Here is a 72,089-nt window from a genome sequence, read left to right as displayed (position 1 = left end):
CGTCTTCAGTCTGGCATAGTTAGTAGCTATATTTGCTTAAAATTCACTCATAGTTTTAACTGTGCTTCTTCTCAATGGGAGCATGATAATAAAATCCAAGTTATGGGAGAAAAAAGATCAAAGAAACTACTTGGACTCATATCAGTATTACTGGAAAATGTTAATACTCATATATTACATGTACTGATATTCTCACTTCTATTTTTCTTTATATTCCATAATTGGTACATTTATATATATAATGGAAATATTGATAAATTAAATTTAAAATTTCTCCACCTGGGTGAGAATCTGCTCTAGCAGCTAAGTTAGGGTCAAGAAACAAGAAATCCCGTTGTTCATAAACATTCCTTCCAAAAAGTTACAGCTTGTGAATATGGGTTCTTTTGTATTAGCATTATTGATAGTTTAAACTTTAATGGAAAAGGCAGCAGTTCAGTAGCAATAATAATTTAAAGCCAACACCTGTCATTCCAGATCCCTCAGGTCTTTATGTGGACAATGTGACTGGCAGCACGTGCATTTCTTGGGGACTAGAGTACCTGAAGTCCATGCTGAAATCTCTTATATTTCCTCTGATCCAATGTGGTCCTTTTGCTTAGAGACTTAAATTTAATCTCAGTGAGTGTGGGTTTCTATTTTTCTGCGAATTCTACCAAAAGGCTCTAGAAGGAGAGGTTACCAAAGGAAACTTGCCTGATGTGATGTCATTATTTCCCCTCCTCCTGGGTCCCGGGAGGGATGGCATGCAAGGCGAAATTAAAAGGCAGTCCCTCCACTGAGCTGGATGGTATCCGAGCAGAGAGGGGCAAAGGGTAAAAGGTGCTTGAAGTGGGCACAGAAAAGTTCTTGAAAACTGGAAAAGGGTACATTGTATCTTTTGTTGGCTTGAAATTCTTGGCATGTTAATTAGTCTATAAAAAGGGACTTGCCAATGTCAAAAGGCAAGTTCTAAAAGCCTCAGGCTTTTAAACTTGAAGTAGTACAGTGAAGGACGGACCTCACACAGAATGTTCACAATGTATTGCAAAAAGTGACAAAAATTGATTAATTACTTATATTAAAACTAATTTGCAGTGACGGCATTAACATTCGGAAACCAGCTATTTCTTTCAGTGTGCGACTTGTGGCTGGGAACCTATCTACCTTCTTTGTTCATTTCTTAAAGCAACGATCTTTCATTTTCCCTAATTTTTGGTAACTGTTTCTTTCAAGGACTATAAATATCTGAAGTTCACTTATCTAATAAAAATTTCCTTCTGGATAAAGGTTCTTAGAGAATTCAGCGGCAAAAAATGGGTTGTATGTATGAAGTCTGAAATTACTTAAAAAAAAGAGAGAGAGATGAAAATTGATGATAGGATGTTCTTTTCCTGGAAAGGATGTTTGCAACAGTTCTATTAAGCAGAACCTGTTAAGGACATTACCTCATATCCATCCCTCACTGCCTCCCTGCAAATTTTAATCAACGAATTCTACTTAAGAGAAGTCTTCTTGGAGCTATATCAGTTACCAGCAAGGGTTCTATTTCCAAAAGTTATCTTTCATACATCTATAAATGATACAGATGTTCAAACTTTTAAATATTTAAAGTATGTGAACTGCTTCTCATAGTGTCTTATCTGTAATAAATGCTCAATTAAAAATAGTGAATAGTTTTCTGTATAGCACTCGTTTCCTTTTTTGTGGTCCACTGGCCAAAACTTGCTGTATTCCATTGAGCAGAATTTTTCACATGTGCTCTGTGAAACAGTGGTCCCAAAGGAGGCTCCATGAGGAAAATGATTATGTGTTCAACTCAGTTTCAGAAGCACTAGAGGAAGAATGTTAAGTACGTTTAGTATTTTCTCCTTCAGCTTGACACCTGATAATTATGTATGTCTAACTTGTGTTGATAAATCATAATGGTAATTCTGTGTTACCATCAGCTTTTAAATGGTTGCAATGCAGTGAATCCTTCTGTATAAGGTATTTGCCTCCTCGTCCCAACCAGACTCCTTCCCAATAGAGCAGTCTTTCCCTCCCCACTGACCATTTTAAGCCCCACAGGCTCCAAGGTTAACAAAGCCAAATGGACAAAATGGACACTGTTGTAACTCTGGTATGCCTCTGTTGACAGGGTAAAACACTCTGAATTTTAAGTTTAATCCATGGCACAACATTAGTGATGAGATTTTACTTTCTTCTCCAAGAAACTTTTCAAGTATAGATTTCTCAGTGAGAACAGCCTGGTAAGGAGGCAGGTGGTCTTTCATGATAATCTGGAGTCAGACCATGGAGTCTGACTAGCTGTTTGCTTGAGGATTTGCCATAGATTATATATTTGATCTTGGCAGTTACTTAAGCTTTCTGTGCATTAGTTTCTTCATCTATAAAATAGGAATAATAGTGAGGCTTATCATGGGGTTGTTGTGGAAGTTAAATGAGATGGTACTTACAGAAGAATAGTCACTGGGACAGATTGGTAACAAATAAGTAGTAATTACCATCATCATCATTACTTTTCAGAAGTTGTGGTTGGAGTTAACATTCACCTGATACTGTTTTTGAGTGAGTGTCTGCAACTGGATCTTTCTGGTCTCTTTTAGAGGGCATGTTACATTCAGTAGCCATATGAGACATATTCTACACTTAAGCAACTGAGTCCTGAGGAATTGATGTTAAAATGATAGCTTGTCAGAGTTGGAAAAGATGACAAAAGTGACCAAGTTCTGCTCTCATTTCATAGGTGAAGACGCTCAGGTTGATAGGTGAGGAGACTTTTTCAAACCCCACACTTTGCTCCAGGTAGAGTTGACAAGAGAACTTAGCCTCCTGATCCCAGGTCTCCTGCTCTTCTTTTTTCATACAGCCCTGGTATTGGAGACCTCAGCGTGTGGAGGATAATGACATTAGTTATTTTGTTTTGTGCTTGAATTTGTGAATTGTTTCACAGTTGAAGTTGACATTCTTGGAGCTTAAAGAAACAATATGAAAGCAGAAGAAATGAGACATGTTGGAAGAGACATGGGTTTTAGAGCCAGAGGGTTCTGCATTTCAGACCTGGTATGTGGCTGTGTCAGTTTGAGGGGAATTAGTGACCTTGTGTGGCTTTCACTTCCCTCATGTGTTGGGAATAATATTTGCTTTTCAGAATTATTTAGAGAATTAAATCAGCAAATGTATAAAACAGCTTTGAATGTGGTAGTTACTAAATAGAGGGCAGTTATCATTTAAATTTATTTCTAATGGGAGTTTTAATAGATGAGGTCATTGCCAGAAGCAACTACCTGAGAATAATAGAGTTGAAATTAATATGTGGGGCTTACTTAATTCCTCGCTTTTGAACTGGAGTAAATATAGTCCAGGGGTAAGTGGCTGTGTACAAAAGTGAATAAAATGGTATATCATTTAGAAGTGTAGATTTCATTTGGAAAAAAAAAAACTTGAGGAAATTTTATGTGGCTAGTAATTGAAAACATTTAAAAAATTACATGGATATTCTATGGAATAAAATTCACAGTTAATAGGCAGTTTTAAAAAAAAGCACAAGACTTGAAATACATTTGTTTTGCAGCAGACTTCTCCAAAATATATTGTTAGCCTCCTATTCCACTACTCACCCCAAATTCCAGAGTGCTCACTCTCCATGGCTTGTTGGGGCTATTTGGATGGGAAAGTTTAAGAAACATTGTCCTCTCACTGCTAGACTGTAAATCTATTACCTAGGTAAAGTTAAATTGAGATGAGTTGCCAAGTTCCTTTAACTAATGATGTGGTGGTGATACTTGGAGGGTGGTGACAGTGAAATCATGTTGGCTGTCAGAGACCTGTCTGGTCCCATACATCTGCCTTGCTAATCTCTCATTCTCACTTATGAGAATGCCCAGTCCTTATTTTGGAGTTCCATTTGACAAGGCATCTGTTATTTTTGCTTGCTGATCATCTGTCTTTCCTTCTGCTGGTAATAGCTCCTGATTTTCTTTACCCTCCCCTGATTCAGTCCATGAGTGATGGATGGAACAACTGGGACAGGGTGGCCATACAATGCTAGCCTGACCGTGAACCTATTCCTTCCTTCTCTGGCTTCTGTGGTGCTTTCTGTGCCCTGCCCCCCGCACCTCCTATGAACTTGAAGCTGCTAAGCCTAGAGCTGTCTAATGCTCTGTCAACGAGGGAAGGTATATAGAAACACACAAATTAAGTCCTTTGTTTTGTCTTTGCCTAGAATTGTAGGAGTTGAGTTTTCTGTTACTTGTATCATTCTGCATTGGTATGTCCAGTTGGCTTGGACAATTGGCTTGTCCACTCTATTCAATTATCAGAATTACCTGCCTATCTTTATCTCGAAGGTTAATCATTTAGTCTTTCATACATTTATTCTCTCATTTATACTTATAACAGTCATAGAATACCTACTGTGGCAGATACTGACGGTGTATGCCCAATATCCATTCCCTTCTCTTCTCTGTTAACAGAAATGTAATTTTATTCAGACCAATGATGTACTGTCTGAAGCCATGGGTCATAATTAATCTAACATTATAAATTAATCATACTAATCCTGTCGCACACCAATCCTATCTGCTTCCTCATCCTCCTTTGTAGCTCGTGGTGGTCATGTGACCTAGTTCTGGCAAATGAGTCCTCACTGGGAGTTTGCTGAGGGATTTCTGGAAAATGTTTCCTTTCTGATTAAAGAGTACATAGACAACAGGCACAATTCTCTTGCTCCTCCTTCCTGTGGCTGTGATGCGTTGAGCTGTTATCACCTCCTTGCAACCATGAGGCTGCAAGTATGAGGGAAAGGCTTGGAGAATCACAGAGAAGCCAAACTTTAGTTGTTGAGCTGATGAATCCCCACCAATCTTCACTTCCTTCAAGATTTATCATGTAAGAATTACAGATCTCCATTCTTTTTAAGTCTCTGCCATCTTTCTGTTACTTAAAGTGGGAAGTATTCCTGCTAGATACAGCAGGTATTAAAGAACTGGGTAATGCGCTGAATGCTGGAGATATATAGAGGTGAAAAGACAGGTCTTATTTCGAGAGGTTTGTCACAGAACTATTCAATTACTGCAGTATGTGAGGTAATTCCTACAGTGGAGGTATACGGAAAGGGTGGTACCTAAAATACATGAGCTTTGAGTTAACTCTTAAACAGGAATGAGGTTTTCCAAGTGGACCCAGACATGGGATTGGGAGACTAGAACAGTTCATGGGAGTTGGAACACAATGTGTAAAGATGCATAGTTAATTCAGGAGCTATAAGCAGTTATAAGTTGTAAAATATGGGGAAAAATCAGTAGCGGGAGATGAGTTTGTAGAAGTACGCTCCAGATTTTAAGGACCCTTACTTTCCACGCAAAAGAACTTAACCTAACATGTATGTCGGTGGATCAGCGCCTTGGTGAATCACCAACAGGTTTTAATAGTACAGTTTCCCCGGCCCTAAATTAGACCTGCATTGCAATCTGTGTGTATACATCCTGGGAATCTGTGTTTTTGAAACTTTCACAGATGATAGTGGTTAAGAATTACTGATGTAGGTGATAAAAAGTGAAAAATTTTGATCAGAGTCTTTACCAGATCAGATCTGCCTTTTAGAAAGATCCTTTGCATACCTGGCACATTTGAACACAGAGTCCATCATTTTTTTAAAAACACATTCCTTCTCTATATGACAAAGCTGTTTTCAGTAGTTTTGGTACTTTGTTTTTTAAAAATTAAGTATCTCAAAAGTAAATTCCAGTTTTGAAGATTCAAATCTAATTTTGAGTATGAACTAAAATTTACATGTACTAAACAATACCTTTTTTCTTGTACTCTTTTCATTGTTTGAAATTTTAGACACAAATCAAAACATCAGTTGATCAGAGACTGACAAAACTGAAGTAACACAAGTTCTGTTTATTCATCTTTATAATCACTGTACTATCACTGTGAATCTACGATAGACAGTCCTTGCTTTGTGGGATTCTGATGAACGTGAATTTCGGTTACCACAACTTAGTTAAATAATACCAGTTCCTCAACATCAAGGTTCAAATTTCAGTTACTAGTTTAGTTTATTAACTGTGAATAATTGCACAGGGTACAAACTTACCCTTGTAGATCTTTGGTCCACAACTCCCTATGTAAATAACAGTTGTGCAGTATGGTCAGTAACCAATTGTGACACTTCCTTAAAATTCTTTGGTGATTGGTCGCTGTGTATCTGTTGGTCAGTTTATGCACAGACAGTGAAGTGTATAGTTGTGTTACATCCTTGTTGTCCGGTGATAATCCACATGTCATTTTACAAAAATGGATAACCAAAGGAGGAAATTGACCATCAAAAATGAAAGTGCAACAAAGAAACAAGAGTGATAATACTAAAAGTGAAACTCAAATCTAAGTTGAACAGTTATGGAAGGAGTAGCTGACCATGCAAATGTTAACACTGTCTCATTTAGGACTCTAGATATGGAGCCAGAGAAACTCTGTGAAGGTGAATTTACTGACATTAATGAGGAAAGTGGCTGTAATGAAAAACATAAAGAGGTCCCTGAGGAAGTGATGCCAGCAAAAACTTCACATTATAAGAACTCTTGGAGATATTTCATGACATTAGAAAGGCAAAGGATAGAATAGTGGAAGCTTATCCAAACTTAGAAAGGAGTATGACAGTTTGTCAAGGCATAGAACAAATGCTCCTTCCATATGATAAGTTCTAGAACAAGATGAAGGCAAGCATCGTTCAAACTATCTTGATAAGTTTTTTTTTTACAAAGAAAGAAAACATTTAATTCACAATGTTTCCAATGTTTTAAATTACAATGTACTAAACAAATACAAACTTTACTACTTTCTCATTTCCCGATTGATTATAGTAATGAGTTTTTTAAATGTTTCAACAAAAAAGTTTAAAAGTCACAAGGGAAGCTGACATTTTCCATTGATTATGAAGATTGTTTTGCAGTGATTATGAAGATTTCTGCATGTGTAGTCATTTTTGGTCCCACAATGCCTTGCAAAGCAAGGACTGCCTGTATTGGAGAATGTGTGGTAGCATAGGGGTTGGAGATATGAGCTGTTCCTGAAGTGAACTTGAACAGTATTGGATCAAGACAGACTTACTCATTAGATAAACACAGGGTGCTAACTTGTAACTGGAAGTTCTTTGAATTGATTTCCATGTAAAAGATGTTTTATTAAAGGATATGCAACTAAAAATGTGCTAATTTGAAGCTCATGTATATAATACAAAAAAGTAGTCATCAATTCTTTAGAACTAAGAGTGAGAAAATAATTTTTTTGGTGGGAGGAATAGTTTGTCACTAACATTGTTTAGACTCACTGACTCATATTTGGAAACAGACTGAGTTCTTGACAGTTTTATTATTGTTTTAAACTCTAAAGAGACTTGTCCACCTTACTGCTTGCACTCAGGGGGACCATTCCTACCTCCCTGCCTTTGGTCTGGCACTAGAAGCACTACTGGAGAAGCAGTGCAGGGGGCAGGAGAGTAGAAGGTAGAGAGACAGAACTGAAAGCCATTTTGTGCGGAGAAGCTGTTGGAGAGGACTTGAGCTAGAGCAGGCACATTGGAAATTAACTTGGTTTGTATAATAATGATCAAGTTTAATTCCTGCCTGAGATGACCACTGCCTCTCAAAGTTGCTGTGACAGTTCATCTCTATCAGATCCATCCCTCCGTAGTTGGCATTGCTGATTACTTTTGGGCTTTCCTTGACATTACCTGTGAACTTGCCAGTTGTCTTTCAACTTGTCACTAGGCTTCCAGCCCTCCCTGTATCTATGTCTGACCTTCACTGTGACTTAGCCATGCCCTTAGTTGGGCTTGATGGTCTAAACAATCTAGCCTGTTATTAGAATTGCTGAATGAAATAAAATTGTTAATGAAATAGATACTATAATTTCTTTATTGGTAACATCTTTTAGAATTTATTAACATTTACAGTCAGGAATTTTCCCCCACCCCTGCCCTGTTTTCCTGAAATGACTATCCCTATTTCCCTTCAACGTCATCATCTTATAACACTCTTTTATAAGTTTGCTTCTTTCATTTGGCTGGAGACATATGTACTTAATGTATAACTGAAAGTCTTGGAAAAAGTTCAAGAATGACAAAACCTGGGGCACCTGGGTGGCTTATGGGTTGGGCCTCTGTGTTTAGCTTGGGTCATGGTCTCGCGGTCCTGGGATCGAGCCCCACGTCGGGCTCTCTGGTCAGTGGGGAGCCTGCTTCCCTCTCTCTCTGCCTGCCTCTCTGCCTACTTGTGACCTCTCTGTCAAAAAAATAAAAAAAATCTTAAAAAAAAAAAGAACGACAAAACCTGGAGTTATAATAATGTAGTTGCCAGAAGCAACAAATAGATGCATCCTTCATCTGCATTTAATTTGGCCCAATTAAACTTTTTAATTGGTTACTAGTATTTCAAATTTGAGATCCTATGCACAAAAATAAGGCTTTTGTGCTTTGTCTTAAAAGTTTTCATTAACACTGGGTCTGTATTTCTGTAAGGTAATAGTCAGTTGGTGCTAAGTAGGGGCCACCACTTTCAGGGTCTCTCTAAACTTGATTTCTGCTTTTGTGATACCCATTTGAAGATTTATTTATTTACTTATTTGACAGGGAGAGAAAGAGAGAGAGATCACAATTAGGCAGAGAGGCAGGCAGAGAGAGAGGGGGAAGTAGTCTCCCTGCTGAGCAGAGAGCCCAATATGGGGCTCGATCCCAGGACTCTGAGATCATGACCTGAGCCGAAGGCAGAGGCTTAACCCACTGAGCCACCCAGGCACTCTATGAGACCTGTTTGAACCTAGTAGACATTTGGATTTGTAACTCATGACACAGAATTTAGAGGCTACATTATTATCAAAAGCCATATTAGTCGAAACTGTTTCCTTCAGAATAAATAATCAGACTGTTGACTGTCTATCCCCCCAAAGTCCATCTAATAAATTTAGCTTTGATCAAATTTTGTTCTTTTCCCAGTTTTCAGCACCCATACATAAAGATGGGGTCAATTTTGTTTAGCTTTGGAGAATGAAAATGCAGGAGGGGTGCTTCCTCCCAATGATGCAGATAGGAATAAATTAAGTATTGTGAAAGTAGGTGCAGATTTCCTAAACAGTGACCACACTGTGCATTAGTCCAGTCTATCATGGCATAATATCTGGCATGTCCGTCCCGAGGTCTTTTCCAGCTCCACTTCTCCTCACCACTCAAGAACACCTAATGATTTAAGCCACTCAGGCGTGTTCTTTCTAAAGTGAAAAACAAAGTCTGCTTACTCATAAATCTGCCAAACTTACTATACACCCAGTTTACCTAACCAAACAGACTGCTCAGTTTTTCCCTCTAAAATACCTGCCCTTTGGGACAGTTCACTGCGGATGGGTCTTCTTTAAGAATAAAAGATGTGCACCTGCTTTGTTTTCAGGATTTGAGGGTCTATTGCATTGGTTGTCCTAGAACAAAACAACTTTAACTCAGAGCTCCTTATTTCAGGAAACCAACTGAAACTTGCTTTCACATTAAAAAAAAAATTGAGTAAGGTTTTCTTTTAGAATAATTTTTGATTTACAGGAAAGTTACAAAGATATAGTACCTACAGTACTCCTCACCAAGTTTCCCCTATTATTAACATTTTACATTACTATGGAACTTTTGTCATAACTAAGGGACCAATATTGGTGCATTACAATGAACTGAAGTCTACATTTTATTTGGATTTAACTAGTTTTCCCTTAATGTTCTTTTTTTTCTGTTCCAGGATCCTATTACCACAAAAGACACATTACATTTAGCTATCATGGTTCTTTAGACTGTTCTTGGCTGTGATACTTTCTCAGATTTTCTTTGTTTTTCAGGACTTGGACAATTTTGAGGAGTCCTGGTTGAATATTTTATAGAAGTCCCTCAATTTAGGGTTTTCTGATGTTTTCCCCCAAAAAACCTGGGGTTATGAGATTTTTGAAATTATACCACAGAGGTCAAGTGCCCTTCTCATTACATCAAGGGTACAGGTTATCAACATTACTTGTTAATGATGATGTTAAACTTGATCACCAGGTTTACCTAGTGTTTGCCAGCTTTCTCTACTGGAAATTTACTGCCCTCCCCCGCTCTGCTTCCTTATTTGAAAGCATGTCAGTAAGTACAGTCCACACTCAAGCTGTGAGGAGTTAAAACCTTATTTCCTTGAGGGGGTAGTATCTACATAAATTATTGGGAATTCTTCTGCATTGAAGATTTGTCACTTCTTTCCATTTATTTATTCAGTAATTTATTTGTATAAGTAAAGGCTCACAAATATGCATTTTATACTGTGGGTTATAATTCACTACTACCTTATTTATTTTGTTGCTCAAATTATTTCAGCTTTGGCCTTTGTGAACAATTTCAATTTGGCTCATGTGTCCCCGTCATTTTGATGTGCCCCCCACATTGATGTGCCCCAGTCATTTTGTTTATTGAGCACTTCCTTACTTTCTGACATTGACAGATTCTCTGGGTTCATCTTTTATATTCCCTGCCCAAGTCCTAGAATCAATCATTTCTCCTTGGAACCCTGGTTTCTTTTATTAGAAGCCCAGATCTGGGCATTGGATGTGTTCATTGTTCCTAGGATATCGTTGTTTCTAGACCCTCTCAGTGGGCAGAGCTAGGACATGTGTAAAATCTTTTCTGTATCTATCTGTGTCTGTTTTAATCTAAACATAAATTCATGCTGATGTTTCTGACTCTAACCCAAGGCCACATGTTTCATTCTGCTTCTACCTTGATTTGTAATGTCTCAGTAGTGAGAAATCTAGATCTTATCACCCATCATCCATTTATTCATTTGTGCAATCTCAGAATAAGATTGTCTTATCTCCATAGTCTCTACATATCATGAGTTCATGAGAGACCTCGCGGCCCAAACTCAGGTAGGAAAACAGTGTTACTTTTAGTTCTTTCTAAATAACTATGTAGGAAGTAAAGCTTATTTGGCCAAACTACAAAATAAATTTCTCAGCATGTTTACTTAATCCATTGAAGTAGATAAGTATGCATTAGCAGATAATATAACTGTGCATACATGGAATACTATGAATGCTAATTGGGGGTATCAGGTCTAGAGGATTTATGCAGGCAAGTGATTGAACAGGTAAATGCAGAGTTTAGTCATTCAAGATATCAGAGGTAGAAACTTTGTTTTTTGTATATAACAGAAACCCCTTGGGAAGCTTTAGCTATACTCATTACTTGGTTGCAGAAAAAAGATTTCTTATAAAATCATATTTTGTAAAGTTGTACAAATGAAATTTTATCCTTTGGGAGTAACAAAAACCAAAGTGAGTGATATTTAGGGAATTAAATTATAAAACGAGATAACATAAGTTTGGGGATATACTGAACTATTGCATTAGGAGTTGTTTGAATGCAGAAACAGCTTAATGTATTTCTGGAGAAAAATAAATTTCTGGTTTTCTTGAAAAAAATGCTAATGCAAACATATTATAAAAATTTCCCATATCATTAGATGTATGCAAGTAAAATAATGACTGTACTTCTGGGAAGGCCTGCAGTGCTTTTGAAAGAATTGATCATGTTCTCCAGTGAGAGTCTTGTTCTGGGTGCTATAATTGTACCAGAGATGGAATGTGAAGCTAATTTTATTGCAGAGAAATGAGGACTAATACTAACAAACACAAGGAAACCTTAGAAAAAGACCAAAGAAGATCTCTGAAGCGAAAAAGACCAAAGATCTCTGAAGCTCACAATCAATATAAAGTTTTGATGCAACATGGAGTATGTGGTGGGACTATGACAATAGGAGGTAATTCTACAAAACTTCCATTAAAAATGTAGCTCTTGGCCTATTACTATAATGACTGAACATTTCATCCAAATCAATATTCAGCTATTCCTAGCTTGGTGCTCCATACTGGAAAGTTTAAGTGACAATGTTAACTTTCAAAAGGGGTCTTATGGGTATTGCTAGTTCTCTCTTTATCCCATCCCCTTTAGGTCAGCAACACTCATATCTGGGGACACATCTACTGTCTAGTTCTTGTCATTTCACATTATGTAAGGGGGAAATAGTACTTAGAAACCCTAACAGCACTGCAGAGAGGCCTAGAGAAGGAAACTCTGCTTCAAGTTATTAATTAACTAGATACGAATATATGAAGTGGATTAAAGGGAGAAGTTAGGAGATGAGGCAGGGAGATTTAGAAAGGTTTTATTTGTGGTACATTCTTGAAACACTTGATACACTATTCGTACTAATGGAATAAACAGCCTTGACTGGTTATGTTAGTATGGATAACCAAGAACTGACTGACCGGATGAATCTGGTGCAATTATTTGAGTTAGTGCAATTCTCACGATGAATGATTGTATCTATTACTGATCATACACTCATCACCTTGGGAAGCACAAAAATTAAAGTACTCATGTGCCTTTTCCAGATATTAAAAGCTAAATCTTTTACAAGGTATGGTTCATTTTTGTAAAAAAAAAATTTATAAAATATAACTTATTGATGTGCCATGAATCTACCAAATTGGGTAAGTACAAAAGTAGATTTTTTCTTTTTATCCTCAGTAGTGAAATCTCTCTGTTTTATGGTTTCACATTTTAATGACATAGAAATTTACTAACAATATGATGAATCCTCATCATAGGAAATATTTTCATTGAAACTCTCTTTCATTTTAGTTTCATCCAGTTTGATGAACATGTGTCTGCCATGAACATGTGTCTGCCATGTGGAGGGTGCTATGCTGTGGGCTATAAGAGATATGATGAGTAAAACCACTTCCTGCTCCCAAGATCTAATAATCACACATAGAGTAGAAGCAGTTCATGAGGAGCTTAACTCCCTGCTATGGGGAGTGTGGGAGAGTCAAGACAAGGACAAAAGAAACTATGACGCTAAGCAGGACATGATGATGCTATAGAAAGAAAAGCAGTGCGCTATGGGAATTCAAAGGACGAACACAGAACCCTGACTTGGGAAGATTGGGGAAAGTTTCCCAGAGGTACTAAGACATAAGCTTTGAAGAATACATAGAATTTAAAGAAGTGAAGAAACTTAAACATAGTTGTAATCAGAAACAAAAAGGATATGAGTTCAGGATGTCTCAATGAGTTGAACTTTCTTTTCTGCCAAAAATATCTGTAAATCATCATTTTATCAGTGAATAACATAGATATTAAAAGCCTTATGATCTGGGTTATCTCTAATTTTCTCAGAAAATTCTAGTCCAGAGAAGTTAAGCGCCAGTTCAGAAACCATGGATCCTTGTAAATGGGATCAGATTAAAGCCATCTCTCTGTTTCTAGGCCAGTGCTAAACGCAGTTCACTGACAAAACAAAACAAAAGAAAACAATGACACAATTGTCAATGACTTGTGGAGGTTTCTTTTCCTTACTTGAGATGTTAATATAAAGAAAAAACTGAAGCGACTGTTTTTTGGTAATGGGAGAGGGCCTCTGAGACTTTTTTCTATATTCTGTATGTTGGTTTGCTAGCGCTGCCTTAAATAAAATACCACAGACTAAGTGGTTTAAACAAAAGAAATTTATTTTCTCACAATTCTAGAGCCTTGAAGTCTAAGGTGTTGCCAGGATTGGTTTCTCCTGAGGCCTCTCTCCTTGCCTTATAGATGGCTGCCTTTTCCCTGACCCCCCATGGCCTTGAATCTGTGCGTGTGCCTCCCTGGTGTTTCTCTTTTATCATATGAGAACACCAGACATGCATTCAGACCTACTCATAGGATCTCACTTGACCATAATTTCTTCTTTATTTTTAAATTTTGTTTAGAGAGGGAGAGAAAGAGAAAGGGGAGGAGAGGGACAGAGGAAGGGGAGAAAGAAAATCTTAAGCAGCCTCCATGCCTAGTGCAGAGTCTGACTCCGGGCTCAGTCTCACAACCCTGAGATCATGACCTGAGCCAGTATCAAGAGTTGGACACTTAAGTGAGCCACACGGGTACCCTGATAATTACTTCTGTAAAGGTCCTATCTCCAAATACAGTTCCATTCTGAGGTAGTATGGGAGGTTGGAAGTTCAACATGTGAATATGGAGAGACACTATTCAGCCCATAACACTATGTCACAGTCTTGACCAAATGGGAGGAAATAACAGATGACGTTTCAACCAAGCAGGCACTAAGCATTTGTTATCTCATTTAATCCTCATGATAAACAGGCCCAATTACCATGATCATTTTCATGACGAAGAAAATGATTCTAAGAGAGGGTGAATGATGTGGCTAGTAACCCAAATGTAGAAAATGCTGGAATCAAGACTCAGACATAGTGTGTTGAGCTGTGGATCTTCACTGCCACTTTGGAAGGAGGTATAACAGCCTCTGGTGGGGAATGAGGGCGTGAGATCCTTCTAATCCCTTTAAAAGTACTTTTCCTTTTTCTGTAAGGTAAACAAAATTTTAGGGACACACATTTAGGTTATATTTCCTCTGATACTTGGTCCATAGACTTTTTGGAAAGATAAGGGTGGGTAATTTCTTCCCTTAGAAAAAGATGAAACACTAAAACTAATATGAGACCGTATGTTAACTGGAATTTAAATAAAAACTTAAAAAAAAAAGATGAAACACCAAGTATGAGCTTATTAACATATGGGGAAGTGTCACGTTAATGACTCCTATTGGTTTATTATTCTGGAGAGGTCGTTTATACACTGTCACCGCCGGTCTTGCTCTCAGCCATCTGAAGGGTTCCAAGGCCTGGGATCATTGCCCTCTCCCACCAATGACAGCTGTCAGGCAAGTTGCTCTCTCTTGGCTGACCCCTGTTATGGCTCCTTTACTAATGACACTTGAGGTCACTTCTCCTGTATAGAGGTAGGTGGACACTCTCTTTTGGTCTTATAGGGGGTGAGTTTTCTTGAAGGGTGAATAGAGAAAGATTTTTGCTAAAACGATTCCATGGAAAATGAAATTTTCATTTGCACACAAAAATGGAGAACAGCAAAATGGAGACTTCCAGAATAAGGTTTTAAATGTACAGACAGGTGTCCTGATAAAGACAGGCAATTCTCTCAGCATACGGCTCTTGTTTTATTTTTAATTACAGTGAATTACAAGGTTAGTCCTGCTCTTTGGCTGCACTTTAATTATTCTCCCAATGTTGTCTTTCTGTGTTATGATCCCTTTAAGAGGTGGGAGGAAATAGACATTTAATTAACCAGATGTCACTCAATAAATCTTCAATGTTATTCTCTGGATCAGAAAAGCAAATGCAAACCACTAAAAAAGGGTCTGATTTTTAAACATTAATTTGGCATGGTTTAGGGGTTTTATGATAATGACACCCTTGAAAGTAAAATTGAGAAAGTCTTTTAAAATATGGGGTAGAAAAGGATTTCTTATGTGAGCAGTACCATTAATAACCTACCATGTTCTCTCTCTTTCTATAAGTTTATCTATTGATTTATTGGCTGCAGTTTGTTTCTGAAGTGCCCTTTTCTTCGAGTAAAGGAGGATGATTCCAGAGGAAGACTCAACAGGGCAGAAAGTTGAAGGTTACAGACACTTTTGATTTCATCAATAACCATTCCCCTTCGAAAACAGAATTCTGATGTTTGCTCACCTTCCTATGTGTACCTCCTTCAAGGATGGTGAGCTTTTTCCAGTCAAGGAGGTAACTTACGATTCATCTAAGCCAATTGGAGAGGTCTCATTTTCTTTCATAAGTAATTGGGTTTAAATGCACGCATACAACAGAGCCCATGAGACATGAGGGGAAATCTATGGAGCACTTCTAAGAAGATTTTTTCCCCTTACTCTTAAAAAGAGACCACAAAAGATACGTTCAACACCTCACAGAACGTTTGAAACTGAGCCAGACATCTTGAGCTGAGGAGAGGTGGAGGTCAGCCTGAGAAAACAGTCAATATGCTGAAGAGGTGGATGGCAGAGCAGAAAATGGAAGGAACCTACTTCATAAGTTTTTGGTACTTAACTTTTTTCTTTTTAGTAGACTGTTTTTTAGAGCAGCTTTAGGTTCGTGGCAAAATCGAGCTGAAGTTAACGGTGATTTCCCTTATCCCCGGGTCCCCACACATGCATAGCCTTCCCCATTATTAACATAGTCCCCACCAGAGCAGTGCATGCGTTATAACTGATGAACCTACACTGGCATCATTATCAGCCAAGGTCCGGAGTTTACATTAGGGTTCACTCTTAGAATTGGGCCTTCTATGGATTTGGAAAAATGTATGACATGTATTCACACCCCCTATAGTCTCATGCAATGTAGTTTCACTGCCCTAAATATTTCCTGTGCTCTGTTTCTCTAGTCCTTCCTCCCTACTAACCCCTAGCAACCCCTGATATTTTCACTCGTTCCATAGTTTTGCCTTTCCCAGAATGTCATATGGTTGGAATTGTGCAGTAGGTAGCATTTTCAGATTGACTTCTTTCATTTACTTATTTGTATTTAAGGTTCCTCTCTGTCTTTTCATGGCTTGATAGCTCATTTCTTTTTAGCGAGGACTAATACTCTATTTTCTGGACATAACACAGTTTATCCCTTCACATTCTGAAGCACATCTTGGTTGCTTCAAGATTTGGCAATTATAAATAAAACTGCTATAAACATCTGTGAGCAGGGCTTTAGATAGATGCATGTTTTTACCTCCTTTAAATAAATACAAAGTAGCACAGTTGCTGGATTGTATGGTAAGAGGGTATTTGGTATTATAAGAAACAGTCTTCCAAAGTGACGGTACCATTTTGCACTCCCAACAGCAATGGGAAAAGTTTCTGTTGCTCTGTATCCTCGTTAGCATTTGGTTTTGTCTGTGTTTTGGATTTTGGACATCCTTACAGGTATGGAGCTGAATACACTAAAGTATTTGCAGGCAGAGAGGCATTGCAATGTAATCTTACATAGCTCAGAAAAAATTGTGAGCACATATTAGACACTCCTAAAGCAGTAGCTATTACTAGTGATCCCTCTACTTTTTCCTACCTTCACACCTCACCTCTTTTTCCTAATCTTCAACTTCTCTCTTTCTGTTTTATATCCAAAATAGCAGGAGGGTTTTTATGGCCAGGGTTGATGGGAGGAAGTAAAAGAAACACATTTTAATTTCTTACAATTCTGACCATAAATTCTGGAGCAATAGTTTTCAAACTTGGTGGCAAGGTGGAATCATTCAGAGTTTTAAATAGATACTGATGCCTAGAGATTGTAATTTAATTGGATTGGGGTCCTGTCGGGATATTTAAAATTTTTTCAACTCATTCCATAGTGCAGCAAATTTTGAAAGCCACTACCCTAGAGTGATCTCATGATTTACAAATGCAAAGAAAACAAGTTGGCAAGGAAAAAAGTTTGTCAAAAATAAATCTGGATTTATTAATTATCTAAGTCTGAGATCAAATAAACCTGTAGAGACAGGAGGTATATCTTGTGTTTTTTAGCAAAGCAAGCTTTGTGCAGAGGAGCACAAAGTGATTCTTAAGAAAGTCCTCATGATGGTAATCACTAGAGGGAAACCTTAAAAAAAACTTTTAAATATTCAGATCTCGCTCCATACCTTCCTAATCATAACCTCTAGAAGAAAAGCCCGAGTAAATGCTTGCTTTAAAACCAAACCAAACCAAACCACAATCCTCAAGTAATTGTGCTGATCAGTGAGGGTTTGGGAAATATGGGGATTGTTCACACTTTAAACTTCAATGAGCTTCTAGCCATTTCATTGATTTCCGAAGTATGTGTATATTCAGATTAATGTATATTGATTGGGTATCAGCCATATAATAGCTTTTATGAGGTAGGATTTCTTAATCCAGGCTAATGAATTCCCTTGGAGATCCAACTTGAAAGGGTATAGGAAACACTTGGGGAACTATTAAAATGAAGTTCTTGGCTTGACCACCAAAGATACAGATTTTGTAGTTCTGGGAGGGGGCCAGGAATCATTATTTTATTTTATTATTACTCTTCTTTTTTAAAGAGTTATTTATTTATGAGAGAGAAAGCACGCATGTTCATGTGAGTGGCGGGAGGGGCAGAGGGAGAGAGTCTTCAAGCAGACTGCCTGATAAGTGGGGAACCCGACCTGCAGGGCTGGATCCCATGACCCATAAGATCATGATCTGAGCCAAAACCAAGAGTTGGATGCCCAACTGACTGAGCCACCCAGGCACCCCAGGAATCATTATTTTAATGTTTGGGTTGATTTTGAAGCAGATGTTTCAAGGATCAACTTTTTAAAAAAATTCTTCTTTGGGGGAATCACAGATCCATCTCAAGGGGTCTTCCAGTTTGCAGTTGTATACAAAATCGTGTGTGTGTGTGTGTGTGTGTGTGTGTAGGTGGAAGGCCTTACTGGTACATCAGATTCTCAAAGAGGCCAATGACTCCCTACCTAGGATAGAAAATTTGAGTAAGGTACAGAAAGGAGTTCTTATCTAATAGGGAAATAAAACAAAAGAGCATTTTTATAAGCCATATTCTAAGTGTAGTCATAGATATAAAGTAAGTATGGGGAGCTGACAAGAGAATAAGATTAGTTCAGTACTGAATATGTGACAGGTAGCATACGGTGCTTTCCATATGTTATGTCATTCTCATAATAACCCAATATGTCAGGATTTATTATCCCTGTTTTACAGATATGGTTAAGTGATTGGTTCAAGGTCAGCATTGAAGTCTGTATCACAGTGGTTCTCAAAGTGGGACCACAAACCCCTGGGGCTCCCCAAGATCTTTTCAGGGGGTCCATGTGGTTAAAATTACTCCAAAATAATCCTAAAATGATATTGCTCCTTTCACTGTATCACTTGTAAAGATGGAACAAAAGCAACAGTGGGTAAAAATGCTGTTGCAGAAATCAAGACAGAGCCTCCAACTGCATGGCAAGTCATTGTATTCCTTAATTGCCACACACTCATGATAAAACAAAATGCTAGTTTCACCTAGGAATGTCCTTGGTGAGGCAGTCAAAATCACTGATTTTATCAAATCTTGATCCTTGCATATGTGTGTTTTTAATATCCCGTGTGATGAAATGGGAATTTCTATGGAATATTGAAGTACAATAGTCATCTTAGGACAAACATTTGCACAATTATTTTTGTTGTGAGCTAAGTTAGCAGTTTGTTTTTTTTTTCATGGCACTATGATTGACAAATTGATTATTCAGACCTGGGTATTTGGTAGACATTCTCTCAGAATGAATTAAGCAAGCTTATCACTTCAAAGAAAACAACTTGGCAGTATTTGTTGTCAGTGATAAGACTTAAACTTTCTAGTGAAAATTGGAATCTTGGGAAACTTTTCATGAGTTTTACAGTTTTTCAATAGTTGAAGGCTTTTGTGATGAGATTGGTAGTGATAGTAATGTGGATTTTAGAAGTCTATAGAGTTGAATATTTGGAAATTCTGCATAGCTCAATGAATGAGTATTTTTCAAATGATGAATACATAATGTTAAAAAATCATGCATGGGTAAACAGATTTATTTTAAGTGCAAAATAGAACAAGAATTTAACAGTATGAAAAATTCATTAATATTGTTTCAGATTCCACATTGAAACTAACATTTAAGAAACGTTTACCCTTTGAAAGATTTGGTAGAGCATCAAAAAAGAAATACCCACAATTATCTGAAAAGGCTACCAAAGTACTCCTTCATTTTCCAACTACGTATCATGTAAAACTAGTTTTTCTTTACATGTTTCAATCACACAGTATGTTGCAATGTATTAACTGTGAAAGCAGATATGAGAACCCATCTGTCTTCTATTAAACCAAACATGAAAGAGATTTTTAAGATGTAAAACAAGGTCAATCTATTAATATTTTGGGGGATATAGTTATTCTTCACAAAAAAATGTGTTACTTATGCCAAAATGTAATGAGTTTATTATTGTTAGCTTTAATGAATTAATATTTAAACTTTTTGTTTCAATTTCTAATATGATAAACATTAATAAGTATAATTAATTTAAGCAAAATGTCTTTGAAGTCTTTATGAAGTTTTAAGAGTATAATGGGATTCTGGGACTGCACTGATCTATCAACATTCACTTGGGAAAATCAAGAAAAATTTCCTAACATTCAATGGGTTCTTCATCAGTAGGCTGGGAATTTAGCAATTGAAGACTGGGGCCAGTGTATGAAGACATTCTAGGCAGAGGGATCAATGTGAGTAGAAGCCCAGAGGTATGGAAGTTGGAAGAGAATTTAAGAAACAATAGAAAGTCCATTTCATTTTGCCAAGTATTTGCAGAGTGTCTTTTGTATGGCAGGTTCATGCCATGTATACAGTGCTGGGGAATAAGACAGAGTCTCTACCTTCAGCTCACAGCTCATACAGGAGCACCGGGTTTTGAGTGGGAAAGAAGTCCAGGGTACACAGGACTTGATCTCAACATTATTTTCCTAGGGGCTTTATTTTTAAAACAGCAACAACAATTGGCTTCATTTCATAATAATTCCTCCTTTATTACTCAATGCAATAACTTATATTTAATTATCTGTGATACTCTTGGATGCAATTATCCAAGTAATCTTTACGAGCATTCTCACTTTTTCTTCATGGGCACCTTTTTCTTTATGCAGCTAGTTTTACACAGAAGCAGGTAAAATCTTTCAGTTGACATATGAGCAAGTTATGTCCATTAAAATTAATGGGAGCTGAATATGTGCACCGAGGGAAGGATATACTTCAAAAAGTCAATTTACACAATGTTCCTTGTTACGTTCTCATTGTAGGATTTCTATTTCAATTATACTTAATGAATTGTATTAGATGCTCCTGTCTCAGAGGTTAGTGACATCAAATATGCTTCTAGTTCTATTCATGTCTTCAGCTGTCCAAAGCGATCTTTAGAAGTGGAATTAACCTCACTGCTTGTGATGTTTAGACAAACTTAATGGTTTCCAATATAGTTCAATGCCAAAGTCTCCGCAGCAAGAGAATATGATTAAGAGACTAATAAAGGGGGGATAACAAATCACTTGTAAAACACATGCCTTGGAGAGATAATAAATGCACGTTATTCATTAGAAGAACATTCCTAGTAGGAAAAAGTAAACAAAACCATCACATAAATGCACGGACTTTCAGGAGAGGAAATGGACCTTTTCTCCCAGGGCTCCTTTTGTTTGTCAATAAACCTGGGTTTCATTAGAGATTGTTCATCCTTGTACTAATAAACCACATTCGCCAAGAAACTCCAGAACAATGTATTTATTATCTACTTATTGGCTTCTGGATATAGATTGACCCTCGGTTGACCTGGCTGTTCCAGCCTTTCTAATTGGCTCAGGAACTGCCTGGGGCCTTTACTCACAGGCACCAATGAATCTGCTCATCCTTTGTTGTTATTTTTAATCATCTTTCCTAACATCTTCCAAAGCAACACCTAATAAATGCCTCAGCTCTCCAGGGACATCATGGACGTTGCTATTGAAGGAACTTTTTTTTTCCTTTCTTTCCTTGCTCTTCTGCTTCTGGTGGTTTTACGAGATTCTTGGAGAGCACTAATGTAAGATTTCACATCAGGAAGCATTCCTTGGATTGCGCTTTTGTAATTTTCACATTTACTTTTGAGGAACGAGGTAGGGGAAAATCATCAGAGTGGTCGAAACAGGACTTCTTGCTGTTACTAGGTGATTTTATTCGTAACATTTCCTGCTGCCAAAACTCTTCTTTTCTTTTGAGTGCCTACCAGCTGGGGCTATGCACGGAACTTTATTTGTAGGATTCTTTTACTGACAACTCTTTGAGGAAAGTACTAGAACTAATGTCTTTTCCTCTTTAAAGACAAAGAAATTGAGACTAGGAGAAACGAACAAACTGACATGAAACTGCACAGAATCTAAATGCAAACAGATTGGTGCCCAGCTTCAGCTTTTAATCACTTCACACTTCGTAGTATTGTGGGGCAGAGGAGGATTAAATCAACAGGAAGCAGGTTTGTGTGTTTGTCACGACTTGCTGTCCATGACCACCCTCTATTAGAGCCTCTGTTCTCAACAGCCTTGCTTCCCAGCCATTCATCGTAGAAGCTGGTACGATCACACATTTATCGACATGCATATGTGTATACCTAGCCTATCCTCTACTCAGGAATTTGCCTCAAATCCCTTTTGAAAGTAGATTCAATATAAATAACAAATAATTAATTGATGAGGACGGACATGAAAACATCCAGTTTTCCAAGCATCCTTTGTATGATTACTTTTCTAAGAAGGCTTATTTTTACCTTTTCAAAATTTGTAGGACATATGGCTCAGGATCTGACATCAGAAAGGCCTTGGTTGTAATTGTGGTACTGCCCTAATGGATTCTATGATATGGGGAGGTAACCTAACCTTTTTGGGCCTTAATGATCTTACCTGAAAAACAAGGTTAATCTTGGTGCTCACAGCGTGGTTGCAGGGACACTGTGTTGAACCTTTGTATAGCGTTATTACAGAGTATGCACTCTGTGAATGGTGCTATTTTATTATTATCAGTAATTGCCATCATGTACCAATCATTCTAGTTTTTGGAAAAGGTCACCCATGCCTGCCTTCATTCATCTGGCACACACAGTAGCAATCATTAACACTTAGTCACTCTTCTTAAAGAGCTTTGGGTTTAGTGACCAACTGAATACATATACTTGATTGCCAATGAAAATTAGATTGAAAAGATTGACTTTGCTCTCAGTGAGTGGCGTTTTGGGTTCTGCATGTTTATATTGATATATAAAGAGCATGCTGAGCCAAAAGGTAAAAGCCAAGATTATGTCTTATAAATAATGCTATTTCTTTCGCTTGTTTGTTTAAACAATCTCTCTTGTTAAGAAGGCATTTCACGTTAGTGGGTCTGCTGGCTGATGGGTAGCTGTCCTGGTCTAGACCCAGAATGTGGGTGCCTTTGTTCCCTATAAAGAAAGAGTAGTAACAAGCTACACATGCAGATTCTAAGTACCGAGCAGTGTTTGTGTATACTTCTGTTCCCTTTCCTTTGATTTCAACTTGTTTGCCCACACTCTCTGTCAAAGATTCCTCATAGAGACTACAGGTTTCCCAGGAAATTTTATTTTAAATATATATATATTTTTAAGTAGTCTCTCTGCCCAATGTGGGGCTCAAGCTCATGACCCCAAGATCAGGAGTCACATGACCTACCAACGGAGCCAGCCAGGTGCCCCCCAGAAAAAATTTATTTTAGTACTTAATTTTATTTTTGTGCTGTAACTTCACTTTCTTGACCTCTTAAGAGGTACTTGTGATCTCCTTTATTTGTTGGTACGAGTGTTTCTGAGGATGTGCTCTTTTCAGTCACTATGGAAATTGGTTAACAGGGAATGGCTCCAAACCATCTCAAATGCGTGTCTTAACATTGCAAGGAAGAGAACCAGCACCTAATCTGGGTGCTGAGGTATTATGTGGGGTGAAGGGGGAGCTTAGTTTTAAGTTGAAGCTTTATGATTGGAAATAAAGTATTTTGGGGAGAACATATAAATCAATAGGCTTTGGCATAGTGGCAGTCCAGTAATGGCAAATGTAGAGGTGAGGAAGGAAAGCTACATTTAACCATGTTGTATGTCTCAAAGTACTAGGATGAAGAAAAGAGACAACAAAGGAAATGGAATCTATTCACAAAGCGTAAATGTCAACTGAAAGATATACTAAACTGTAAAAAGAATCTTTAATGGAAAGCTACAGGGACTTACTAGTATGAACACTGCCTATTTTATTTTATTTTTTTAAACAAATCCATTCAAAATCTTGTTGAATAAATAAATCTCAGGTTGAACGCTCACAGAAGAGTCTGGCATCAAAAGGAAATTCTGTGATAAGGACAGCTAATGATGTGATTTCTTTCCTGCTCAACCAGCAATGTTTCCTTCAGGACTGCATTCTCTAGATTGTGTTCCTCACAGATAAGTGCAGTTGGAATTATTTGGTTCACCAGTCAGTAAAAATGTCACATCAAGATGTGGAATGGTTTTCTCTTACTCTAGGAAACCACAAGTATTTTGATAAAACAATACCATTTTAAACATTTATTTCATGTGGATTTGGGGGCCATTGTAATAGCAGAAATAAACAATGGACAGATCAGTTCTGAGTACATAAAAATACTGTTTATACAGCGATAACATCTATGCTAAAGCCAGTCTGACGGTTTTATTTTTATGTTGCAATTATAACGTGAGGTAAAATAGAAAGCTACCAGTACGTCTCCTCACCCAGGTATTGGAGGCACACAAATGCACTCCTACATGTGTCCTAAATCTGGGAAGTGCTTGCTATCCTTTACCAATGCATGCTTTCAGAATGTGGGGGTCCTCTGAGTCATAGATTTTTGGTGACTGTTGAGCTCCACTACTGCTGTGATTCTTGTATGGATTTGGGGCTCTCACTCTTTCATCTGCTGCTTTCTGCCACATTCTGAATCCCACTAGCTCACGTTGGTGGTTTTGTTCTTCATTAGTCCTGCAACCAGTTATTAATATTCATCTTCATCATCATCATAATTATCATTATTTTAACCACCTCTCTGCAACCACTGCTGAGAAGCTGGATCTGAGATCCATGTAAGAGAAGAGCATGTTTTCATGTCACTTTTTAGAGGTTTAATTAAAAACTAAAGACTTTTAAGCTCGGTTTAGTCTGTTCTCATAATCTTTGGTCTTTGGCATACAGTCCTGAAATTAAAGCGTTCTAGCTATTTCTAATTCATAGGTTTTTATATATGAATTGTAGTTTTATGATCTTATCAAATGCTTGTTACATTTCTTTAAACTTCAAGCTTCTCTGCACTATGAAGTAGAATCTTCCTTGCTACCTACACACACGCACACACTCACACACACACACACACATTATGAGGCTTGCTTTTTTTTTTTCCTCTCAGATTGACACTGTTGAAAAGCTCTAACTTAAAAAAAAATAGGATGTAAAATATGGTGATTTACTTCACAGGCAACCTTTATGTGACTGTATTTTGTAAAGTGGGAAAAATTAGTTTTATGGTCAGGCTCACGACTCACATTTGCAGGAGCAAACAGATGAAACCCAGCTTGTGATCCAGCCCCAAACTCAGCTAAGGGAAAAGGGCCCTTTTTCTATTTGGTCCATCCAGTGAGGTGATTTTTTTTTAACTCTTATAAATGACATGGTATAAGCTAGTGCTGCACTGAGTAAGATGCATTTTTTTTTTTGGGTTTCTTTTTTTTTTTTTTTAAGATTTTATTTATTTATTTGACTGACAGATTACAAGTAGGCAAGAGAGGCAGGCAGGGAGAGAGAGGAGGAAGCAGGCTCTTCACGGAGCAGAGAGCCCGATGTGGGGCTCGATCCCAGGACCCTGGGATCATGACCTGAGCCGAAGGCAGAGGCTTTAACCCACTGAGCCACCCAGGCGCCCCAGTAAGATGCATTTAAAAACAATTTTAAAATGTTTTTGGAAAAGGTAAAATTTAACTCTTATTTATCTTTTTAAACAAATCCAACAGTGAAATGATGGCCAAGTAAGGCACCCGTGCTGCAAAGTCTTTTTTATGTTTCTGGGAGCATCAAAGTATGTTTCCATTGCCACAAATATGTGTATGCGTGTGCATGTGTATACATGTGCATGTGTATACATGTGCATGTGTATGTGTGTGTGTATGAATACATATATAAAAAACTAATTTTCAATATAGGTGTGGCCTGATATTTAATGAACTATTATACTGATATTCCAGAAGCTTGAAAGTGGTAGCATTTCTGCTGTACATTCATACTGGGAAAAATTGATGATAGAAATCATTATGTAGCTATATATACTCACTGAGTTTAGAAAATACTTTTTGTAGAAAAAAATTTGCTAATGCCAGAATAATGATAAATAAATACGTGTATTTGTAATCCAGAGTCCTGGTATTTGCTGTATGAATTTGCATAGTCTGTTCTCTGTTTTGATCAGAAAGAAAAACCTTTGATCAGTGAACAACTGGACAGGGAATTCTAGAAATCACCTTTCAGACTGTCTTATGACCAGAGACACCATAAAATTTATCTCTGAAACCCGGGTACTTTTGAGAGTGAAGGGGGGGACTCTATTGGAACAGGGGTTAATCAGATCTACCCCAGCAAGTTGGCATCCATGAAGACCTTGGTTATAGAGCACCGAATAATCTGAATTAATACTTCATTGTGGGCTCTAGGATACTGCAGTATCTCATACAGCTCTTAATTTTTTAAACCCACACTGGGCACTTTATGGTGTGCAAGTTCTTACATTGGAATATGTATAGTTATGAGTCAATGACAGATTCTGGCCTCCAGGAGCTTAAAATCAAACAGGACGTAAAAGATGGGCAGGTACAACCTGGTTCACCTCCTTTAAGACGCTGCTTCTGGGCTGGTAAAATGTGAGCAGGCACACAGTCAGAGAAATGCAGAATTCCCAGCCCAAAGTGCTAACCCCTCGGGTGTAGGAGCCTGGGCCTCTCTCCTCACTGTGTTCTCTTGACCACCTGTGTTCTCCCCTCCTCTTTCCTCTCTGGCAGGCCTTCAGGTTTCTCTTAGTTGCTCACCTTAATACCACACCCTGGCTTTGCTTCCACCTCCCTCTCCCTGGCTTACTGATCTCTTCCTCTCTCCTGTTCCCTCCCCAGGCTCTCTCCTCCAACTCTTCCGGAAAAATGGCAGCTTACTACATGGTTTATGGATTTCTTTTTAGCATTTATAGCATGGATTAATTTTATTTGCATATGTACACTGATTTGTTCATGTGTGGGAGATTGTTTATTAGTCAATTTTCTCTTCAATAATATATTTAAGATTTTTCAAACCACAGCTGCAACTCATTTTGAGTTTTATTACGTATTCTAATTTTACTTTAAAATTGCACCACGCGTGTAGAGTTGTCTCCTGTTTTAACTTATTTTTATGTTGTCTCTCCCTGGCAAAAGTAGTGATTCTTTTTATTGTATTCTGTCCAACAGAGCAGGAAAAGAATAATAAAACAAACCAATTAAAACAGAGATAGGTTTTCAACTTCTCACAGAGATAGTAATGCTCTGCCTATTGAATAATATTCCTCAAATCCATCTCCATGAGATCCTTTTAATATTAGATAATCATAATTTATTTATTAACATAGAGCATGTGGAGGACAATGATTGTAATTAAGGGAAAGGACGCTAATTGCAGAAAGTCCAATATGAAATCTAGTGATGTCTGACTATACCGCCCCCAGGGAAGCAGATATTTAGCCATTATCTCTTTGGTATGATCAATACAGTCAAACTGGGTAATTTAAGCCCTGAATAAAGAGACTTCAGAATATCTCCAGAGGGCCCATTTGTGAATTTGATTCAATCCTAAGAGTTTAGAATTTCAAAAGGGAGAGCAGAATTCATGTTTAGGAAAATATGAAGCCTTCAATATTGAACAACAATCAGTTCTTCCCTGTTTTTTATATGACTAGCAATGTAGAGCACCGGGGTTGTAGCAACAAATGAAATAGATGGCTTCCCTGTCCTTAAGGTTTTTAGTGTAGCAGAGAATAAGACATTGAATATGAAATTATGAATATGGAGACTATTTCCAAGGGCAGGTACACAGATGCATGGAAACTACATCGATGAATCCCAGACTGATAGGCACTCAGATTTGGGAGGGGCATTTTGACTACTCAGCGCAAATGCCAAGTGAAATCATTTCTAAGGGGCGAGGATATTTCAGCAGGTGGAGGAAACATGGACAGGAGGGCAGACAGCATGCGCAAAGCAAGGAGGGAAGAACACAACAGAGCAGGGTCTGATAGGAGCATGGATTGAAGTTCTATTTTGACTGCCCCTGAAAATCCGGTCAAAGAGTTAGTGCTTCTACTGACAGGTAATTTTAATTAATTAATTTATTTGATTGAGAGAGAGAGAGAGAGAGAGTATGTTGGGGAGGAGGATCATAGGGAGGGGGGCAAGGAGGGGGAAAGAATCTCAAGCAAACTCTGCACTGAGCAGGAGCCTGACACACGCCTGCATCTCACAGCCCTGAGATCATGACCTGAGCCAAAGTCAAGAGTCAAAGGCTTAACCAACGGAGCCATCCAGGTGCCCCTTAGAGAGATATTTGTATATCCCTGTTCATAGCAGCGCTATTCATAATACACCAAACATGGAAACAATTGAAGTGTCCAGTGATGGATGATGGATGGATAAACAAAATGTGATATATACATACAATATTTTTGGAATATTTTTCAGCCTTAAAAAGACATTTTGACACATGCTTTAGTATGGAAAAAACTTGAGATTATACTAAGTAGGCCAGTCACAAAAAAAGACAAATACTGTTTGATTCCACTTATGAGAGACACCTTAAGAACAGTCAAAATCATAGAGACAGAAAGTAGAATGGTAATTGCCAGGGGCTAGCAGGAGGGTGAATGGAGAGTTGATTAAAGGATTTAAGGCTTCAATTTTGCAAGATAAAAAGAGTTTTGGAGATAGGTTGCAAAAAGTATATATGTACCTAATACTATTGAACTGTATGGTTTAAAAATGGTTAAGGTGATTAACTTCATATTATGTTTATTTTATACCAGTTTAAAGAAGAAAGACATAGACATGTAAACTACTATTTTAATTGAGAAATACTACTGAGATCTTGACTGACTCTAGACACTATTTCAAAATTTCATGTTAATGATAAGGCTTTATTCCATTATTTCTCCATTTTGTTCTGGGAAGTGATTTACTAACATGCTACCTGGCCAAAATTAAATTTAATCTCATCCTGTATTTGAAGACTTAGCTGTTTTATATAAAGTCAGCTTTGTTCTATAAAGCACTGAACTGTTTCCTCTTAAAAAAAAAAAACATACAGTGCTATGTAGAAAACACAGTAAAATCAAGTCACAAGTAACATTTATAATAGCAGGATATGAAGTATGACTTCATCCAGTTAGTATTATAAACACCTTATTATGGAATTTATGGAAGTTTTGGATGTGTAACTAAATTTCTGAGAAATGAAATGAGTCGTTACTTTATATAAGATATAAATCTCATTGACCTTAGAAATTATAATGAAAAATGTGTTTTAGATTTTAAACCATTGAACTTCCTAATTGAGCAAGTCTCAGACAGCAGCTCTTGGCTTCTAGCTGTGGGCTCTTATTCTCTCATCCTGCCTCTGTTGAGTCCCTTTATCTTGGTGATGGTGGTGAAGATAGCTAGCGTTTGTGTGTTCACTGGAGTAGCACTTTTAATTTCCTTAAGAGCTTTTCTTTTGAATTCACAACTGGGGTAACTCTTGGGTTCAACAGGCTTAGCTTTTGGCCTATTCTGTCTTCCTCACTAAGCTTAATCATTTTTAGGTTTTGATTTAAAGTGAGAGAATGCAACTCTTCTTTTGAACACTTAGGCCATTGCAGAGTTCTTAATTGGCCTGATTTCAATATTGTTTTTAATATGCTTCCAACTTTTTATCTGGTAGTGCTTTTGGACCTTTAACTTCACAGAGTCTAAAATCAAACTCATTCTCTGTTCCAAACCAGTTCTTCTTCCTGTCTTTTATTTCTGTAAAAGTTATGACAAAACACCTGATATCTACCAAGCATTGTAGTAAGGACTTTACACACATTATACCATTTAATTCCCTATTTTAGAGATGAAGAAACTGAGGCTTAAGTCAAGGACCTGATCTCAGGTCTGTCAGCTAGAAAATGATAGAACAAGGATATATAGATTGGCCACACAAAATTTTGCTTTTCTCAATTTTTGCAGCATTTACTGGAATTCATTTGCTTATATACCACTGATATAGACCCTCCACAGGTTCCTCAGACATATGAAATAATCCCTATCTGGCCAAGCCTGAGGCACTCCCAGCCTGAGTCATTATGTCCAAGGCAATTCTACTATGTGACCTGGCTTTTTGGTGAGATCCAGCAGACTTGTGAAAAACACAAACAACAGTATGTGTTTGTATGACAAACACGCAGAAGGAGCCTAGTTGTATCTTAAAGATACTCAGTATATGTCTCCTTTCTGCTTTTATCCTTCTTTCCTATTTTCTGTTTTACAGAAGACACAGGTTTTTATTTTTGTTTTGTTTTTGTTTTTGTTTTTTCCACCAAGAAAAACTGTAATTTAATTCAGGGCGGTCCTTGCATTGATCCTCTCAAAAGGCACAGAGACCAGTGGCAATATAGAACATGGAAAGGGTTATCTGAGAATCAGGTAATAGGCAATGGCTTCCATGTGATTTATCTTCATGTTAATTAGACTTTGACTCCAGCAGTCTGCAAAAGAAAGTTAGACTCCCCTGAGCAGAGGACACACACTTGATCTTAGAATGAGAAGGGTAGATGAGTCATTCCTGTTATAAATCGATCTTGACAGGCAATGTCAGAAGCTCAGGGCCAATAAGTCAGTGTCACTTACTGAGTCCTAACCTGGCCACTGTATAATTACTCCTGGGCTTTTCCCCTTGAGTGCACCCCTGTCTTCCTCTTTGACAAGGTATTAATTACTGGACCTGGGAAGTTCAATGTGTCTGATTTCACTCAATCACTCAAACTCATGTCAGTCTCTGTGCATGTTACAATTAGGCATGGGGAACAAGGCTAGAGAAAGTAGGGACTAACTTGATCTCCACAGTCCCTCCAGGCAAACCTAAAATAAATATGGATGTCAGAAAATTTTTATTAGTTCATGCCATTCTGTGTTTTCATTATAATTGTCACTGCTGTTATTGTCATCACTAGGAAATCTACCACATGCTAAAAAAACTATGATTTATGCTACCTTCTTGGACCACCTGGAGTTTAATTTGTGAATTGGGAAAAAAAAAAGATTTATGGAGGGTATCCCCAATTTACCAAATGTATATTCTTGAATGTTAAATGTAAATTTTATATATGTGGAGATTCATCTTAAAATCATTTCTCTGTTTAACCATCTCTGGGCCTCATCTTTGCCTTGGGCAGAGTCACACCCCTGGCTTTTGTGTCTGCGTTATAGCCATAGTCTACTTCTTAAGAATAAGTCTTCTTCCTACATTTTTCCCTTTCCCCATTTCAAAGCAAGTAGAGTTTTTTGGCCTTCTTGACTCAGGGATGGTTTATGTTTCTGAGCCAAAAGCCAGTTTCCTACAAGATGCACACCTTCTGGATTTTTGAAAAGTCTAAACCCATTGAGTAAGTATGCAAGGTATGTTGGAGGTCAACAACACCATAGAGAGGATAGGACTGTTGAGAAGCTACAAAAAAGAGGATGGGAGAATTAGTGGAATCTGAGCATAGGTTCCAGAAAGAGCAGGGACTTGCATTCTGCTCTGCCACAGACCCTGAGAAGGTGGCATGGTTCAGAAGGCAAGGCTGGGCCTGCTAGCAAGTTCCCAGCCTTGTCAGAGATGCCTGTTTCGGTGCAGAAGCAGTAGAGCGCTGGGTCTGAAGGGACCACGGAACTACAATGTAGTGCTACTATGATAGCACCAAGGTAGTCTGCAGACTAATAACTGCAGGGGTCTCCTGGTGGTTTGGCCCCATGGAAGATCCCAGGTCTTTGCTGGCCCTCCTGGGTTACTCCCAGCAGCAGTTTTGGATACTGTCCTCTGTTTACCAGTTTAAAGTAACCAACACTTTCACAGCAGAACTGACCGCTTTAATAAAAATGTAATTCTGCTTTCTTACTGAGCAGTGACAAGAACTTTACCTTCTCCTTTTAAGCTCTTTGTCAGGCCCCTGGTCTAACGCATTCATTTTCCTAACCTAGTTTGCAAAGTTACCCAAACCCACACTGTCAAAATACAAATATTGTTCTCTGGGGACCTTGGGACTCCTGATATCCAGCAGTAACCCTGGTGACTCTGGCCCTTTCATTGACTATAGTTACTGTGCCCAGCTAGTGCCTCTCTGAAATGGTTAAGTTACTGGGAATGAAGTGGAGAAACCTGACTTTGTGGCAGGCAGATAATTCTAGGAAGGAAGTCTAGAGAGGCCAGAAAAGACCCTAAGTCAGACTCATCAAAACAGACTACAACGGGGGCTCCTGGATGGCTCAGTGGGTTAAGCCTCTGCCTTCGGCTCAGGTCATGATCTCAGGGTCCTGAGCCCCACATCGGGTTCTCTGCTCAGCGGGGAGCCTGCTTTCTCCCCGCCCCCGCCTCTCTGCCTACTTATGATCTCTGTCTGTCAAATAAATAATAAAATCTTTAAAAAAAAAAACAAACAAAAAACCAGACTACAACGAAGCAAGCAGAGACATATAGAACTGAAGTTTATATACGTTAAGGAGGGTGCAGGGTCTGTGTTAGAAGGTGTCTGTCTTCTTCTGGGGAGCTCTGTCTACAGAATGGAAGGACAAGAATGTATTGTCAGTTACCTGATTTCATTAGGCTTAGCAAGCTCCTGAGTATACAGGATGGAACAGATAAATAATAGTCACAAGGAACTTCAGTAAACTTATTTTAGAACCTTTAGGAGTCCCCAGGCAGGCTGGCTGGTCCTGTTGATGCCAGTAGAGACCAGTGCCACATTTACTGTGTAGTTCATTTACGCAGTTGTGTGGTACTCGTTTAATTTCCTTTATGTCCTGAATTAGTTTTTCTGGCTCCACTTGCTTTGTCTTCCTTAAATCATAAATGCCTAGAGGTTAGGCACCATGTCTGTTTAATTAGCTTTGTAAAATGCCTAGCACAACTCTCCACACAGGAAATTATTAAATGTGCTTGGATAATGAGCCAATGTTTGAAAAGTGAAAAAGGGCTCTGAGTCACTTAAAATAAAGATTGTATTTCACATGATGCTTCTTACCGTCTTTTGGGGACTCTTTAGAGGAAGTTGGTGGATATCATTGGGGACACGTGGTAAAATGGTATTTATCTCTGTGGATGAGAACTGAGGTCCCCATGTGGTTGCCTTGTTAGATGCCAGGAGAGCTTGATTCCAGTCCTTCTGAGCATCTCCATCCCATGCCATCTAGGGCATGAGCATCTTCTCTCAGGAGACGCAGGGTAGCTGGCATTGAGACATATTTGTAATAGATGTGAGCCTGGCTGCAGGGAAATGAAACATGTGGATGAAACGGCTTGCTCTGTTCATTTGGTCAGGATGGGGGCCAACCAAACCAAACCAAATAAAAACTCCAAAGCCTTGTTAGCTCAAAGAATGACTTTAAATTATCAAAGTTTTAAAGAACAAGAATCTGTAATAAAAGAAAATCCAAACTTCTCTGGATTTGTCTGGCCAAATTTTGGACATCCATTGTCCTTGAAATGTAAAGAATTGTGAATGTATTCATGACAGAAAACCTGAGAGGCAATTGAACCAGAGAGGACAGGCTATTATTGACTCTGACAATGGGGTGCAGCATTGAGCTCACACAGTAGTGAGAGCTTCAGAGCTAATGAGGTCAGTGGTCCAGGAATTAAAAAGAAAAAAAAATTTTTTTTGAAAAGCATTGAAATGTTGGCCAATAATAGTTCTGGAGTCGTTATCACAAGCTGTCATGTCCGCAGGCCCTATTTCAATAACTGCTTTAAGTGTCCAGCTTATTAGATACCACACACTTGAAGACTTTTCTTGGCAGATATTTACTGAAGGAGACAGCTAGTAAAAACTCCAACAGGCTTAGGAAACTATTCAATGAAGACTTTGGAGAAGGGCCTAGAGACAAGAGATGGTTAGTATAAAAAATAACAAATCTCTGAAAATGTTGTCTCATTTGATTAATTACCTCAGGTTTAAATTGGAGGAGGAAGATTTAAAGGGCAGCACTTGGAATAATGGATGTCTGGTGACTTGGTTTTATTTATTTATTTATTTATTTAACATTTTAGAAATATTTTCTTTCTTTATTTGACACAGAGAGAGAGAGAGAGAGAGAGTGAGCACAAGTAGGGAGAGCAGCAGGTAGAGGGAGAATGAGAAGCAGGCTCCCCACTGAGCAGGGATCCTGATGCAGGGCTTGATCCCAAGACCCTGGGATCATGACCTGAGCTGAAGGCAGATGCTTTACGAATGAGCCACCCAGGCACCCCATGGTGACTTGGTTTTAACAGCCCACCAGCCATCTAGGAAACTGAGCACTTCAGGCAGAGTCCACCATCGGGATGTTGGTTCCTAGCTCTCTGCTTGTCTCTCTGTTCAGTGCCTCCAGGCCTCACTGGTGCCCTGTCTTCACCCATCAGCCTTTGAAGCAGATGGCTTTTACCTCTCTATCTCTGTCCTCATTCTCTCTCTCAGTCTCTGTCACATGTATTAAATTTTTCACTGGATGTTTCCACTTGGAGACTAAAATTTGGCCCTTATAAACCTAATTCACCACTTTCCATGAAAAACTGCTTGCCTCTCCTAACCTGTCCTGTTTCTGTAGGACATCCTCCCTCCCTCCCATCCTTTTATTTTCCCTGTATCACTAAAAAGAAATCCTAACATCACTACTGGCTTTTTCCTCTCCTCAACTTCTCCGTAAGTAATCACTCATTAGAACTAGCTAACTCTTTTTCACAATATCCTTTCCCACAAGGGCATTTTTGGCCCTTTTCTTGGCAGACGTGGATTATTTCACCCATCTCGGTGCTGTACCTGTTTGTGGTTTCGATCATCCACAAAAATGTGATTTGTATTTCTGAGGCTTTTACACCTGCCAGTTCATGTGATTCTCGTAATCATGGTTACGAGAACAAGGAAACTGAAGGTCACATCAAGGTCACAGCTATGCAGTGGTAGACTAAGTCACCTGACTCCAAGTCTCTAGCTCTTTTTGATCCGAGGGTCTCTTTTCATATCATGTAAGTTTGGAGTCTGGTCAGTGCCCTTAATGTCTCTCCAGCCCTGCCTCTCTCTAGGCACTAATAATGGAACATACATTTAAGTTGTGACCATCTCTTGAGTCTCGGAGGATCCTCCAGGACCCACTACTTTACTCATCTCTTTCTCTTTTTTAAAATAGACCTTCTTAGAGCACCTTTAGATTTATAGCAAAATGGAGTGGAGGTTACACAGTTTCCATCTACCTCTTTCTCTCTCATATATATAGCCTCCCCATCCATCGACATCCAGCATCAAATTTTTGTTATAATCCATGAACCTATGTTGACACATTATAAAATCACCCAAAGCCCATAGTTTACCTTAGGATTCGCTTTTGGTGTTGTACTTCTATGGGTATTGACAAATGTATAATGACATGTATGGGCCATTATAGTATCATATAGAATAACTTACTGACCTAAAGATCCTCTGTGCTCTACCTATTGATCCCTGTCTCCTCACTAATCCCTGGCAACAACTGATCTTTTTACTGTCTCCATAGTTCTGTCTTTTTCAAATTGTCATATGGTTGAAATCATACAGTGTGTAGACTTCTCAGATTGACTTCTTTCACTTAGTAACATGCATTTAAGTTTCCTCCATGACAAGACATGGCTTAATAGCTCATTTCTTTTTACTATTGAATTCTATTCCATTGTATGGGTGTACCAGTTTATCCATTCAACTACTAAAAGACGTCTTGGTGGCTTCCAAGTTTTAGCAGTTATGAATAAAGCTGCTAAAAATACTCATGTGCAGTTTTTTGTGTGGATGTAAGTTTTCAACTCATTAGGGTATCTATCAAGGAGTGCAACTGCTAGATCATATGGTAAGAGTGTGTTTAGTTTTGTAAGAAACTGCCACATTATTCTTCAAAGTGGCTCTACCAGTTTGCATCCCCACCAGCAGTGCATGAGAGTACGTGTTGCTTCACATCCTTGTCAACATTTGATATTGTCAGTATTTTGAATTTTAGCCATTCTAATAGGTGTATAGTGCTATCTCACTATTGCTTTAATTTGCAATTCTCTAATGATGTATGATGCTGAGGATCTTTGAAAGTGCTCACTTGTCATCTGTATATTTTCTTTGGTGCAGTGTCTATTGATATCTTTAGCGCATTTAAAAAATGAAGTTGTTCATTTTCTTATTGTTGAATTTTAAGAATTGTTTGTATACTTTGGATAACAGACTTTTATGTATTTTGCTCTGATTTTTCTCCCTGTTTGTGGCTTATCTTTTCATTCTCTTGACAGTGTCTCTTGCACAACAGAACTTTTACAGAAGTCCAGCTTATTAATTCTTTCATGAATCATGCCTTTGGTATTGTATCTAAAAAGTCATTGCTGTAATCAACATTTTCTCCTATGTTATCCAGGAGTTTTATAGTTTTGCATTTCACATTTAGGTTTTGAATTAATTTTTGTGAAGGGTGTAAGGTCTGTGTCTAGATTAATTTTTGGTTTGTTTTTGTTTTTGCATGTGGAAACCCAGTTGTTCCAGCACCATTTCTTAGAAAGACTATCCTTTCTCCATTGAATTGCTTTTGCTTGTCTCTCAAAAATTGGTTACCTATATTTTGTGAGCCCATTTCTGAACTCTGTACTCTGGTTTATTGATCTATTTTGTCCTTTCTTTCACCAATATCACATTGTCTTGATTACTGTAGCTTTACGGTTAAGTCTTGAAATCAGGTAATGGCAGTCCTCTGATTTTTTTCTTCTTCAGTGTTGTGTTGGCTATTCTGAATCTTTTGCTTCTCCATATAAACTTGAGAATAGTTTGTTGATACCCATGAAATAATCTGCTAGGATTTTGTTGGAGAGTGTATTGAATTTGTAGATCAAAAAGAACTGACATCTGAACAATATTGAATCTTCCTGTCCATCAACATGGAATAGCTCACCATTTGTTTAGTTCTCTGGTTCCTTTCATCAGATTTTTGTGGTTTTCTCATATTGAACTTATACACATTTTGCTGGATTTATACTGAAGTATTTCATTTTTTGAGGTAAATGGTATTTTATTTTTAATTTCAAATTCCAATTGTTCATTTGTTAGTATTAGGAAAGCAGTTGGCTTTTGATTGTTCATCTTGCATCATGCAACCTTGCTATAATCACTTATGAGTTACAGGAGGGTTTATTGTTGTTGCTGATTCTTTCAGATTTTCTACAAAGACAAACTTAATCTATGAATAGACAGTTTTATTTGTTCCTTCGTAATCTGTATACCCTTTGTTTTCCTGTCTTGTCACATTAGCTAAGACTTCCAGTTTGATGTTTAAAAGCAGTGGTGAGAGGAGACATCTTTTCTTTCTTTTTTTTTTTTTTTAAATTAAATTTTTTATTTATTTTCAGCGTAACAGTATTCATTGTTTTTTCACCACACCCAGTGCTCCATGCAATCTGTGCCCTCCCTAATACCCACCACCTGGTTCCCCCACCCTCCCACCCCGCCCCTTCAAAACCCTCAGGTTGTTTTTCAGAGTCCATAGTCTCTCATGGTTCACCTCCCCTTCCAATTTCCCTCAACTCCCTTCTCCTCTCCATCTACCCTTGTCCTCTATATTATTTGTTATGCTCCACCAATAAGTGAAACCATATGATACTTGACTTTCTCTGTTTGACTTATTTCACTCAGCATAATCTCTTCCAGTCCTGTCCATGTTGCTACAAAAGTTGGGTATTCGTCCTTTCTGATGGAGGCATAATACTCCATAGTGTATATGGACCACATCTTCCTTATCCATTCATCCGTTGAAGGGCATCTTGGTTGGAGACATCTTTTCTTAACTGATATTAGCTGGAAAGCTTCTACTACTAAATCTGATGTTTGTTTTTGGGGTTTTTGTAGGTTTTTCTTTTTATGAAGTTGCAAAAATTCTCTTCTATCCTAGTTTGATGAGAATTTTTATTTTATCCTGAACAGGTGTTGGATTTTGTCAAATACTTTTCTGTACCTATTGATATAGTTGTGTGTTTTTTCTTCATTAGCTCATTAATATAATCAATTACATTAATTTATTTTCAAATTTTAAATCAGACTTGTACACTTGGAATAAATCTTATTTAGTTATGGTGTATATATTTTTAAATATATTTTTGAATTTCATTTGCTAATGTTTTGTTGAGGAATTTTCATCTATGTTTATGAGGGATATTGGCTTAAAGTTTTCTCACAATGTCTTTGTCTTGTTTTGGATTTAGAGTAATGCTGGCCTTACAGAAAAAATTATGAAGAATTACCTCTACTTCTATCTTTTGGAAGAGATTTTTGAGAACACTAGATTCTGTTAGTATAGTTTAGTATAGTTTTTGTTTTGTTTTGTTTTGTTTTTTTGCTTTAATATTTAGTAGAATTCACTAATGAACATATCTGAGCCTGGTGTTTCCTGTTTTAGAAGGTTATCGATAATTGATTTGATTTCTTTAATAGATATAGGCTGATTCAGATTGTCTATGTCTTCCTGTGTGAGTTTTGACAGATGTGTCTTTCAAAGAATTGCTCCATTTCATCTAGGTTGTCAAATTTGTGAGCATAGTGTTGTTCATTGTATCCCTTTCTCATCCTTTTAATGTTCATTGACTCTGTCGTCATGTTCTCTCTTATATTTCTGATATTTGTAATTAGTGTCTTCTCTCTTTTTTCCCTTTCGTTAGCCTGACCAGAAGCCTATCACTTTTATTAGTCTTTTCAAAGATCCAGCTTTGGTTTTATTGGTTTTCTCTGTTGGTTTTCTGTTTTCAGTTTATTGATTTCTTCTCTATTTTTTTTTTTTTATTATTTCTCTTCTTCTGCTTACTTTGGATTTAATCTGTCATCTTTTACTTATATCCTAATTTGGCAGCTTGGAGTATTGATTTTTAGAACTCTCTTCTCTTTTTAAATATGTATTCAATGCTATAAATCACCCTCTAAGTACTGCTTTCATTGTATTCCACAAGATTCTATAAGTTATATTTTCATTTTCATTTATTTCATAATATTTTTAAAGTTTCTCTTGTGATTTCTTCCTTGACTATGTGTTATGTGGAAATGTGTTGTTTAATCTTGAGGCATTTGGGGATTTTCTAGCTTTTTTTTTAAGCACTTTCTAATTTAATTCCACTCTGGTGTGAGAAAATACACTGTATGGTTTTTCTTTTTAAAAATTTGTTAAGGTGTATTTTATAACTTTGAATGTGGTCTGTTTTTAAGAATGTTCCATGTGAACTTGAAAAGAATGTGTATTCTCCTTTCGTTAGATGATGATTCTGTGGATGTCAATTAAATCTAGTTGATTGATGAGGCTGTTGAGTTCAGCTATGTCTTTACTGATTTTCTCCCTGCTGGATCTGTCCATTACTGATAGAGTGGTGTAGATGTCTCCAGTTATAATAGTGGATTCACCTGTGGGTTGTTTTTGTTTTGCAGTTCTTTCAGTTTTTGCCTCATATCTCCTTATCTTTTTTGCTCAACATGTCTAGTTTGCTTCTCTATGCCCCTTTAGTTTGACAGCATGACCCGACCAAATGTTCTGCTCATCTTTGTTTCACCATTCCACCTTAGATTCTGCTAGCCATGTTTTCATGTACTGTGGCCAAGGCAAGTTCAAACCTGACACCCTGACTCAATCCACTTTCCTCAGATCTTACCTGTTGGGACAAGTACCTATGCTACTTGAATTAATTCATTACTGCATGCCAAACTTTTGTAAGAATATTGTGTGGTGCTATGTATCAGTCTCAACATGTTTTTCTAACATTGAAAAAAAAATGAACGTGGGGGGGTGTTCTGTTCATTGGTCTCTGCACAGTGTCAAGAATATGGTTGACACTTACTGTATGTTTGAGAGTTGAGTGAGGACATTTGTTATAGCTTGAGGAAGAGATTGTGGTCTGATGTTTTTAGTTTGAAAAAACAGATACCAAGGTTGAAAATTTTTTAAAAAGAAAAGGGAAGAAAACAGTTCTCTGGAATCACAACTACTCATTAAAGAAGAAAGAATATATCAATGTGTAGTCTGACAATAGTACTATATTTAGAGTTATGAAATCTAGACATGACTTCTGGCTCCATCATCTTGGACAATGTACTTCTCTAAGCTTTAAATAATACCTCATGGAATCATTGTGATGTTGCAATGAGACACGATGCTTTACAAATGCTATTAAATATTTCCATGAAATCTTTATTAAGGGTGAGAGTACAATGACATCAAATATTTGTGCACAGATAACTGTTTGAAAAATACTGTTTGAGCATGTCATACAAAACAGAATAGCATATGAACTGTGTGTCATAAATATGTTCACTTTTTTCATTTCTGTTTTGTTCACTTTTTCATTTCTGTTTAGAGAAGAGGTGAATCCTGATATCACTGTTTTATTTGGCTTATATAAAAAAGTTCCACATTGTGTTACTAGTTTGTAGAATTTGAGATTAATGCTTAATGGATGTTTACAAAGACACATTTTTATTTTTGTAGCATGAGTTCATGCTATTGTGCTTACACCATCTGTCTAGTATAAGCTCACTTCAATTCTCAGCCACAAATATGTTTCTAATTAGTTAATGTATAACGGAAGCCTTGAAAAATCTTTTCTTTTATCATGAAGAAGTGAGGCCTGAAATTATTTGTTGGTTTCATGTGTGCCTTTTTTGTTCATTTATTTAAGATTTATTGCCAAATGGAGATTTTATTCCCTATAATGCTTCAGCTGAACTAATATTTTCCGTAATAGAATTTCTGAAATATAACTTACATAGGCTTTCTTAAAGTATAACTGATTTCAAGGAGGTCCTCATCCAGAACCTGAAACTCTGCTTAATTTCTATTAAAAATAGATAAAAAAAAATTCAACTGAGGCCTCAGTGAAGAGGATGCTTCTTACTTGTTAATTCATGTCTTTTCCCCACAGGGGAATTCAGTAATTCATGTCTTCCAACCCAAGCTTTGTATTCCTCAGATATTTCCAGCCATGAACCAATCTTAACCATACAGTCATGTCCACACCTAGTGGGGTTGTGAGTTTGTCCTGTGGCTATAGTTCTATACCTGTAGTGTGCCCTAGAGAGCTATTCTGACTAATTTACTGTGTGACAGAACTTTGGCTTCTATCCTTGAATAGCACCTAATTCTTTACCATCCTCAGCCCAAGGACACTTGGTAGGCTCTTGATACCCTGCCAGGCTCTAGCCCTTCCCCTTTTCTGCAATAGAGTCTTGCTCCCTGCACCATCTCAATCCACTAATCAAAGAATAGTTGTGATTGAGAAATCACTTACATCCGTAGCTACTACCAAGATTCCTTTTAAGTGTACCAACCATGTTGCATCTTCTTAGGTATTTCATCTCTCATTGCTGCCTCTGGAACTCAGTACTCCAACTATACTAAGCTTCCTTTAGTTCTTCTAAGGCTTTAAGCTCTCTTTGGTGTCTGAGTATTTTCATGTGCATATCCTTTCGTAGGGAATGATTTCCTACTCCCACTCTCCAAACATTTATAACCCTAAATGATTCTAAAGGTCTTCAAAGACATTCCAGTTTGGGTTACCTGTTTACTTATCTGTTACCTCAGTCCCCAGATTTTACAGGATCCCCCCCCCATTTGAATTCCCATGCTTAGCATATATTAAGACTGGCATATATTAAGTACTTGATGAAAACCTGTTGAGTCAAAGATGCTTGTTCCAACCAAGTGTGAGTTTATCATGATCCTACAACTGAATATCCAGCTGCCCTTGAAAAAAACAGCTCTGTAAAGCTCCTTTTACTTCTCCTTGACCTTGTCTTGTCTAGGTCCAAATCATCCTTTTACCTGTCTGAAATATTGGAATTTTGACTTAGTCCTAAGACCTTGCTGATCAGGGCTGGAGGAGGTGTGTGGAAATGTCAACCTTGATTCATAGTGTCTCTCCTCTATCCTACGATTCCTCTGAAACTCTTTCCCTTCAACTCTTCTCTAAGGAGTTGTGTAGTCATATCTTTATGCTGATTCAGACCTTTCTGGAAGCCATTTCCCTTGCTCCTCAGCTATGGCAGAAGTAGTAATTTGCACTATTAGTAGAACCAAGGGAAGAAGACTCTTCCCCTGCCTCCCCTGCCCTTAGTATAAACTTTTTTTTTTTTTTTTCTCAAGGCAGGAGGGGATCACAGACTGAGAAGTGCTTCTGGGTCTCCTGAATGAATATCTGTGCTTGGATGTGTTCCTGGGTCTGTTCCACACCCTTTGTACATGTTTGGTTAAAACAGATAGGTGGACAAGACTAAAATGATAAGGGTGTAGTGAACCTCAATCAGATTTTATGATGCAGAGAGTATCCAGTTTTCCAAATTTTAATCTGGCTCCTTCCATGATAATCCAGCTAGTGTAGGGTCCTGGATTTGTGGCCTATGGACTGGGCCTAACTCTGACAGTTTGGTTTTGTTTGCATAGTGTTGGCCTTAATAATATTCCTAAAAACTGTCCATTAGTTGTTAGTTCCTCAGAATTAGATAATACGTTATAAATTTTGGATTTCTGGCTTCTCTTGAAAAAAATGAGAGGAGTGGGGTTTGAGTTCAGACACAGTAACAATTGTCTTGAGCTGGGTAGGGCTACTCTCTTTAAAGGAGTCTGTACTTTCTGGTTTACCACGTCCCTATCACTTCCTGCCCATGCCCATAAATACCTGGCCAGTATTTATGTCACCTCTTGGTTTCTTATGGCCACTTGAGTTTATGATTCCTGGTACAGAGATCCAAAATCATCTAGTTTCTAACTTACTACAAATAGACTGTGCATGATGTTGTTCTAAAGACAATATCTAGTCTACTTCCCTTCTTATTGTACATGCAACAGACTATGGACTAAGAATATTTAACTTCCCATAAGAAGCCTGGATTATGCATGAATAGAAGTAATACCTACTTTAAGTATGCTTAAATATGGTGGACCTATCTGGTGGCATATAGGGAACCATTAAAGATGATTTTTGGAAGATCTTTAAGGCAAAGGAAAATAATCATTATATGTTAAGTAGGAAAATGCAGACTACATCACTACATATGGTATAACTCTAATCTTACAGGAAAATATATATATATTTATATACCTCAAAAAAAGAAAAGTCTGAAGGGAGGGAAATGCATTGAAGTATAAAGGTGGTAATCTCTGGCCAATGGGATTGTAAATAATTTTTTAGTTTTTTTAGGGCTTTTTAAAATGCATTCTTGAATTTTTAAATTTTCTTTTGAGTATCTATTAGCTTTATAATAAGAGGTGATTAAAAAACAAAATAGCATTATTTTAGCAATCTAAGTGTACCATTCCAATAACATTTTTTATGGAGCTAGGGAAGATTTTTTTGTCTGTTGGGTCTCTCAAATTATTCATCGTGTGTGTGTGTGTGTGTATCTTTTTTAAAAACAACATTGAAGGGAATATGGACCCCATTAATGGGAGCCTGAGGGACAGCTGGAGGATGGCTGCAAGAAAATAAGTACTAATCACTTCCACTACTGGGTGCCTTACTTCATAATTCTCCCTGTTCCCATGTTCCTGGACCTTTAAGAAATGAGACAGAAGGAAGTCAAAGAAGTGACATCAAGATACAGAGGACATTAGGAATAGATGAACTCACAGAAGTGAAAGGTTGAGAACAGAAGTTGAGACGAAAGTGTAAAGAAGAGAGAGAAAAAAAGGACAAATAAAGGATATTTAAAACATTGAGATATAGATGTTAAACAAAATATAATCAAAGTAAGAGCAAGTAAGGAAAAAAACCTTAGAAGCTTAGCAATGTAAAGTTTCAATAAAGAGAGAGGCAAACATAAAAGGAAAAAAAATGGATAAGAGCTCAGGAAAAAAACACATAAAAGAATTAAAGTTAATTTCAATGATGCAATTTAAAAAGTGAACAAAAGAAACTTAAAAAGAAACTGTAAAACTTTGAAAGGGTAGAATAAAAGATTACAAAGGCATAAAAATAGTAAATAAAAATTTAAATGATTTAAAAGAAGATAAAATGGTAAAATCAAGAAGCTTAAAAACTAAAAGAAAGTATAAGACAATTCTGAAGAAACATGTCATCATTAGAACTGTAATAGCCAGTTTACAGTGGAAGCTTACTCGGTACCAGGGACTTGACTTTAATTCATGTAATCCTTTCACTCACTCTGTGAGGTCAGTGTTATTGTCTTCCTTCTCCCCTGAAGCAAGAAGAGAGCAAGGCACACAGGTGAGAGGCTCCCCTGCAGGCGCTGAATGGGAAGGGGGTGGGTCCTGGGCTTGAATTCTTAACCTGCCGAGATCTAAGAGTCTTCTTGACCACTTGAACATATATACTATGATTTAGTTTAGACGAAATGGTGATTTTAGAGATAAATGCTGCTAAAACAATATGTCCTCTGAAGTTGAAAAATATTTAAAGTAAATAAAATTCCAATAAAGGAGGAGGAACACAAAGACCAAGGTGATAGAAGTAGCAAAGTCTACTGTGCTGGACTGACACCTCTTGGGGATGGGGACAGATGCATGAGGGCAGAGGGCAGGATCTGGGTAACGTTCTGTACTCTCCCCAAGGAGAGTACACAGACTTGCACAATCTACACAGAATACATGCTCCCTTAGCCCCCGGGAGGTTCGTGCATCCAACACTGGTCCAACAGCGATGTTAGCTGCTCAGATATTGTGAGGAAGGCTAACATAGAGCTATCTTTACTTATTTAAGGGGATAGAAGGTTTGGGAATAAGTAGAAAGTTATAAGAAAATCCCATATCTTTTTAGTTAAATCTTTCTTAGAGAAGGTTGAGATATTTGAGCCTCATGACTGTGTACTTTTCTTTAAAAGAAGATTTTGATTACTGTTTTTATTTTCCAAAGCATCTTTAGCAGATAAATGCTATTAAATGTAAATCGCTAATTCGCTGCACTGAGTTTATAGCACATTATTTTTTGAGACTTTTTAAAAAAAATATATACTGAGTACATGGGAAAGCAAAGAAGTGGTATAATCAAAAAGAACTTTTGGGGGAGATTTGATGACAGTATCAAATCTTTTTATTTGTTTGTTTGCTACTACATCCCCCTTGGTGCCTGTTGATAATATCAAATCTTAAGTGCTATTTTCAACAAAATTCCAAAAGTCAAATTCAAATTGAGTTCCTGACTCAATCCCTCACACATAGTAGGTACAAATAACTTATGGAAAAGTACTGTTTGAGTAATGCAAACACTTAAATATGGGAACTTTTATTGCAGAGTCTAGACAGAATCTGCAAGAAATTTCATGTCAATCTGTTAGAATTCCTTGTTGCTAGCCAAAAGTTTGACAAAATTTTACAGGAAATATAGTCTGATTTTATCTTTTCTTTTGGAAGTTGCTATCATGCTAAAATCCATATGGGACATTACTGTTCTGACTGCCTTAAAGTTCGAAAGGTACCACAAAATACCATTGCAATCTACTTGGTCTTAAAATGTAAAGCTAATACAGGTTAGTGGAAGTGAGGGGAAAGAGTGCTGAGCGTTGCAGGTAGTTTTTCTTTTTAATGTTTACTTTCCTTTGAAATAAGGTAATATTGGACTTTCTGGTTAAAGACATTGGAATAAAGATCTTTCTGTCCCTATCTCTATGTAAAAGCCAACTTCAAAGAAAGAGGAGGATGAGAAATAGCAAACTTTTCTTTGATGAGATTAGAAAATACTTCAAACTCTGGACTGAAAAATAAACACAAAACTGCTAAGTGCAGCAAATACTGGACAAGAAGAAGGGTATGTCTGTGTGTGGTGGGCACAGGGGATGCCAAGAGATGAACTTTGTCTCTTCAGATTTCAAGCAAAGAGTGCAGATGCAAGATACTCATAGTTGGCAGCCTACGTAGCCTGAGGCACATGGTGCAGCATTTTGTGAGCCATGGAAGATTCCCTGAATTCTATTTAACTCCCAAGATTAGAGATGTAGGTGGGGCTAAATGCCTAACTCAAGGTAGGATCCTATCCAGGATACCACATTACATTTAGTCATCATGTCTCCTTAGACTGCTATTGGCTATGCCAATTTCTTGGATTTTTCTTGTTTTTGATGACCTTGACATGTATGATGAGTTCTAGTTAGATATTTTGTACAATGTTCCTCAGTTGAGAGTTGTCTAAAATTTTTTCTTATGATTAGACTAGAGTCACAGGTTTTAAGGAAGAAGTGTCATTTGATCATAATGTATCAAGCGTACTTCAACATGGCTTATTACTGTTGATATTAACCTTGATCACCTGGCTGAGGTAATATTTGTCAGAGTTTTCCACCATAAAATCACTCTTTTTCTTCCCTTTCCATATCATATTCTTCAGAAGGATGTGGTTGCCTCTCCTAGAGGGAAGAATATCTACACATATTATTTGGAATTTTTCTGCATGGAGACTTGTCTGTTTTCTGTCCATCTATTCATTTATTCAGTCCATCACTTTATATCAGTATGGACTCATGACTATTTCTTTTATACTTTAGGTTATGATTTAATACCAAATTTTGTTGTAAAAATTGTTTTATCATTGGAGCTCTTTCAAATGGCTCATGTGTCTTTTTGACATACCTCATCATTATGGAGAGATATATATATAATCTTATTTATTTATGTGAGAGAGAGTAAACAAGCATGAGCAGGGGGAGGGGCAGATAATCTCAAGGAGACTGCACTGAGTGCAAAGCTGGACATGGGGCTGAATCCCACAACCCTCAGATCATGACCTGAGTGAAAACCAAGAGTCCGAAGCCCAAATGACTGAGCAACTCAGGCACCCCTTTAATTGTATATATTAAGGTTCACTCTTTGTACTGTAAAATTTTATGGGTTTTGACAAATGCATAATACCATGTGTTTACCATAAGAATATCGTACAAAACAGTTCTATTACCATTAAAAAATCCCCTGTGCTTTACCTATTTAACCATCTCTGTTAAGTCCCTGATCTCTTAAAAACAACTGATTTGTTTACTCTTTCTGTAGTTTAATGTCATATAATGGGATCATACAGTGTGTAGCTTTTTCAGAATGTTTTCTTTCACTTAGCAATATGCACTTAAGATATACACCCATGTCGTCACAGGGCTCAATATCTCATTTATTTTATCATTAAATAATATTCCATATTCTATCACTGAATAATTATACCACAATTTGTTTATCCACTTATCTGTTGAAGGATATCTTGGTTGCACCCAGTTTTTGGCAATTTGAACAAAGCAGCTATAATCAATTATATACGGGTTTTCTGTAGACTATAGTTTTTGAATCAGATGGGAATGTGATTACCTGGGATACCTAGGACTTTAATAGTTGATTTGTGTGATAAGAGTATTTTTACCTTTGTCAGAAACTGCCAAACTGTCTTCCTAAGTGGCATTTTGAATTGCCACCAGAAATGAATGAGTTGCTCCAATCCTCACCAGTAATTGGTATTGTTAATCTTTGGAATTTTAGCTGTTCTCAGAGTTATGCAGTGGTATTTCATTGTTTTAGTTTTCATTTCCCTGATGACATATGATTTTGAACATCTTTTCATATGCTTATTTGCCATCTGTGTGTCTTCTTTGGTGAGATGTCTGTTCAGATCTTTTGCTCATTTTTTAATTGGGTAGTATTTCTTTTTTCTTATCTTGGAAATTCTTTCCTGGGCCTCAGCTTGCTCTTTTTCTGGTTTCTTATCTCTAAGTAAGGAGATGCCAACCAGGCCTGATATTTGTATTCCAACTAGTGTAGGATTCCCTTGGTCCCCCTCACCATTCACCTGGGACTTGAAGGAATCGCTTTGGCTCCTAGAAGCCATGAGATTTACACAGGAACTAGTGTTTACCTACTGTGTATCTGCTTGGCTGGAAAAGAACTTGTTTCTTTTGCCTGATTCTGTGATACATGGACAGAAATTGCTCTTGATAATTTGAACCCATCGGTGTTTTTCCTTTTTCAGACCCCAGAATCTGTCATTCCCATGACTCTACCTGTCCTTTCTACTCCTTCTTATGGCCAGCACACCCTAGGTGCAATTAATGCACCCGGCCTAATTTTTACTCCCAGATATACTGAATTACTTACACTTATAAGCTATAAAACAGATGCAGAAAGAAAACTATTGTTGCATGGGATGAAGGATATTTCATTGATTACTTTAGAAAACAGGTATCCCAGTAAGAGTGTGACTGTTAGCTTCTGCAAATACCCTGCATCTCCAAGGACAGTGATACATTGGAAGAGAGAGAGAGTCTCACTAATCACAATAGCTCTCATTATTAAGCTCTTAAAATGTGCCTGGCACTTTGCTGAACAATATTGTAAATGTATTATGATATTTAATTCTTAATGCAACCCTCTAAGATAGAAATAACTGTCTTCAATTTACAGATAAGGGAATATAAAACTTAAGGAAATAGCTGAGGACACACTGCTAATAAGCAGCAGAGCTGGGATTAAAATGGAAGACAATCTGACTCTGAAACCCATGTTTCCAACCAATATTTTCTTCTTTCTTATTGGGCTTTGCTATTCTGGGTCAGTTACACTTCATTCAGTGGGATTTCTCTTTGGAGTCTGGAAGTGGTGGTTAATATTCATATTTTTGGTCCTGTAATGATTTTATATTTTAGTGATTAAGAAATTTGTAGAATGAACTTTGAGTTGCTCAGGAGCTGCCATTTTTATCCATCTCTACAACTGACATTAGAAAAATGAACTTACAAAAACAGATTTTACCTCCTAAATTACAGTACACATGTATGAATTAGAAAGCACCTCACTGCTATGTTTCATTTCAATGAAGATACTGTAAATATTGTCAATCAATATATCACCTTTCATTTGAGAATTTTACTGTCTCTATACCATTCATAAATCATCAAACCATTTTGGGAAGCAGGAGAATGACTTAATAAATGATTCTTATTAATTTGAAGTTGAATGTTGAATTCTCTGATATTTTCACATCTTTTCACGTTTATTAATAGGAAAAAAAAAAACCCACAAACATGTTCCAAAACAGGAATGAAGCTTAAATCTCTGCTGACTTAGAGATTCCAGATCTGTGCAGTAGAAACATGAGACAGTTGTACAGATCATTTGAATTAACAGAGCCCTACTTTATTCTACAATACAACTGACACTTAGTGCCTCTGAAAGAACTTCATTTTTGTATTTTGGTTTTTCTACTTACCACACAAGGTCATTGGTGACTTTTTCATTGGGATTCTGGGGCCATGAGGCAAGATGAAGTTAGTGTCACTCCCAAGAAACAGATGGTAATATGTTAATGAACTGGAATTAAAATAAAAACTTAAAAAAAAAGAAACAAATGGTAAAGTAATTTTCCTTGAGAGGCTTAGAAGAAAGTAAGCAAGAACTTCTCCTTGAGATGCTTCTGGGTTTGTAAGTGGTTGATTGAGTGGCTATGAGCCATGCGTGGGCCTTAGCATTTCTTCCAAATGAGAGCGAAAATAACAGAATTTGGGGGGAAAATTTTTCACATTGCCAATTATATCTTACCTCCTGGAGAGACTAACCAGATAGATTCCATTGACAATATGTAGAAGAAGCATTTAAGTGCCACTGTGTTGTCCCCAGAGCTTTAGTCACTCATAATCCTTCCTCAAGACTATAAAAACATCACCCAAAATTATTTCACCTTTTTGTTAATTAAAAGAATGCTTTGACCTTTCTCAAACAGCTGCTCCCTAGAAAATTCCTTTTAGCTGAAGCCATACTTTACCCTGGCCTTCCAAACAACCTAATTTCTATGCAAACAGGTTTCCTCATACTCGTTTGAAAGCTGGGAAGTTAACAGGGTTTTTTTGAGTCACAGAGTTATTTTCTGGATTGACTTCCAATTGAATTAGATCAAACAGACTGGGACTGTGATCACTAACATGCATTCACATGTCCCTAGGCAAATGCTACATATTTTTGATGTACTCCTACAAATTCTTGGTGTTCAACTTTCTATATTCTAAGTTAAGCATGAGCTCAGTCTTAGTAGAACTTAATAGCTAGTACAATCATGAAGTATACTGCTATTTATGACTAGTTTCTGTTCTGATTGACTGGTACTCATATTAGATATTTGGACTATCACCCTTGTTAAACAGCCATACTTTAACACTGATATGTGGAATACATGGTTATAGAAATACAGAAAGTATTTTGAATACTTTCTTTATTATTATTTATTAGAATTAGAATTAGTATTAGTATTAGTATTTATTAGTATTCTAAAGTAGTATTTAGAATACTACTTTAGAATGTTTAGAAACATTCCACAATGTTTGGAAAACATTTTATTTCCTATAATGCGGTGAGTCAAATCTCAGTCTTTGGAAGAATGGGTAAATGAATGGGCTGTATTATGCCATATAACCATGTAAGTTCATTTCACCGTTTAGTTTAAATGATAGTTATTGGGAGAAACAATCTGCCACAGGCTCTGAGCTTCCTTGTGCATTCTTGCTGGAATCCTCTCACTCTTTAATGGACCATTTATCAGAGTTGTGTTTGCAGCAAGGAATTTTGAGAGATGACGTACCATCTTCACCAAAAGCAAGGCTGGTTTACTTCTGCTTACTAAAAAAGTGGTGAATTACCCAAGCTTAGCATTTCTGTCCTCTAAATGCAACCCGTTATGTTTGCAGGCATCCATCATGAGCCCTTTGCTTTGCCCTCATGAAACTTGGGAGCTTGGGGACATGAAGCAAATAACCATGAAGCTCACCACTGCTTTTGCTGTGAGTAGTAGAGTTCTTTGTTTCCAACCCACTGGTCTCATGCCTTTTGTCAGTATCCAAGAAATGGCAACATGTTCATTTATTAGTAAGTATGGTAAAAATTCAAAACCCTACACAGTTCCTGGTACTTTAGAGATATTTCTATTCCTACCCATAAAATAAGTCCTGTAAGTTATATCATTTCAAACATTTCAAACTGACCATGATCAGTATAGAATCTTGGTTTTAGTTCTGCTTCTACTACTAAGTGAATGATCTTGAGGAAGTTTTGTTCCTCATCTCTTTCTTCATCTATAAAATGAGACTCCATTTCTTCATCTATAAAATGAGGGGAACCAGATCAGTGTTTTGCAAATACCCTCTGGAGAAACTATGGCCAATCATTTCAAGAATCCTTTCATTAGCTCCTGAGTGAGGCTATTGGACACAGTTGAGGGCAGGGATATTTCTGTGTTGACTCGCCTTGGCCTCTACCTTCAGCAGGGCCACCAGATGTGCTGTAGTTGCTGTCCCTGGTCAGGGTCTTTCACATTTCCCTAAGCCACCATTTCCTCTGTTCTCCTCATACTTCCTAACTTTCTCATTTCCTGTTTCTGAGACAGAAAAATGCAGATAATCAGAAATTTTCCTCTCTTTCTCATGACCCACTGGCACCTTTCTGAGTACTACTAAGGAAAGAGGAGAAGGTTCTCTACTCTCAAATTCCCTCACCTACCTGCTATTGAATCAGTCTTTCCAAGGTTTGACTGCTGGCAAGGCACATGGCCCAGCCCCGGGTACTCTTGCTTTCCAAGACCATGGAATATTTGGCTAAACAAGGAGCAAGAAAAGCTGGCTCTTGGTAGGATGACCAGCTGTCCTGATTTTCCTAGGACTGAGGGTGTTCTCAGAACATGAGAGGTTCCTTTTTTCAAACCAGGATAGTCCTGGGCAAACCAAGACATGTTGGTTGCCCTACTAAACCTCTAGTTCCACACATTATGGTTTAAGTTTACATCATGGTGTCCTCAAAGTCTAGGGTTCTTAAACTCAAAAGTCAAGAATTGGACTTTTTCCAATTTTCTAACACCCATATCCTAAGGAAGAAAAAAGAAGAAAACATAGTGGGGAATGTTGGCTAACATAAAAAGTATTATCCTCTTTAATAACTTACAGACTAAAACGTTTTCATTATGATCTTTTTGTAATGAATTCCTAGGTAGTAGGGCTAAAAATATTTGTGAAAGTGCTTAGAGTAAAGGCCGGATATAAAAAAGAACAAAAACAGAAGGAGGGAGAATGTATATCCACACAGTAAAAAGCAACTGTTAGGAAATAAAATGAAGTATGAATAATAGTGGTTAATTTTGGGTTTTAATTTTTATTTTAATATTTATACTTCTTTGTATTTTTAATTTGCTTATTTTAACCACATATTTTTGTAATTGGAAAACCTTCATTAAACAAAGCTTAAAAATGAGAAAGAAGAAAAGATGTCAAGGTCAAAGTGTCAAAGTCTGTGTCACGAAATGTTAAGATTCCATACTAGAGACAATAGGAATCCACTAGTGATTTTTTAAGCAAGAAAATAACATACTGGGTTAGAGAGCATTAAAGATCAGATTTTCAAAGTATCCTCGTGATACATAGGTAGATAGTTTCCTGACTGAGACATTTGGATTGAAATAGGTGTTTTGCTTTCAAATTCAAAAACAGCAGAAGGGCAAGTCTTCAAACAGGTGACTTGAGATTCACTGGGGACCAACCAAGGACCCAGCTCAGTGCCTGCCAAGTATTTTTACTTAGGTGAGCACTTCTTTCTCCGACTCAAGTGAGCTGCCCTTTTCTTCATCAAAATCATCTAAAGGTCAGCTAGAGCGCTTGTTGAATTTGCCAGTCTCCATTGCCTCTGAGTGTCTGGTAATCTGTAGGTTTCTGTGTTGAGTCACCTTTCTAAAGACAGAGTTTTTAGGTGTTTGATTTCATGAAATTGGTTGTACTCATTTGCAGTGACATGCTACTATACTGGCATTAGAAATTATGCAAATAAGCATGGGATATTTCTTTTCTTTGTCTTTCTTTCTGTCTTTCACTATATACATATATTGGAGTTTGGGACTTTATGTGGTTCTATAGCCATTTGCCAAAGAGAATTTAAGTAAAAAGCATGTAGAGGGACTTCATCAAAAAGTGTTCATAGACATACTAATTAATATGACTCAATATCATCATATGAAGGGAATTAGGAATCAGGCTAAGAAGTGCTTCTTAGTTCTCTTCAGTTTCATTTAGGCATGAGATTTCAGGTATGTACTAAGATAACATGCTCTTGGCAACTCTCTGAAACTGTGAATCACCAGTTTTTTTTGAGAGTGTCACTGGCTTCTATCTGCAGAGTTTAACACACACAACTGTATTGCATGGTTCTTCGCTGTTCTGCATTTTCGACAAGCAATGTCCAAAAGGAATTTCCCGTCTGCTGCTTGCATATTATATTGTTGTCATCTTACTAAAACATGAAATGATTTAAGCTTCACAGCTGTTATTGTTTTCAATGGAGCAGCTGCCTGACACTTTCCGGGACAATGCCAGGTGCACAAGAAGGTTACCTATGCAAATTACAGTGGAAAGTTGAGCAAAAATCTGGTGGATTTGATCATTACAGACAACCAGTCTAAATAATTGAGATGAAAATAATACGAAGTTATTTTCACTGGCCAGAGCGATGCAGCAGATTGCTTCCAATTGCTTCTCTTGATTTGTGTTGATTACAGACTTAGCCTAAGTGATCGACTTAACCAAATTCACAAGAGGGTGATGTGAGAACCCGAATGCCATTTTAGAAATTTACATTGAGAACCACAGTTCATGCTGGTAGATTCTCCCTTGGTAGGAAGATCTATGTATGAAACTAAGTACCATAATCAGAAAATGTGCTTATAATTATATCATGAGGAAGGACAATCTATTATCTTAATTGACAGTGTTCCCAGTTATGGAAATACAACTGCTTAGTGATAGATCCAGATTTTGAACCCAGAAACCATGACTACAGAACCACCATTATAATATGTTGTTTGGGTCATTTTTTCCTTATTAGTTTTAGTCTTCTTGAATTCTATTTTACACACTTTATTTTTTTAATTTAAATTAAACTAATTAACATATAGTGTATTATTAGCTTCAGAGGTAGAGGGTCAGTGATTCATCAGTTGTGTATAACACCAAGTGCTCATTATAGCACGTGCCCTCCTAAATGTCCATCACCCATCCCCCCCATCCACCTTCCCTCCACGTTTTACACACTTTAATTGCCTTGAGTGTTTTCTAAATCTGCATCCCAGATTTGTACATATTTACAAAATCCTGAATCATGTCTTCAAATGGCAATCCCACTCACTGGGATTCTTCCATGTTATCAATTCTCAGATATAAAGCTGTTTATGAATTTTGGGGGCTCTTTACTTTGGGCCTGAGCACTAGAAACAGATGGAATGAGGGTTTGAGAGAACAATCAGTAGATTATAGGCATTCAATAGAGAGAGACATTATTATGGGCTAGGATATGAAAGAGTGGGGACATGATCTGGACCTTAAAACTGGCATTCTGAGATGCAGGAGGAGAGCCCCAGAGACTGCGACTAAATTCATTTGCCTGGGTGAAGAATCAATGCTGCAAAGACACCCAGATGAAGTTGAAAGTGTGTGTTGGGGCCAGATTTGTAAATGTCAGGATAGTAAGCACAGATGTTTTTTAGCAGGTACTGGGCACCCTCGAGAGCTTTGGTTTAGAGGAAGGACATGATCAGTCCAGGACTTGACAAAAAAATTAATTTAATATCATTTCATAGAAGGCAGAGATAGAGAATAGAGCAGAGAGAACACTGAGGAGGTTACAACAAGAGTCCAGATGGAGGTAAAACCGCAGTGGGCCCCAAGTAGGGTAATAGAGTCTATATTAGCTTCCTACTGCTACTGTAACAAGTAGCACAAATTCAGTGGCTTAAACCAACACACATTTATTCTCTTACGATACTAGAGGTCAGAAGTCTAAAATAAAAGTGCTCACAAGACTGTATTTCTTCTGCAACTTAAGGAAGGAATCTAATTCCTTGTCTTTTCCAGCTGCAAGAGCCCATCTTTTTCCTTGGCTCACGACCTCTCCATCTATCTTCAAAGCCTGTTGCTCCAACCTCTGCTTCCTTTGTTCCATATCCTCCTGCGTCGGGTCTTCTTCCTTCCCTTTCATGAGGACCCTTGTGATTCTGTTGGGCCCATCTGTATAATCTGGGATCCTTTCCCCTTCTCAAGATCCTTAATTTAATCACATTACAAAGTCTTTTCTACCATGTAAAGTCATAGTCACAGGTTCTGGGGATTGGGATATGGACATTTTGGTGAGGATGCACATTATATACCATACTACAGAGATATAAAAATATTCAAGTCTGGCTTCTGTCTCACACTACTCCCCCTCAAAGACACTGAATCCCAAAAGAACATGATTACTTCTATCCAAACACACCTTCCTTTTTGCTTTTTGCTGCTTATAATTCTGCTCTTTTCTTTGCCTAGAACATCTTTCCTCGATATCAGTGGCCTCAAATCCTGGCTTAGGTGCTTGCATCTTCCAAAATCCTTTTGCTATCCACTTCATTCTCTCCCTTTCACCCGTGCATCGAGGAACAATTCTCACTTTCCTTACCTTACATTTGCATTTTATATTGCTCTAATTTTTAATGAAAACCTTTCATTTTGAAATAATTCCAACCTTACAAAAATGGTGCAAAAAATTCTGTACACCATTCACCCAGCTTCCCCAAATCTCAATAACTTAAATAGCCATAGCATAATGATCGGAGCCGGAAAATTAGATTGATACACTACCATTAACTAATCCATATCCTTTTTTGAGATTCTAGCAATTATCCCACTAATGGCATTTATCTGGTCCTTTATCTGGCATGTTTCTTTAGTTTTCTCTAATCAGAGAGAGTTCTCCAGTCTGTTCTCATGACCTTGAGACTTTTGAAGAGTCTGAACAGTTATTTTGTAGACTACCTCTTGTTCTGGGGTTGCCTGATGTTTTCTCATGATTTGATTCAGACTATATACTTATAGATAGCAAGAATATCACAAAGGTAAATGGCCCTTCTCAGTGCATCATTATCAAGAGGCAAATGACATCAATATGTCACACTACTGGTGTTGTTTAACTACTAGTTTAGAATGCTGTCGCTAGGTCTCCTATTGCTCTTGATACATTTAGCTTTGTATTCTATATATTTTTGTCATAGCATTTAAGACTGGAGAGGATCGAAGAAATGATTTGTCAATAACACTAAAAGCAACATCATATCAGGTAATACACACTAAGAACTTATTATGTGCTGAGATCTACATACATTTGTTCATTTACTTCTCAAAATACCTCTATAAAGTAGACACATTATCATTGACACATTATTGGAGAAGATATTCCCGACTGACAGATAACCACCCTGGGATGAGGGGATATAAGTAGCTCATTTTTTATACCACTTAGAGCCTAGCACAGTGCTTTGCATAAAATAAGGGAACTGTAAATGTTTGTTAAATTGACTTAAACTGAAAATAAATGGAAGGCAGAGTGTTCAGATTGTGTAATTAAATATATGTCAACACAGGAGAAATAATCACGGATAATTATGAAGTACTGAATTTAAGGAAGAGGAATGAATAATGGTGATGATTTATTCTCAAACGGGCAAAGCTAAAAAAGAAGCTGAATTTGCTGTTGTCCAGAGTGGGTTCAGAGCAAAGACTTGGTGAAAGAATCACATTTAAGGAGTATAGGTAGAAGACAATTCAGAAAAGGAGAAAGGGATTTAAGTGTAAATAGGGCAAAGGAAGCTAGATAGTGTAGGTTAATAGTAAGCTGACTTTCAGAACTGGGGTGAAGATAATTAAATGAGGGTATGTATGGGAGCATTTTTAAATGCCAGTGGGTATTTGGGGGAAAATGTGAAAAATACATATTTTATAAAGTTTTTGAGGGTTTTTGTTTTATTCTAATTTAGCCAATACACAGCTATCTACAGTAATGGAAGGGGAAAATGTTAAGGTAAGGCAGAGGAGTGGATAAACTCCAAACATATAGATTGAATTTAAAGCACATTGGATATGATTTCTGAAGCAGCACATTTCCCTTTCAGTGTCTGCTAGATTTATATGAAGAATAGCTCTTATTTCTTAACACAAAACCTGAGCTGTGAAAGGGAAAGAGAACTGGTGTTTGCAAAGTGGTCATGTGTTTATATTCGTGGGCTTATAAATATAAAAGTGCTTCCCATTGTTCTAAATGTAAGCCCTTTCTGGCTTTATCTATCTTCACATTTTATAACAAAAAGATCAGATCATTGGACCAGAACTCAGATCTGGTTTCTATTTTTAGCATCACCACTAGCTAACTGTGTAGTGCAGCAGGGAAACTTTCAGGCCCCATGTGTCTGTTTTCTCACCTCGAAATGAAGAGATTGGCTAGATGATCTCAATTATGCCCTCTGGAACTAAAATATTGTAGATGGTTCTGTTGTTTGGGGTATGCTAGCTAAATAACTGGTTTGCATTTCATACAAATTTTATTTACTGAATGATTTGACATATATAATTGCTTCCTTACATGCAGATTTTCTAGAGAAAAATGTAAGTGGAGAGATTCATTGCCAGAGCTACGTAACATGGTAATTGTGGAATCAACAGTTATAAGGATAGCTTTTTATTTAAAACAAGCTTGGCATTTTCCATTTGTTTGGGGTTTTCTTGGTAGTAGAGAGGATGGCCCTTGCCAATTAGTTCTCACTCCCCGAGTCCCAGGATGAGCTGCTTCTGTGTGAGAGATCGGTCTTTAAAGCCCAAGGCAGCCGGGAAGAAGGATATTGAAGCTGGAGTGCCCAGCAATCTTTCAAAGGGGACAGATGGAGAGGGGTAACTAAAGACAGGGGGATCCTGACAAAGGAATGAAATTAATTTGGATGGGACCCCTGGAGATTGGCTAGAGTTAAATAGTCTAACAGTAGGAGGCTTATTTTGCAGCCAGAAGTAGTTTTCTTCTGAAAGAAGAGTCTTTTACACTGGGAAACATTCTTTCTTCTTCCATGGCAATCTCTGTTTGGAGTCTTTATTCTTGCCTTCCCCCTCCTTAATTTTGTCTTTCTCTGCTCCCGCCTTCATTCTCTCTCTTCCTTTCTTTTTAACACCTCCTTTCATGATGAGATTAATTTGTTTATGTGGACAAGGGGGAGAATGAGAGTTTGCACACTGGTAAGAACCCGCTTCCCTTCCCAGTGCACAGTGGCAGCTGAAAACATTGAACTCTCCTTTCTGCCTGGCGGAGGCTGTCAGCAACAAAAAAATGACATCTCATCTGAAAACAAGAGGAAAGCTTCTGAGATCTTTTAAAATTCTAACTAATCAAAATCCTGTTGACGTGAGGAGAGGGGAGTGTGTGTGTGTGTGTGTGTGTGTGTGTTTGTGTGTATGTGTGTGTTTGTGTGTGTGTACTGACCCACAGCTCTGAGGGACTGTCATGGGCATTCTCTGTAGAGGAGCCAGACAATAATAAGGCTCTGATGAGGACAGATGCCAACGTGATGGAGGGCTGGAGAAAGTACACCGGAGCTCTGTTGTTGCCAAGAGGTATCTTGACATAGGGAAGATAGCCTGAATGGAATATAATTCTCAAATAGTGCAATTATGACACTGCCAAGTTCATATCCCCAGGAAGTGGGAATCTGGAGTAGAAGCCTAAAAATCACAATCCTCACTTAAGGTCTGTTCCTTATTGGTGTGTAGTCCTGAGCAAGCTAGTTAACCTGAGTCTTTTCCTAAAATGAAATTGGCATGGTCATATTTCTTATGTTTTTTTCGAAAAGCATAAAATAGATCATCTTTGTGCTGGTGCTTAGAGAGCTGTGTCATATGAAATGCAATTAAAAAGTGGAAATAATTATACTTAGAGGATTTTGAAAGATTTAATGAGATAACAGCCAGAATAGGAAAATGATCAATGCCTGTTTATTCCCTTACTTTCCCTTGGGGTGTTAGTTATCTTGGATATTTGGGACATCATAACAACTTAGTTTGTATTACTGGCCCATTACTAGTGTCAAACCATAGTTAAAGGTTTGAACTTGCTGAAAATCACATAATGTATTCCAAAGTAAAATGAAGAGCATTTAATATGGTTTGTTACATTTTATATTGTCAATCAGTCATTGATATAGCTAACTCAAAGTTGACTCCATATGTACAGATGATTTACGGAAAAAAGTATACAATTATATGACCTCATCGACTTTCATTATAACCAACTGGTCCCGTGTGATCACTGACTAATTACAATAGACTGAAACAGGGGTTCAGAGGCATCTTACTAGGACATGCCAGACATTAATTCTTGAATGGCTGGATCCTAGGGAGTTTTAAGAGTCTGGGACAGAGTTTGGGGGAAAAAGGAAGTCCTTGATGGGGATTGAGGCAGTGCATATTTATTAAGTGGTATGAAAGTATTTTGCTATTTTAAAAAGTGGCGGGCTGAACCCATGCATACAGACTGAGTATCCTTGCTCATCCAGAACTCCACGATAATCTCAGGTAAACAAATAAAAATATCTAACACCACAACTTTTTTTCTCCAAACACCAACTATCAATCCATTATTATATTGACTGGCAAATTTCTGAATGGGTTTTCATCACTGAAACTTACTCTTTTCGTAAGCCAACAGAATGGGGCAAAACAAGGGAAATGTTTTTAGATGGGATCCCAAAATAGGCATGGAACACATGGCTTCTGCTAAAAATATATGCATATACATACTCTTCTTTTGACACTTTTGATACTCTTCCATTAACTAGGAATTGATTTCTATAAGTAGTCCTGTGAAGTCTAAACCTATCACTCATTCTATTTTAGAAGAATTTATTTAATTCGTTATGCTGGGGACCTGGGGACTCTCCTAGGAATCAGGATGTGAAGAGAGAAAAGAGATTATTTTGAGGGATGATTTACTTTAGAAGTAGGTAGACATGGTGACGTACTACATTCAGGCATTTGGATATTCGTGAAGCACTCCTGAAGTTACAGGCTGCCTGGGAATTATGAAAAAGGATTCCCAAGAAGTAAGAGGGTGATATCAACCCTTCTCTCTGGTGGCTGACACTCTGTATACACACTGTGCTGTAGACATGTGTAGCATCAAATACTAACATGGGCTCCAGCATTAGGAGGAGACTGGTCAAATGCACATGATAGTTCTTGTGCTGGGCAGCACTGTCTGCAGACAAAGAAGAAGGAATGGAGTTAAAAGGTAGACAATTATTTTCCTGTAATTGCAAACACAAGCATGCAGTCACCTATGACATTCAGTAGCCACAGACTTGTATTCAAGAGGACAGTCACTTGAAGGGAAGGGAACCAAGGAGAGAAAGAAGACAAAGTCACATAGAGCCCTAAGCATAGTTTCAATGGGGAATCTCTTGGAAGATAGTGAATAGCTAACTCATCAACACTAATTCTTGAACCATTGACTTGGCCTGTTTGGAGGGCAGGCTCACATGAAGAAAACTTGCTCAGCAAAAGAGAACTGCTAGAATTATAGCTTAAGGCACCCAATCTCCAGCTAACGTCCTTAGTGAACATAGATACTACTTTAGTTTTGCAACTGAAGTAAACGGTCATGAATAATGTTTATAGTTTTAAACTCCTATTCTGTTACCTTCTTTCTTTATACAGAATTCCTAAAAAGCAGAATTTTCTGGTTAATGAATTTTTAAAAAAAGAATTGCCTTTAGCATTATATATAGATCAACAATTATTAAAAATTAAATATAATGCAATATACTTAATAGTCCAGTAGTTCCTTTGTGATTTAAGAAACTCTAGGAGAATTCGTCCTTCCTAAAGTTCATCAAGGGTATCAAGTTTAGGATGTCAAAAACAGTTCTTAATCTGATGTCACCATAAGAATGTACTTCAGAAATCAGTTGATTTTTAAATGGTTTTAGCTAGGATTATTTTTTAATTTTCTCAAACCTCAAATATAAACTGAATAAAATAATCAAAATCAAATTATGTATGTATAAATATTAATTTGTATATATACATATCTATCACTTTAACATATATGCTCAATAAAAATGTTTTTTTCCCAGAATTTTCAGTTTTGAGCTTATTGGCTTGAACATGATTTAAGATACAGTATTTTCTGATTTCTCCTACTAAAGTAATTCAAAAATAAGAAAGAAGAGATTTCTCAACAGAACTCAGAGTATATAGTAAACTGACTTCTAAACTTTCAGTTAGTGTGAATATGTTTGCTTAGAAGGAACTTGCTTGGGACGCCTGGGTGGCTCAGTTGGTTGGGCAGCTGCCTTCGGCTCCGGTCATGATCCCAGCATCCTGGGATCGAGTCCCACATTGGGCTCCTTGCTTGGTGGGGAGCCTGCTTCTCCCTCTGCCTCCGTCTGCCAGTGCTCACTCTCTCTCTCTCTCTCTGACAAGTAAATAAAATTTAAAAAAAAAAAAAAAGAAGGAACTTTCTTCCACATAAAGAGGTTATTTTTTAAGTAGAGGTAAATTTGTATACAGTGAAATACATACATATTTAGTGTTACAGTTTGATGAATTTTGACAGATTTATACACCTCTGTAACTACCACTTTAATGAAGATATAGAACATTTCTCCTACTTGAGGAATTTCCCGTATGTGCTTTGCCAGTCAGTACCTACTACTTTCTCTACCCCAAGGCAAAAACTATTTTGATTCCTATCAACACAGAATAGCCTTCTGTATTCTAGTACTGCATGTCTGGTAGATTAAAGATGACCACATATTCTTTGATACTCTTTCCATCAGGAGGTGAGATCTGTATCCTCACATTTTGAATATAGGAGGACTGTATAAAAACTTAACGAATAAATGGCAGTAGTCATGCTGTGCCAATTTTCAGGCCCATGCTTTATGAGATGGGCAGCTTCTGCTTTGTGAATTTTGTGACACTCTGAGAACCCAGCTAGCATATTGTGAAGAAGTCCAAATAGCCCATAGAAAAATCCATGTGGAAAGATACTGAGGACCTTAACCAACAGCCCTGGCTGAGTTTCAACATCCAACACCAATTTCCCAGCCATGTGAGTAAGCTATCTTGAAAGTATGTCTGACCGTCCCAATGGAGCTGCCCAGCTGACATTGTATGGAGTAGAGATGGGATATTCATGAATCTGCCCAAATTGCAGATTTGAGAGCAAAATACCTAATTTTAATTTTTTTAAACCATTAAGTTTTGGAATAGTCGGTAACACAGTAGGTAACTAGAAAATTTTTATAAATTGAATTCACCATATGTACTTTTAAAAATCTGACTTTTTCAGCTTTTTAAACTTCAAAATTTTTAAAATTTAAAAATTTTAAAGATATACTCATTTCATTTTGAATTTCCATTTATGCATTAGTAGTTAATTCCTTTTTGTTGCTCAGTAGTATTCCAATAAATGACTATACCACAAATTGTTTATCCTTTCTGATGTTGAAGGATATTTGGGTTGTTTCCAGTTTTTGCCTTTTATGAATAATGTTGCTGTGAACACTTATGTACAAGTTATGTGTGGACGTATGTCTTCATATGTCTTGGTAAATACCCAGGGGTAGGATTACAGGGTCAAATGGAAAGTATATGTTTAACTTTACAAGAAACTGCCAAATCTTTTTCCAAAACTATTACATAATTTTATAGTTCTACCAGCAATGTAAGAATTCTTGTTTCTCTATATCCTTTGCTACACTGTCAGTCTTTTAAAATTTAACCATTCTGGTGGGTATGTAGTGATATATTATTGTTCTTTTATTTATTTATTTATTTAAAAAAGACTTTATTTATTTATTTGAGAGAGAGAATGAGAGAAGTCGAGAGAGAGAGCATGAGGGGGTTAGGGTCAGAGGGAGAAGCAGACTTCCTTCTGAGCAGGGAGTCCCATGCGGGACTCAATCCTGGGACTCTAGGATCATGACCTGAGCCAAAGGCAGTCCCTTAAACAACTGAACCACCCAGGTGCTCCTATTATTCTTTTAATCTGCATTTTCTTTCCTTTTTTCCTGCTTTTTAAAAAGCTTTTATTTAAATTCCAGTTAGTTAACAGTGTTATATTAGTTTCAGATATACAATATAAAAACTCAATACTTCCATATATCACCTGGTACTCATCATGATAAGTGCACTCCTTAATCTCTACCACCTATTTAACCCATCCCTCCACACCCTCCCCTCTGGTAACCATTATTCTCTACAATTAAGAATTAAGAGTCTGTTTCTTGGTTTGTCTCTCTCTCTCTCTCTTTGCTCTTTTGTTTCTTAAATTCCACATATGAGTGAAATCATATGGTATTTGTCTTTCTTTGACTGATTTATTTCACTTAGTATTATACTCTTTAGCTCCATTCATGTCATTGTAAATGGCAAGATTTCATTCTTTTTCATTTTTATGTCTGAATATATTCCATTGTGTGAGTGTGTGTGTGTGTGTGTGTGTGTGTATATATATATATATATATATATATATATATATATATATATACACCACTTCTTCCCTCTATTCATCACTCAATGGATGCGGGCCACTTCAGTTATCTCAGTTATTGTAAATAATGCTGTTATAAACATAGGGGGGCATGTGTCCCTTTGAATTAGTGTTTTGTATTCTTTGGATAAATACCCACTAGTGTGATTGCTGGATCATAGGTAGTTCTATTTTTAACTTTTAATCTGCATTTTCTTGATGAGTAATGGTGCCAAGCACTTTTCGATGTACTTATTGGCCTTTTATATTCTTCAGTTGAGAAGTATTGGTGTAAATATTTTTCCTATTTTTAACTGGGTTGTCTATCTTTTTATTATTGATTTGTAAGAGTTATTTGTGTATCCTGTTATCAGTTGCTTTTCATATATGGATTTTGTGAATATATTCCCCTGGTTTGTGTCTTACCTACTCATTTTATTAATATGTCTTTTTAAAAGATTTTCATTTATTTATTTGACAGAGATCTAGAGCCAGAGAGCACAAGCAAGGGGGATGGCAGAGGGAGAAGGAGAAGCAGGCTCTCCACTGAGCAGGGAGCCTGATTCAGGGCTTGATCCCAGTACCTTGGGATCATGACTTGAGCAAAGGCAGACACTTAACCTACTGATCCACCCCAGCACCCCTTATTAATATGTCTTTGAGCAGAAAAGTTTTATTTCAGTGCAGTCCAATTTATCATTTTTTTTATGATTAGAGCTTTCTGTGTCTTGTCTAAGAAATTTATCCTATCTTAAGGATATGAAGATATTCTGTATTTTCTTTTAGAAGCTTCACAGTTTTATTTCAGGCCAATGATCCAACTTAAATTTTGTGTGCACTGTGAGAGAGTGGTGTGCCTTTTCTTCCAACTAGGTATATAGTTGCTTCAGCACCATTAATTGAAGAGAATTTTTGTTATTCATTGGATTTTTTAATCCCTCTGTGGAAAATTAATTACTTGTGTATATTTTTTGCCTCTTTTAAGACTCTCAGTATATTTTGTAGATTTAATTTCCCTATCCTATATCTATACCACAATGTCTTGATTAATGTAGCTTTATAGTAAGTCTTAAAGTCAGTAATATAAATCCTCCAACTTTACTCTTTTTTTCAAGGTTGTTTTTGCTATTATATGTATTTTCATATTTGTATACACATTTTAAAATCACCTTGTCAATATCTAGGTTAAAAAAAAAGGAAGCTTTCATGCATTTTTAATGGGCTTGTGTTAAATCCATAGATCAACATCTTAACAATATGGTCTTCTAATCCATGAACATGGTATATCTCTCTATTTTTTTTAGATATTTATTTTCTCTTGTTAACATTGTTTTTAGTTCAGAGGTTTTGGAAATCTTTCATTACATTTTTAATGATGTGATTTTAATCAGTTATTCAAAAGTAGGTATTGAGCATCTATGTTTCATGGACCGTTTTAGATGCTTCAGACACAGGATCAGCAAATTCCTTGTTTTCATTCTAGAATGCGAGACATAGAAAAAAAACAAATAAGCAATATAGCTTTACATTTAATAAAGGTTATAATGGAAATAATTGCCTGTAAGAACAGAGAAGGTAGGGAGGAGCAGAGGGAGAGAGAGAATCTTAAGTAGGTTCCATGGAGCCTGACGTGGGACTCCATTCCACAACCCTGAGATCATGACCTGAGCTGAAATTGAGAGTCTGACACCTAACTGACTGAGCCATGCAGGTGCCCTTAAATGGGTGCATTTTTGATGGAGTAGATGGGAAGCATCTCTCTGAGAAAGTGAAAATTTCACAGAGGCTAAAATGATGTTAAGGAGCAAGTCCTAGTGGATATTTGAAGAAAGAGTCTTATAGGCAAAAGGTCCACATGCAGAAATACACTTGATGTATTTCAACAAAAGCAAGAAGATTTGCTGATAATTTTGCTGTGTGATTTTGAGATATTCTCATCTGATCGCTTCTATTTTTTTCTTTTAAGATTTATTTATTTGACAGATAGAGAGAGAGAGCACAAGGAGGCAGAGTGACAGGCGGAGGGGAGAGGGAGAAGCAGGCTCTCTGTTCAGCAGAGAGTCTAATGCAGGGCTCAGTCCCAGGACCCTGGGATCATAACCTGAGCTGAAGGCAGAGGCTTAATGACTGAGCTACCCAGGCACCCTGCTTCTATCTTCTCAAGGAATAAAAATTGAAATAATCATTTGAGAAAGCATGGAACAGCTGTTGAAGAGAGGAGAAATTATACAATAATTATTTTAAGAAGTGAGAGAGCAATTATACAAGAGAAATGTAGCAGTATTTCTTGGGCACTTTGAAATCTGGGTTATGAATTGAAAAGTAATGATTGTGAATTTTGCTACAGCCGAATTCATCTGTTATAGAGTAGATGTAGAGGGGTGCCTGGGTGGCTCAGTGGGTTAAGGCCTCTGCCTTCGGCTCAGGTCATGATCCCAGGGTCCTGGGATTGAGCCCTGCATCGGGCTCTCTGCTCCATGGGGAGCCTGCTTCCTCCTCTCTCTCCCTCTCTGCCTGCCTCTCTGCATACTCGTGATCTCTGTCTGTCAAATAAATAAATAAAATCTAAAAAAAAAAAAAATTAGAGTAGATGTAGAGCTGGCATGGAGTTTCATTTTACTAGCACTGAGTTGTTTTTTGTTTTGTTTTGTTTTGTTTTTTTCCCCTTTTACTGGCAAGAATGCCAGAGAAGAAGACAAGGGGAAGAGAGTGGATAGTTCATGCAATGAAGTGATTACAGTGATGCTTTATGGAATCCTAACTGAGAAAAGTAAGAATATAAAGGGAATAAGAGAATTTTAAAATGTGCAAATGGACTTGAGATGCAATCATCTTTGGAGTTAGGATATTAAAATATATGCATCCCTGGTTTTATAACACTTTATTGTACTTCACAGATAATGATTTTTTTTTTTTTTTTTTTTTTTTACAAATTGAAAGTTTGAGGCAACCCTACATTGAGCAAGTCTCTTGGTGCTATTTTTCCAGTAGCTTTTCCTCACTTTGTGTCTGTGTGTCACATTTGGCAATTCTGACAATATTTCAAACTTTTTCATTATTATTATATTTGTTATAATCTGTGCTCATTGATCTTTGATGTTACTCTTGTAATTACTTGGGGGGCACAATGAACCATACCCATGTAAGACAGCAAAGTTAATTGATAAATGTTGTTATGTTCTAACTGTTCCACCAATCAGCCATTCCCCAGTCTTTCTACCTCTGTGGGTCTCCTCATTTCCTGAGACACAACGGTATCGAAATTTGACCAATTGATGACGCTTTAATGGTCTGTAAGTGTTCAAGTGAAAGAAGAGTCACATGTCTCTCACTTTTAATCAAAAGATAGATGATTAAGCTTAGTGAGAAAGACATGTCAAAAGCTCAGACAGGCCAAAATCTAGAACTCTTGTGCCAAACAGCTACTCAAATTGTGAAAGCAAAGGATGAGTTCTTGAAGAAAAATAAAAGTGCTACTCTAATGAATACACGAAGGGTAAGAAAGTGAAACAGTCTTATTGCCAATAAGGAGAAAGTTTTAATGGTTGATAGAAAATTGAACCAGTCGTAAGATTCCCTTAACCCAAAGGCTATATCCAGAGCAAGGCCCTAACTTTCTTCAGTTCTATGACGGCTGAGAGGTGAGGAAGCCACAGAAAAGTTTGAAGATAGCAGAGGTTGGTTCATGAAATTTAAGGAAAGAAGCTGCTTCTATAACATAAAAATGGAAGGTAAAGCAATTACTGACGTAGAGGCTAGAGCAAATTACCTGGAAGATCTATCTAAGATAGTTAATGAAAGTGCCTACACTAAACAACAGATTTTTAATGTAGATGAAATAGCTTTATAGTCATAGAAGATGACATCTAGGACTTTCTGAGCAAAGAAAGAAGTCAATGTCTGTTCCAAGTCAATGTAAGTCAATGCATGGCTTTAAAGCTTCTAAAAACAGGCTTACTCTCTTGTTAGGAGATAATGAAACTGGTGACTTTGAGTTGAAGCCAATACTCATTTACCATTCCAAAAATTCTAGGACCTTTATGAATGATACTAAATATATCCTGCCTATGCTCTACGAATAGAACAACAAAGCCCAAATGACAACAATCTGTTTACAACATGATTTACTCAATATTTTAAGCCCACTGTTGCAAACTGCTGCTCAGAAAGAAAGATTCCTTTCAAAAGGTTATTGCTCATTGACAATGCCTGATTACCTAAGAATTCTGATGGAGATGTACAATGATATTAATGTTTTCATTCCTGCTATTACAAAATCCATTCTGAAGTCCATGAATCAAGGAGTTATTTTGACTTTTAAGTCTTATATTTAAGAACTATATTTTGTAAGGCTATAGCTGCCATAGATAGTGATTCCTCTGATGGATCTGGGCAAAGTAAATTGAAAGCTTCTGAAAAGGATTCACCATTCTAGATGCCATTAAGGACATTCATGATTCATTGAAAGAAGTCAAATATCAACATTAACAAAAGTTTGGAAACAGTTTATTCTAACCCTCATGGATGAGTTTGAGGGGTACAGTATTTCAGTGGAGGAAGTAAGTGCAGATGTGGTAGAAACAGCAAGACAACTAGAATTAGAAGTGGAGCCTAAAGATGGGACAGAACTGCTACCATCTCATGATCAAACTTGAAGGGATGAGGAGGTACTTCTTATGACTGAGGAAGGAGAAGATTGTCTTGAGATGGAATCTACTCCTGGTGAAGATGCTGTGAGGACTGTTGAGATGACAACAAAGGATTTAGAATATTGCATAACTTAGTTGATAAAGCAGCAGCCGGGTTTGAGAATATTGACTTTAATTTTGAAAGACTTCTATAGAAGGTAAAATGCTATCAAACAACATTGCATACTTCAGAGAAATCATTCATGAAAGAAAGAGTCAGTTGATGCAGCAAACTTCATTGTTGAATTGGTCTAAGAAATTGCCATAGTTACCCCCACCTTTAGCAGTCACCACACAGATCAGTCAGCAGCCATCAATACTGAGGCAAAACTCTCCATCAGCAAAAAGATTATGACTTGCTAAAAGCTCAAATGATGGCTAGCATTTTCTTTTTAGCAATAAAGTATTTTTAAATTAAGGTATGTATTTTGTTTTTCAGACATAATGCTATTGAACACATAATAGACTACATACAATATAAACATAATTTCAACATGGACTGGGAAACCAAAAAATTCATTTGATTTGGTTTATTATGATATTCACTTTATTGTGGTAATCTGGAACTAAACCTGCAGTATCTCAAAGATATGCCTGTTCATGATCTGGAAAGATAGAAATTAGTAGAGTAAGATTTGGGAAGTGATGCAGTGAGTAATTGTTAATGAATATTTTTGAGACACAACCTTGAGATTGGATTGCTTAAGTAGAAAAGACAAAAAAAAAAAAAAAAGTTGGAAATAAGGAAGTCAGTGAATGAGAAGCCTGGGTGTTAAAGTGATATCAACAGGATACAGAGCTCACTAAGAATGATGACAGAAGTAATGGTGGAAAATAATGGTGGAATGGACACGAAATGAGAGAGAGGGATCCCAAGTTTGAGGGTGCCTATAGCATCACCATCTATACCACTGTAGAATGATAGGGTACAGTCTAATGGACTATGCTTCAAAGATTGGAGATTTTTTTTTATGGAAGGTGGGAAGAAAGGACTTTTTTTTAAAAATTTTTTTAAAATTTTTTTTTTTAAAGAAAGGACATTTTTGACAAGCAACAATGAAGATTAGAGACACTAATTTGTTAGCCAGTCCTGTGGTGTCTGATGGGATATGAGAGAAAAAAGCAGCCATTTGTGAGGAGGCAGCATTTTCAGGGAGTAGCTAAATTTTTGTTAGATGAAAAGCTGAAATTAATATCTAGGAGAGTAAGAAGCTCTAGAGGAGAGTTGGAAGAGTTTAGGAGAGTACAGTACAGAAGTTTGGAAGGGCAAAGATTTTGGATTAGGGAATGGACAGAGCTGTATCAAGTATTCTGTGGTTATGAGGACAGTCTGAGAATTTTGGACTTCTGGCAGTGCCTGAGAGGCATGACAAGTTTCCTTCAAATACTCTAAGGGCAAATGTGTCGTCAGTTCTGATCACAGCTTCCTTTTCAGGATTAGTGTTTTGTGCCATTTGTGCTAGTGAGTCAGGTAGTGTTAAAGTTGGGAGAGACACTGTTTGGCCATTAAAACTTAGAGCTCATATTTATGAGACGGTTGATGAATGAGGCAAAATCTCATGGACCTCATATACTTGGTGGTTGTTATAAAAATGAAAATTGTAAGTTTGCATTGATGGTTTTAAAAGTGATCTGTTACTTCTGAAAAAAGGAGAGGCTTGGGCATGTATGGACTTGAACTTGAGACATATTATTGGCCAGTTAGGATGTGTTTGTCTTCTTTTTAAATTATTCCAATTAAGTAATCAAACACCATTGAAAAATGACATAAAAGGTCAGGGTAGCAATCTTATAAAAATGAAGACTAACACTTAACATGATATTTATATAATTATATATGTGAACATATTCATATATATAGTTAATATAGCATATATATCACTAGATTATATAATGTCTTCACAAGAGCCAAGCCTATTGTTTGCAGTGTAATTTTTTATACCCATGAAAAATGATAGGTGCCCACAAAGATGTTTAAAGATTTATTTATTTATTTGACAGACAGATCACAAGTAGGCAGAGAGGCAGGCAGAAAGAGAGGAGGAAGCAGACTCCCTGCTGAGCAGAGAGCCTGAGGCAGGGCTCGATCCCAGGGTCCTGGGATCATGACCTGAGCTGAAGGCAGAGGCTTACCCCACTGAGCCACCCAGCACTCCCACAAAGATTTTTAAAAACATATTCTATGTGCTTATGTTCATTCAAAAATTTAGAATCTGTTTCTTCAAATGTTTAAGGGTAGCTTTAATCCAAGAAACACCTTTTTGATCCACATTTACTCTTTAATTTTCCTTTGTCAGCTTGAGAGATACAAAAATAAAAGGGGAAAATGTCTATGTTAAAGACAGACGAAAATCTGTATTTATTATTATTGTTCTGGGCTGGCCTGGAAAATTGATGTATCTTACCCTTGGTAAATGAAAGTAAGTTTTTATATATGATCACATCCTGGAAAGGACTTACATGCCCATTTTCTTCTCTCCTGCTTCCTCCCTTAATGGGAGAGTTCTTCTATTCTTATAGCTTAGACCCTTACCATCCCACAGCTGCCCTGCAAATTTAATTCTCCACTCAAAATCCTCTCTGCTCCACAGCTCCGCTCTACCTGACACTCAGATGTATCAACTTAGATGTTTTTTTCTCTTTGCAAGTTAAACATGGAAAAGACAAAAATAGAAGAGCTCATTAATCGATGTAAGAAAAACATGTCAGGCTGAGAGAATGAAGTTATGTTATAAGGGCAAGCACTGTTGATTTTTAGCAAGTTGACCCAAGATCATCCTTCATTAAATAGCTGTAATGTAGGTCACGGTTTGGATCATGCAAATATTATGAAATACTTATTTGACTTATAAATTTATTATGAATGAATGATAATATTAATAATAAACTTGAATTAGACTCAGCTGCTTCATTTGACAATACAATACTAATAAACTCTATGTTCAGATAAATAGGAAAAAAAGCAATAAAAACAATTTGCCAAAAGGCCCATTTCCCCCTTGATATGACAGTTCCTTAATTTGTTTTCTATGCCTTTACTCATTTCCTCATTTATTGCAATAGTTTCTGATTCTGGAAGTGAACAAGGTTACATGTAAAATTGTAATTAAATTTTTCCTCAAGTTCAGTCACCAAAGAGTTGGATTTAGAGGCAAAGCAAATGTTTTAGTGTCATAGCAAGTAAGATTTTTCTTAATTTATTCAGAAGAATGTAACAAATCTGACCAAGAAAATCTGAAATTGGAGAAAGATGTGCAGCCTTACTAAAGTATGTCTCACAGGTGAGTAAATAAAATAGAGGCTACATTTTCTTTTTAGTGGTGTCTAGAGTAATTTTTTTAGGTATAAATTTTGTTACCTTTTCTCTGTATTTTGTCTTTTCTTGCTCAGTTCCTAGAAGGTATCAAAGACTTTGTGTTCCTTTGCTTCTAGTAAGGATTATGTCACAGAGTAGAAGGAAAAATTGCTTATAGACTACAAAGCATGACATAGAGATAAAAGAACAACATGGAACTAATTTGGACAGTGGGAATCTCAGTAATAACTGTAGCGGATGGGAGACTAGAGGGGTCTTCCCAATGCTTGTATTCTGATGAGACCCTAAGACCTTTATGGGGCATGGGTAGGGAAATCCTCCAAATACCTGAGTTTAAATTTTCCACAAGTTTAGCAGGATGGAAGTTGTAAATGGAATTCATTTTATTTATTTGTTTGTTGTTTTTGTTATTTATAATTATGAGTATTACTTATTTTTTACCTGAAGATACCAGATAGGACTAATTATTACCTTTGTTTTATGACATATTGCCATCATTGCTTATTCATGGCCTTCATTTATTTTATTTACTCAATATATTCATTAACAATGTGATCAAATTACATGAATCTATTACCCAACTCAAGAACTGGAATTTAATATACCTCTCTGCTGTTTACAGTTCTGTTTTACTGCCTGCCCTGGAATAACCATTACTTTGAATTTTTGTTTATCCTTGTCCTCTCTTAAAGAAAAAATATTATATGCCTAAATTTTTAAAATATTTTATTTAGTTTTGCTTCTTTTTGAACTTTACAAGGTGGGTATCATAATGTATGTATCTTCTGGGACTTCTTTCTTCCACCCATCATTATCATAATAAGACTCATCCATGTGTTACCTGTAGTTTTGCTCATTAATTTTCATTGATATTTAATATTTCTCTGATTTTGCTATAGTTTAGTCAAACTCCTGTCAGTGGATATCTGGATTGTTTCCAGATTTGTGCTGTCATTAATAGTGCTGCAGCTAGGTGTTTCGTGGTATATATTTGCTAAACCTCAC

The sequence above is a fragment of the Martes martes genome (assembly GCF_963455335.1).
Source record: "Martes martes genome assembly, contig: scaffold_131, whole genome shotgun sequence".
In the NCBI taxonomy this organism is placed as follows: Eukaryota; Metazoa; Chordata; class Mammalia; order Carnivora; family Mustelidae; genus Martes; species Martes martes.
This window is presented reverse-complemented; position numbering follows the sequence as displayed.